Below are 72,089 nucleotides of genomic sequence, written 5' to 3' on the forward strand. Positions count from 1 at the left end.
GTGACGTCCAGCTACCTGTCCAAGTGCTCACTGACGTCCAGCTACCCATCCAAGTTCCCACTAACGTCCAGTTGCCTGCTTGCTTCAGTGCTCACTGACACCCATCTTCCAGTTCTAGTGTCGGATCCTGACTATATTACTTGGATAAACCTGGAACACGTCATCCTACCTCAAGAACAAGAATTTCAATCTTACGAGACGCCCGTTCTTGCTCGACAATCTTGATTCATGATCTTCATTATTACCATACAATCGACTGTTTTCTCTTGGAAAATAAAACACGATATATACTGTCTTTAACTGCTGTGTTAGCAGTGTCAGAAACCGATTTTAAGAATGCGTAAAAAAAAAATTTAATAATTCGACCTCCTATTTTTACAAGCTTATAACTACTTGAAAAATGTAATTCAACCCCTAATTTTTTTTTTCAATTAAAGGAGCAAAGACCAAATTTAAAAAAAAAAATAACAGGTTTAATAGTAAATTATGCAATATTTGTTTTTTGAAATCGGCTTCCTTTAAAAAAGATTTGAAGAAAACCAACAAAATTTTTCTTCCTTCGAGTATAAAAAATCGATATAAATTCCAAAAAATCACTTACTTAAAAAAAAAAAAAAAAAAAAACAATTCAATGTGTAGTTCCATTCTTCATTGGAATTTATCCATATTTATATTTTAAATTCCATTTATTTTTTATATAAAAGAATTTTTGAAATGACTATTTGAAAAACGGGCTATAATTAGGCGTGTAGCTTTGTACCTGGAGAAATATGTGTTCCCATAGTTTAAAAATAGTCAAATTTTACTCATAAGATTATTCCTTTAAAAAACAAAAAAAAAAAAAAAAAAACACTCCAGGATATTTTTTTTTTCTTTTCTCCAAGAAATACATAAATTTTTGATTTATTATATTTTCATTCTTTTTTGTCGAGTTAAATTTTAAAAAAAAATATCTAAAAAAAGAAAATATTGAATGAAATAGAAAAAAAATTGTTGTTATGGTCCATTACTTACTGTAAGCAGAACATAAGCTTCCAATTAAAAAAATAAATAAATAAATCAACGTGGTTTTTTTTAGAAAAAAAAAAGTTTTACACTTTGGACTTTACAGGTAAATTTCCCCAAAACACTTCTTTTGTTGTTGTTGTTGTTGTTGTTGTTGTTGTTTTAATTTACAATATATTATTTATTGATCTTTTATCTTCAATTTGTGATATATAAAACTTTGGTACATTAATTAATTATTTAAATTTAAATAGACATTTAAAAATGGGGGGGGGAGTAAAAAACCGTTTGTCTAAAACATTATATTCGGTTTATTGGAAAGAGCATAAAATTTCACATTGACCCTGAAAATATCGTAAAAATTGAATCAATAGAAAAATTTTGATAGATTTTTAAAGTTTAAAAATTGAAAAATATTTAACTCGTAAAATTCAATTGATTTCATTACGTAAAAAAAAAATGGTTGCATGGAAGCGCAAAAAAAAACAAATAAAAAATAATATTTCTATTATATTTTTATACAACTTTAATAGTTTATTTTGGAAGTATATTGCATAAAGAAAATAAACAACCCACTTTTAAAAGTGAAATTACGAGTTTTTTATATTTTATTCGCAGTTTCGTGTTAGGGGTGTCAAAAATTCGCACAAAAATTCTGATACACCTTGTGTTTGTCATTTCTCTTTGCCTGTGTCTCCTTTATTAGTTGTACGGTTAATTGATACCTTCACCTTTCGATCCACTGCAACAAACTTGTTCGGGGGGGGGGGGGGTGATGTGTTACAGCTAATTAATAATAATAATAAATTTTAAAATTAAAAAAAAAAAACTTGTTCATCTAGGGTCTTATTGTGAAATATTGGTCTGTATTGTAGCGCGTGATAGATATTTTGGTTAAAAAAAAATATATCTCGAACACATTTCCTCCTCAGAGAATGAACGTAGGCTTCCCACCAGATAGGAGATATGTTTACTTGTTTTCAGTCGTCTTCGTTTTTCTTTTTATCTCACCTGGATATAGGTGTAACGTAAGAAAAATTACTGAGGAAGACCTACGTATTTACAGGTAAAAAGAACATATCTTTTATTTCTGATGTTCATCGTTGTTATTTTTGTTTATGTATTTTTTGTATTAGAAACTCGATGAAATCATGAAAATAAAAATGTTATCCAATGTTAATTAAAATTCTTAAATATAAAATTTAAATCTTGAAAGCTTTCCTGTATTGTTTGAACTGCTGTTAGCCTGTTCTCATTTTGGTTGCTCACAGTGTTCCGGCCGATGTAACGTTCGACCTTCTTCAGGTGGACGTTTTTTACTCCTGTACATTAAATAAAGGATTCAATTCAAAAGTCGTGTTTGTATTACTGTACACATAGATTCGAAAAAGTTGTCAAAAAACAAATATATAACAAATAAATGTTATCAAAGGCAAGATAAGTTACTTTTCTACCAAACTAGATATATTTTTCGTGTTTTATTCAATGTAACATGTTTATTCAGATCGAAAACCATACAGTGTTTACCGATGTATTGGAACATTCAAGATGGCGTCTGATTCTCTCTTTAACACGGTAAGTGTGGGAAAAGATGTTATAAATAAAAAACCGGATAAAATACTATTAAAAACCCGCCGAATATATGTCAACCTATGTCACGGTAACATATATTGAGCGAGTTTTTAACAGTATTTTATCCGGTTTTTTATTTATAACATCTTCTCCCACACTTACCGTGTTAAAGAGAGAATCAGACGCCATCTTGAATTTTCAAATACATCGGTAAACACTGTATGGTTTTCGATCTGAATAAACATGTTACATTGAATAAAAACACGAAAAATATATCCAGTTTGGTAGAAAAGTAACTTATCTTGCCTTTGATAACATTTATTTGTTATATATTTGTTTTTTGACAACTTTTTCGCATCTATGTGTACAGTAATACAAACCCTGAAAAGGGAGATAAGTATGTCCCCTGCATTCGCAATCTTCAAGGTGTTTATATAAAGGGAAAATGCAATTTCCCCTAATTTTCCGTAAAAACTTTCTACTCGATGAATTTTCGTAATTTTTTTTTGAAAATATTACTATTTTCGACATGACTGTTAAGTACGTAATATTGTTTTTGCTTAAGATAACATTTCTTTTTAAATCGATTTCAACAATTACCGTTCTTGCTTTAATTTGTATTTCATTCTTAATAAGCAATTGTATATAACAAGAAGAAAAGCCACATTATCTTTGTCTACGGTAATGGCTACCACACATGTGTGAGGAATTGCATTCTACTCGAAATGTAAAAACTGACGTGTAACTTGTTCCCAATAATTTGCCCCACACTCTTTATCTTCACGCACTCAAACAAAAATATCCAGTTGTAATATGCTGTTGTTGTTTAACAACATTATCTGTTCTTCAGTTATTTCTGTGTAGCACTGTAGCAGACTGGTGGTATATTATATATATCCCCCCCCCCAGGCGTACAAAATAGGAAAATTGAATTGAATTGAGAAAGAAACGAACAACGCGTTAAATTGAAATGAACGAACTGCAATTTATTTCATGAAGAACCAAATAAAAGAAAGGGTACAGCACAGCACATATTTAGTTTGGCGTGCGTCTCTCGCTGTTAGCTGGTAAGAGGGAAAGTCTATTGTTGTAGAGAGAGTGAGAAAGTCAATCCAGGCCATGGAGAGAGAAAGCGTGTAAGGTGTACGTACTGTCAGTTGGCTCTTGCCCCACACATAGTAGCACGGGACGTGAAGTGCGCCCCGAAGGCAACGGTAGGTCCGTCGACCGCTTGGGTCGGGAGCCGAATCGAAAAGAAGGAAACAGCTCAGGTCTCTTGCTTTTGTAGTTGTTTTCTGTGGTCTTTGCGCATGTGTGGATTTCCTTTAAAGGGAAGTGACATTGCCCATGTGTGCGTACATGTGTGCATATGTGTGTATGCACATGAATGTGAGTGTATGTACGTGAACGTAAATATATGTAAGTGTGTGCATATGCCCGCATATGTGCCGTGTGTGCACGCGTGAGACAAGAAAAGGCTTGCACAATACTCCCCGTCCCAGGAAAAAATATGAAGTGTACATATATATATTTTTTTTTTTTTAAATAAGTAATGTTTTGGGCAATTGACTTTTCGTCCTGTTTTTGTTGTTGGTGTGGTTGTTTCAAAAACAGTGTGTTCATAAAAGTATTTACTTACGCGTGGAAAAGGCGTTTACTCTTTTTTTTAGGGCTGATATTTTTTTTTTTAATTTTTTTTATTACATTTTCACTCCAAACAAGGCACATTGCCACTATCAGGGGCAACAACTACTGGGGTACTATGTTGGGATTTGGGCAGCAAGATGTCGGTTCACGTTACACTTGAACTTCTGCATATCAGTACAGTTGGGGAAGCAGTAGCCTGGAATGGAATTCCAGAGTTTAGCAGTTGTAGGGAAGAAACTACTGGAGTAGAAAGATCTTTTACATCTAGGGATTTCTACTGTGTGTGTGTGTGTGTGGGGGGGGGATTTAGCTGCCTGTCGGGTTTGTCGAGGGTGTCTACGTCGTGGGGGCACAAGTGTCTGCAGTTCGTCAGAGCATTCACCATTAAAATACTTGTAGAACAGGCAGAGGGATGCAACATTACGTCGATGGGACAGAGACTGAAGCTTAAATGCCAGTTCAGGGCCTATCAGATTTGCGACTCTCTTTTGAACCTTGTCTAGGAGCGAGAGACTAGTAGCAGATGCACCAGCCCAAATGTGACAGCAATACTCCATACATGGGCGAATGGTGACCTTATAGAGGTACAGGATACTTTCGGGTGTTAGTAGTTAGTAGCACGGTAGAGAGAGCCTACCTTCTTTGCAGCGGCCCTGGCAATGCTTTCAATGTAATTGTTCCAACTCATGTTTCCTGTGAACGTTTAAAAGATGTACTCTCAGATAAAGCGTCACTGGCCATTGCTATTGGTGGCAAAGAAGGTTTCTTATAATTATTGAAGGAAACCAGTTTAGTCTTGGCAGCATTGAATGTGACCATCCATCTTTGTCTCCACTCCACTACAGACTGGAGGTCATCCTCTAGTGTTTTTGCCATTTCTTTAGATATATGTTCATTTGTTTTCCTGTCATGCCTGTTATAGAGTGTGGTGTCATCAGCATCTCAGAGGCAATTTTGTCGGGGAGGTCATTAATGAATATTAGGAACAATAGAGGTCCAAGGATAGACCCTTGAGGCACTCCCGCATTTATATCATATTGTTTAGATGTACGACCGTCGAGGACAACCTGGATTTTTCTCTTATCTAAGAAGGATTTAATTATGTTAAGTATTCTACCAGTGATACCGTATGATCTAATTTTCCTGAGGAGACCTTCATGCCACACCCTGTCAAAAGCCTTAGATATATCTAGAGCTACCGTTCTGCCCTCCCCTGCTTTGTCCAATGAATGGTATATACGTTCAGAGATTAGTGAGGATGTCTGCTGTGGAACGAACTTGTCTAATCCATATTGTTTGTCAGTCAGAAGTTTAGCATCTGTAAGGTGATGGACTAGAGCATGGTTAATTAAGGTCTCAAATATTTTGGCGAAAAGTGGGAGGAAGCGAATGGGGCGATAATTAGATGGGTCAGTTCTTTCACCAGAATTCTTGAATATTGGTACCACAGAAGCAGTTTTCCAACAGTCCAGAAAGCAAGATTCATTAAGGCATTTGTTGTAGAGTTTGGAGAGAACTGGAGCTACTTCGGCTGAGCACTTTTTTAATAGCACAACTGGGATGAGATCAGGCTCACATGCTTTTGAAGTGTCAAGGTATTTTATGATAGCATGCACCTGAGCAGGGGTGATTTTTAAATCGTCTAGCGTGGTGTCTGTCCGCCAAGGAAAGTCAGGTAGGGGGTGATTGGAAGGGTCCAGGGTGGAGTTTGAGGCAACCTGACTGGCAAGCATGTTAGCCTTGTCGGTTGCTGAGCAAACAACCTCATGATTGTTGGTTAGTGGGGGAATTGTTGATTGCCCATTATTTACTACACTGTTGTAGATTTTCCAGAAGTCACGCGTTCCTAATTTTTGTGCTTGTATGCGTTTTTTAGTGGTTTCCGTAAATTCTCTCTTAGCTGTCGCTATTTCTTTCTTAATGTTACTTCTAGCGTCTATATACTTCTGTCTGTTTGAACTGGACTTATGTCGGTTAAATCTGTGGTATGCACGCTGCCTTTGAGCAATGGCAGTTGCGCAAGTAGAAGTAAACCATTGGGGAGAGTGGGGCTTCCTATAAAATTTCCGCATGGGAACATGTGCTTCAATTGCCATTTTGAACCATTCAGTCGTCTCATTTGCGCACTGTTCAGCAGGAAGAGAAAAAATATTTCCCCATGGGGCATCTCTGATGGCTTCCCAGTCAGCCTTTTTATAATATCTTCAGTCTTGGGTCTAGAGTTTTGGGCGATTTCGACCATTATCAATGCATGATCAGCATTTTCCCGAGTGGGCTGTCAGCATTTGTTATACAATCCTCGGGAACTGTGGTCAGAAACAGATCTAGAGGTGATGCGTGTTCTTCTTGCTAGTCAGGGAAACTTAACCATTTGTGATAGGGAGTGAGATAGAGCGAAGCTATGTGTTGTGCTACCCGCTGCATCTGTGTACGTAAAGAATCCAAGCCAGTTTTTGTGGTGGACATTAAAGTCTCCAAATACATGTGCTTGTGCGCTAGTGTTGAGGGAGAGTGCTGTGTCTATGCTGTCAGAGACTTTGTTAATTATGGTGCAGTCCTCGGTCGAGGGAGAGCAGTAGAGAAAATAAAAGTAGCTAATGTTATGTTGTATGTTTAGTCTAAAGCACATAAAGGCTTGATCGTCCGATTCTAGTTTTGTTTCTCTAGTCAAGGGGAGGATGTTACGAATGTAGACTCCAAGTCCGTGCATATGTCTGTCAGTCCTTACGGCAGAGTGGGAGATAGCCAGGCATGTTAAAGTACTTAGAGGGGATGGAGGAGTGTAGGTTAGTCTCACTTAGTGCTAAGATATCCGGGGTGTTTGTTAGGAGAAATTCTTCAACATCATTTAAATTAGTTCTAAGCCCACGGATGTTCGTAAATGCAAGCCTCAAAGGGAGAAGGCAGGTTGGTTTTGTTTGGGCTTGGTTTTAGTGTAATTTTTGATTGTACTGTCTTTTTTTTTTTTTCTTTTTTTTTATAGAGTTTCAGTTTAGGTAAGGGATGCTGAACAAGTGGTTATGCAGAATACCAGACATGCAACACAAGCAGACCATTAGTTGTCCTGCCATCTACTAGGATTGTGGCCTCGGGATAGCCCACCGGGGATGAGTGCAGGGTCCCTTTCCATGCGCGACATGGCACTACAAACAACCCGATATTATACAACTGTTGATGGAGCAGCCGCTCTAAGCGCTACCAAAGAGTTAGGGCTCCTGTACTACCAGTCAGGAACAGCAGCCAGGAACTGTCTATCTGGTATGCTCAACCCATCAGACGATAGTCAACTCAATCTACTTGTACTGGCATTATGGCATTAAAGCACTCCCAAATGCCCAGTTTAGGGGATGGGAGGATGTGTCCGGAGTGGGGAAAACGGCGGTCATTGGCCTAGTCAGGAAACAAGATCGACCACTGAAGATCTGTCGACTCCCTGTGATTCAACTTCTACGCCTAGCTAATAGGCAAAGAAGGAGTATGGAAGCTGGGCGATAGGCAGTGCCTATCTACTCCTTCTTAAGCAGTTTAGGTTTGTAGACCGGTAATTTGAGTCACCAGCTCTAGGAAGGTTGTCATCCAAGACTGAAGAGGCCTTCCTCCCCTTAGAGTTTTCCTTCTCCTAGATGGATGACCTGGGAAGATCTACGGGTCCATCAGCACCGAGAGGGTTTTCCCCATGCCTGGGTCCTAATCCAGGTATTTCTGCGCCCCCGCGTTGGTGGTTAATGTTAACGGGTTAGTTTAAAAGGGTTATATATCAACTGAAAAACTATACTCCTCAAAGTGATTACAGGGCATTGCTATTTCATTGTTTGTTACTGGAGGGGGGGGCTGAGTAAGGGTTCATGCAGTGGAAGCAGCTATATTTGCAAACAGGTCTGTTGGAAGGAGTTAACATGATTTGTTTTTTCCTTTAGGTTAAAAAAAAAAAAAAAATCCTTTTATTTTTGTTAGCTTAGGAATAGGATAATGGGTTACCGAATGATATGGTATTACGAATTAACTAGAAAAAATTGTACAAGCTCTGGATATTTTAAATAGCAGGAGGGTTAAGTTGTATATTCAATGGATACAAGTAGCGTAATTTTTGATATGAAGTACATTACAGTACAGGTATAATTGGGAGTAAATTATAAGCTATGTCGTATACAGTATGTATAGTACAATAGATAGATATATGAGCATATTTCCAGTAGATGCGAATATATGGAGATTGTAAGTATGTTACCATTTCTAATGAAGATATCTTCAGCTTTCGTTTAAAAATCAGGAAGTTGTATTTTGCATTTTAGAGTATAGGTTCAGTTTTTGTATTTAACATTGGTAAGCTAAGGAAGGGACAGCTATTTCTATGTAGTATAGTTGTATATCTAAGTACAGGCTGTTGTTAGTGAGTATCGACCTGGATAAGAATAAACTAATGCATGCCTGAGGGGTAGAAATGTAACAGATGTTTAGTGATCATGACTTCCAATCGGTCAGCATACGAAGGTTAAGGGCTGAAAGCTAAGGACACCCATCTGAGTTGGGTGTATTGTATTAGTGTTAGTGGCAGCTTGGGAAGTAGAGCAGATTGTTAGTTTCAGGAGAGGATTAAACTTACAGAATACAGTTAGGATTAATTATAAGAGTTTTGAGTGTGCAACGAGTTGCTTGGAAAGTGAAGTGAATTGTTCGTTTGGAAGGAAAATTTTTCTTTGTGTTGACGTGGGTGTGCAGCTCTAGGAGTCTTCGCAAGTGAGTCTGCGGTAGTGTACATACATTGCCTGTACAGGCGCTTGTTGTGCATTCGTTCGTATTGAACGGTGGGTGTGCAGTTGCAGGTGTCTTCGCAAGTGAGTCTGCGGTAGTGTGTGTACATTGCCTGTACAGGCGCTTGTTGAGCATTCGTTTATGTTGAACGGGGGTGTCCAGTTGCCGGCTGTCAACGCAACTTCCAGTTGTGAGTTAATCAGTGTGCGTGGTGCATCTCAACTCATACTGTTGATTCAACTTCTTCCTATGTGTTCATAGCGATGTCTTGTAATTGTTTCTTTGCTGTTGCTGTGCGGGAGAGAATGTGTATAGGCGTATGTGATTGTGCTCCTCACGTTTGTTGCAGGGTAATGTCAGGAAACAGTGAAAAATGTTTGTCGAGCTCGAATTTATTGTTTATTTTTCTTTGCCGAATCTGACGAGGGGTTTCGTCATTGTTGTTCGTCCGCTGCTGGAGAAATTCTCTTTTTCCTCGCCGTCTGTATACCCAACATTGCTTGTGTTTAGTCAAATAACGGGGTGATGTGCCGGTTGCCTGAAAAGGAAAAGAGTTCTGGAAAAACAAGGTCTGTTAGCGCGAAGAGGGAAAAGGGGTTTCAATGCCATTGTTGCTTGTTGAGATTCTTGTCGGTAGTAGTTTACTTGTTGTTTTTCTTTGTTGAAAAGTTCATTTTTTTTTTTGATTATCAAATAAAACTCGCGTCTCGCTCAAAACAATTAATTTAAAAAAAGTAGGGTCATCATGCGTGTTTGTTTCACGCTGGTCGGTTGTTGCGGGACTTGTGGCATAGAGGGAAAGTCTATTGTTGTAGAGAGAGAGAGAGAGAAAGAAAGTCAATCCAGGCCATGGAGAGAGAAAGCGTGTAAGGTGTATGTATTATCAGTTGGCTCTTGCCCCACACATAGTAGCAGGGGACGTGAAGCAACAAACGAAAAAGTGGTCAAGAAACAATACATAACAAATAATGTGAGTTGTATTTCCCACCTTGGTTTTGTCCTTGACAGAATGAAAGAAAGCAAACGGAAATCACCTTTAAACTTGAACGTAAATTTTATTAAAGTAAAAAGATCCAATTGCAAAAGATGTGCCATCTTTAGCTTTCTGTGGAACAGAGCTAGTAACACCCATAAAGGGTAATAGTCCATGTTTATCTTCGCATTTGCAGGATTCAAGTCTCCACGCTGTTCAAAGAATAGCTGCAGCAAGTCGATGTGTTGAAGTGATGCTTTCCAAGGATGAATTCTTTGAGTCCGGTAGTCATCATGGAGTTCACTGTAAAAACTGTCCGAATGGCGGACAAGTGGCAGGTCAAAACATAAACCATAAGAATCATCTCAGAGTAAGTAATGATGAAAGTCAGTCCAATCGTAGAGCACAACCATGTGTGAAGTATATAATATTTCGCCCGACATAAGGACATTAGTGTTTGCAAATGATAACATTTCGCCCTACGTTAGGGCATTAAGACATCTCAAGGAGACAAAAGGTTTTTTGAGGCTCCAAACCTCAAATAAGGAGATGAGTTTCCACGTCCATTCAACCTGCTGTCTTGATGAAAACTAGCGCAACCTGAAACAGAAGATAGTGCCAAAATACCCTTGGCACTTAGTAACAACAATCAATCTGATAGGTTTAAACAAAATCATGGCCAGTCAAACTGACCAATGAGGTGCCTGCTTATTTCTGCAGAATTTCTTACAATAAACGAGTGTAACTACATTATAATAGTGAAATTCTGAAAACAAAAAAGTGATAAAAAAACAATGGTATCTACTAACTTTTTGTGTCAATTTCAACTAAAAGCAATATCTACTTAATGTCAGAAGTACTTAAATATTACCGCATTATTTAATTTAAGAAACACAAGTTTTTGATCTTTATCGTAAAAAAAAAACCTTCGCCATATTTCTTTGGAAAGATGTGACATAATAACAAGGGGAGTAATCCAGTTATGCAAAATGCACAATTTATTTTTTTTTAAATTGCAATAGTTACACTATTTACCTCCCTTTGGAACTCTGCGATATATTTTTTTTTTTTCTTTTTTTGCCAAAAGTTTTATTTTCGCTAATTTTCGTAAAAAGTTTTTAATAATTTTTTTACTACCTTATCATTTTTTGTAATTTTTGGATATATTCATTACTGCAACATCACAATTAAGTAGAAATTCAATATTAAAAAAATTTCGAATTTTACTACTATTGTGTAGTTGCACCAATAAATGTTACCAGTTAACAGTAAGTTACTCTTCTACCTACCTGGTTGAGTTTTTGTGTTTTAACTTATTGTAAAACGTTTATTTATTTTGGAACACAAGTAGTGCCGAGTTGCTAAGTTAAAACGTCGTTCTAAGAACAAGATGGCCTCCATTTTGGAGTCTTGATAATCACTCAAAAATCAAAAACGAAACAAAATAGAAATCAACCCAATAAATGTTATAGTGTCATGTCTTGGGTGGATTTCGATTTTGAGTGATTATCGAGACTCTAAAGATGTCTGCTGTGTTGTTCTAACTTAGCAACTCAGCACTACTTGTGTTATGAAATAAATAAATGCTACAAAATAAGTTAAAACATAAATTTATGCTGGCAAAATTTTGGTCTTATCAAAACTTGTCATTAGATAACAATATAACATTTCTATAACAAAACGAGAAGTACATCTTTTCACACAACTTGTCTAATAGTATTTCTCAGATTCATAGCAGTTATGTACAAGTTAGAGAATTAGAATATTGTTGCACATGACTTGTTTTCTGTTGTGATGACAAGTTGATATCACATGAAGTTATTGTGATCTTCTTTTTATTTTTTTTTTTTGTACAAGCATTTAAAATTATTGTAGGCTCTAGAGAATTCAGTATGTTATTGCTATACATGTTTGAATGAACAGCTACAGCAGGAATTGGAATACATCCTGCTAAAGCCTGATTGTCACAACTGGTGAATTTCAAAAATGCAATCTGGACGTGAGGACACTTTAGAAGAATGATATACAATAAAATTCTGTTTTAAACTTGGAAAAATGCCACAGAAACGTATGGAATGCTTCAGACTGCTCTTGGAGTATCTTGCATGAATCTAGCATGTTTTTCAGTCGCATAAGAGATTCAAGGAAGGCAGGGAGGTTGTAAGGAATGATGGGAAGCGTGGAAGGAATAAGGAATTCAGAACACCAGAGTTGATTGGCCTAATAATTTCATGGATAAGTACCATCGTGTGTCTATAGAGACAATAAGTGCACAGTTTGATGTCAATGTGGGAACTGTACACACAATTATTCACAAGGAACTAAAGATGCAGAGGATTTGTGTGAAGTTTGTCCGAAGGATGTTCAGAAAAGATCAGACTATTTGACCAAGATTGGCATCAAGAGAGTTCCTCACCTTCCCTATAGCGCAAACCTTGCTTCCTATGACTTTTGGTTATTCCCTAAGCTCAAGGAAAACCTTAGAAGCTGTCGTTATGAGACAATTGAGGAAATGAAAGATGTTGTAACGAGGGTCATTGACACGCTCACACAAAAGGACTTTCAGAAGATGTTGGAACAGTTCAACAAGTGCATTACTTCGAAGGGGACTAGAGTTTCATGTGTGTATTATTAATAAAAGTTTCATATGTGTATTATTAATAAAAGTTTCATGTGTGTATTATTAATAAAAGTTTCATGTGTGTATTATTAATAAAAGTTTCATGTGTGTATTTTAATAAAAGTTTCATGTGTGTATTATTAATAAAAGTGCTCCTATGTGTAAAAAAAAAAAAAAAAAAAAAAAAAAGTCTGAAACTTAAGGCACATGTCGTAAAAATAGATTAGCAAATACATTTTTTTTTTATATCCACTTAAAAAATAAAAGTAAAGTGGTTTTAACACCCCCAAATAACCTTTCCAAATTTGGAATAGTAATTTCAGATTTCTGGAATTTAGATTAATGGTTCCAATTCTGACTGGACTGTTTAGCTGATGCCAGTAAACTTGATGGCCTGTGCCTCTTAAAAAAATGCTGAATGTCATTAAAGCTAACGATTTTTAACATCTGAATAATGAACGTTCAAAAATGCCAAAATAAAACAAAAATTTAATCCCTAAAGATGCTTTATCCAGAAGTCCAAAGAATAGTAAAATGTTATGGTAATCATGGAGCATAATCAACAAAGGCGTCAATCATCTAGGTTTGATTATGTCATTGGATTTGTATGATAACCATAAAAATTAAATTTTTTTTCCCCCTTTATTAAGCCATGGTTATAAAACCATTAGCAGTAGACAGAGGTTACTAATCTAATTAGGGAATACATAAAACTTAGGAACATCACAATACTTAGCCAATACAGAACTCTGAAAATATGACCGTGACACAATTCTGAGGCAGCAAGTTCAGGACTACAGAGCACAATCCAAAAGAAGAATATATAGTAGCTAATAGCATAACACTAAACCCTCAAGAGAATCAGAACACCTTGCCAACTCTGACAAGGTGTTCTTTGATTGAAACTATAAGTTGAGATAGAATTTGGAATTGATTTTTTTTTCAATATATATATATATGATGATTGCAACGTCTTGTCAGACGAGTGCCACTCCCTCAGACATTTAAAAACCATGAGCCCAAATGTCTGAGGGAGTATCTATACAAATATGATGTTAAAGAGTCTTAGCTTTGTACGACAGCTAAGTCTCACTCTCGGTTCAAAATGTTGAGATCCAGCAACAAGCAAGAGCAAGATAACCAGCAACAAATTAAACTGCAGACCAGCTTAATGCGGGTACTGGTCTTCCGCTTTATGGTTTTTTAAATCAGAGATTTGCTTCTCCTAGAAAGGTTGCCTTCACCACGGCTTACGGGAGCCCTCTCTACCCCAATCCACATATACACACACACAAATATACATGGTGCTAGTTGGCCGTTGACCCAGAAAAAGAGTTCATTCGCCCTTTGGAAGGTCTTATTTTTAATCCTTCAGGGAGACTAGCCGCCCTCCTCACCAAACAAGTCTGGTGGGGGAACCAGTTTAGTCGCCAGTGACCCGACCATGAGGCAGGTAGTACTGGGTTACATGGTACCAGTAGCATATGACATGACCTGACATATGACGACCCTTGACTGAAGCCAAAAATCCAAGAAGTCATAAAAATGCATTTTGTGACTTGACATTTGTAAATGAATGAAAAAAAATCTATTAATGTATATAGTGCATCAAAGTATAGTTCTTTAAATAATTTTATTTTATTCATACAAAAAATGTGAGGTTTGGGTCCGCATTTGACATTTATAAAAAGAAAATGTTTTTTTGTTTTTTTACACCAAACAAGACACAGTGCCACTTTGATGTAGAGGGCTACTATCAGGGACATAAGTTGAAGGGATACTATGTAGGGAGTTGAGCAGCAAGATGTCTGTTCACATTACACTTGAACTTCTGCATGTCAATACAGTTGGGAAAGCAGGAACCCGGAAGAGAATTCCAGTTCTGAGGAAGAAACTATTAAAGTAGAAGGCCACCTTACATCTAGGGATCTCTACTGTGTAGGGGTGGGATTCTGCTGCTTGCCGGGTTTGATAGGAATATTTACATCGAAGGGGTACAAGAACTTGTTTGTTGGAGCATCAACCATTAAAATACTTGTAAAACAAGTAGAGGGTTGGAACATTTTGTCAGTGGGACAGAGGTTGAAGCTTAGATGACAGTGCAGGACCTATCAGGTTGGTAACTCTCTTTTGAACCCTATCTAGGAGTAGCAGATGCACCAACCCAAATGTGACAACAATACTCCATACATGGGTGAATGGTGGTCTTGTACAGGATACTTTCAGGCAACTTTCTAATGGTACAGAGAGCCTATCTTCTTCTTTTTCGCAGCAGCAGCCTTCACAATGCTCTCAATGTATCTGTTCCAACTCCTGTTTCCTGTAAACGATAAGCTGAGGAGTTTGAAAGTAGTACTTTCAGATAATGTAGCTTTAGTTATAGCTATTGGTGCTTAAGAAGGTTTCTTGTAATTATCGAAGGAAACAAGTTTAGTCTTGGCAGTATTGAATGTGACTATTATTTTTATCTCCATTCTACCATCCTTAGATATGTGTTCATTCGTTTTCCCCTTGTGCCTGTTTTAGTGTGGTATCATCAGCAAATATACCCATATCAGGGAATAATAAAGGTCCAAGGATTGATCCTTGAAGTACACCCGCATTTATATCATATTGTTTAGACCGTCGAGGACAACCAGGATACTTTTCTTATTTAAGAAGGATTTAATAATGTTAAGTATTCGTCCAGTGATACCATATGATCTGATTTTCCTGAGAAGCCCATTGTCACATACCCTGTCAAAAGCCTTAGATATATCTAGGACTACTACCCTACCTACCCTGCTTTGTCCAGTGTATAATATATATGTTCAGAGATTAGTTAGGATATCTGCAGTAGAACAGGCTTGCCTAAATCCATATTGATTGTTGGTCAGAAGTTTAACAGCTGTAAGGTGATGGACTCGAGCTTAATTAATTATGGATTCAAATATTTTTGTGAAAAGTGGGAGGAGGCTAATGGGGCGATAATGTAATGGGTTAGTTCTTTTGCCAGAATTTTTGTAAACTGGTACCACAGAAGCAGTTTTCCAGCAGTCAGGAAAGCAAGATTCGTTAAGGCATTTGTTGTAAAGTTTGGAGAGGACTGGAGCAATCTCAGTGGGGCATTTTTTAATAGCACAGCCAGGATGAGATCAGGTCCACAAGTGGTGATTTTTAGATCATCTAGTGTGGTGTCTATTCGCAAAGGAAAATCAAGGAAGGAGTGGTTTGCTGGGTCCAATGTAGGGTTTGAAGCAACCCGACCAGCAAGCATGTTAACCTTCTTGATTGCCGCATGTCATGTATTTTGTGTTTACTCTAGAATATAAACACAGTAATCATATAGATTCAAAATAGAAAGTAAAATAAAAATTTATTAAACAGAAAATACAAACAGAAACTATTTTACAGGTTCTGAATGGAATGGTCAAAGGGAAATAATTCAGTATTAGATTCTAGTCTAGCTTAGTGTCCAATTTATAGTTGATAATATCTAAACGATATAATACCTTTGGTAAACTAAGATTCCGAAAATCTATATTTACCATAGTGTCCGTTTTCTTGGTTAAGATGATTTCTATTCAGCTTGTTGTTCAGAATTCTACTTTTAACGACCGGAAGTTATTTCTTTTGATTTTATGGTCGAAGTTACCAAGTCGCCAGTGTTTTCTACATATAACTAACTAGCAGAAGCAGTTGACAGCTATTTATATTGTCGCTGCAGAATGTTCTAGAAACCAAGAAAATGAAATACTTTTTCTGTTCTATTTTTAGACGTCTCCAGAAATGTTTAAAAAATGTTTTTATATTCAAAATTTAAAGTAATATTTCTTGTATTTTATTACATAATATTTTATTTTAATTTATTTCATTATCAATAAATATTTTTATTATATTTTATATTATATATTTTAAGTATTAATCATATTAATGAATACTTTTATTATATTTTATATTTATTATATTTGGATAACCATATTATTTGTGTAAAAAATCATAATTTCTTCATATTTTAAAAGGAACATGTCCTCACATGATTGTTGGATAGTGGGGGAATTTTTGATCGCCAACTATTTACTACACTGTTGTAGATTTTCCAAAAATCACGAGTCCTTAATTTCTGCACTTAAATGCGTTTTCTGGTGGTTTCGATATATTCTCTCTTAGCTGTCACTATTTCTTTCTTACAATTATTTTTAGCTTCTATAAACTTTTGTCTCTTTGTACTGGACTTATGTCAGATAAATCTGTGGTATGCATGCTGCCTTTAAGCAATGGCAGCTGCACAAGTAGAAGTAAACCATGTAGTAAACTTGTAGCATTTTTTTTTTTACAGAACTGCAAACTTATAGCATTTTTTTTTTACAGAACTGCAAACTTGTAGAATTTTTTTTTTACAGAACTACAAACTTGTAGCATTTTTTTTTTACAGAACTGCAAACTTGTAGCATTTTTTTTTTTACAGAACTGCAAACTTGTAGCATTTTTTTTTTACAGAACTATCAACTTGTAGGTTTTTTTTATTAAGAACTGCAAACTTGTAGCATTTTTTTTTTTTTTCAAGAACTGCAAACTTGTGGAATTCTCTTCATGTTTACTGTTTTCTTCCTATCTATAACGCTTGTCTTTTCAAGACTAAGGCAAATAAGCATCTCCTATCTTTGCGATAATCATCTTTCATTCTTATTAGTTCCTTACATCAAGTGGTTTCATGCTTTGTTTGGAATGGCCTCTCCCTCCAAAAGTAAATCCATTCTAATGCAAAATGATAATATTAGGGATCAGTTTTTGAGAGCAAGGGTGCACAGGGATGTTCACCACAATTTCTGTAACAAATTGAGTATAACAGTTTTGCAGTGGAAAGTGGATTTATTTTACAACTTTAAAAAAAAACTCCTTCTGCTGCGAGAAGCAGAGGATACACCTTTCTTACCCATTCTTTTTTTTAAACTTGTTTACAAAATAGATTTTTTCACCAATTCAAGAAAATTTTTCATATATTTCATCAAATATCTAATTATTCAGCTAAAATTAATTTTGGTGGTAAATATGATAGATTATTTCCAAAAGATATGAAAAAGTATGAAGAAGCAGAGAATATGAATTTTATTTCCGCTCTGTCAACACAGCCATGACTGTAACCCCCTCTCTGAAAACTTGGCCACCTATAGGCCATGGAAAGTGACTTGTGATGCTTTAAGATGGGATCATGGTGACTGAGCCATTGTCCACTTTTAGCTGTTACTTATGGCTAGATGAGTGATCAGAGAGGCTCAATTTGATCTGTCAGCTAGTCATGCCACATTATAAATTCATTCCCAACCACTATTATTCAACTTAATTCTTCTAAAATTCTATCCTCTCTAAAATTTTCTTTTATAAGTAATGTTATCTTAAGTTAATGTTCCCACTCTCGCTGTGAAATTTCCTTCTAAGAGCAATTTATTCAAGGAATATAAAATAATTATCTTAGCTATAGAATTACATTTAACAATTTTATTCAGCATAAATGGTTGGTATGATTATGCAATTCTAAATGTTACTTACCTAGAAAATGGAGTTATTAAAACTGACATAATTATATGGGGCAAGAAGAAAGAAACAACCTTTTGTAGAAGTTAGTATCTCCCAATGATGCTGGGTTAAATGGAGCTGAGAGGGAAAGATAACAAAATGCTAATGTCTTATGTACGACATGAAAAGAAACTGCAATCTTGGAAGATATCCATCATTTCAGTAATTATAGAAGCAACTGAACTCATGAAAAAGAATCTTGAAAATTGCCTGGCAAATATACTCAGTGAACCAAGTGCAAGAGAGATTCAGACAATTGCACTTAAAAGGACGGTAAGAATCTTAAAAGATTTCCTGGTTGTATGAGATGGCAGGTGCGATACCCAATGAACAAAATAAAATAAAAAAATTGATATGCCATAAAACAAACTAAACTAATGAATTTTTTTTAATTTTTGCGGATAAGTTTCCTAGTAATAAGATGGCATTTTAATTATTCAGTGAAATGGTTAATGAAGAGGAGTTATTCTCTGCATGCATTTAAGGGTTGGTATTATTTCAGTTTTTTTCTTTTCTTAATTTTGGTTGCTTTTTATAGGTTTTTTGTTTAGCGGTGACAAACTTTAAATTGAGACAACTTTATTTTTAGTTCAGCTTGGTTTGGCAATTCATTGTATGATTTCAGCAGGACAGCATCACATGCCACACCATGCACGATCTGATCAATTTACTGAAATATTTGAACAAATAATCTCATGAAATGGTCCTGTCAACAGGCCACCTTGTTTGTGCGATTTAACCTCATTAAATTATTTTCTTTAGGGATTTGTAAAGTCCCATATCTACACTGATAACCTAACCAGACACAATAGACCACTTGACATATTATTGCAAAAATACAGCCTAATTTAATGCATAGTTTGAAAATTTGAGCTAGATTACGCCATATACGCATGAGTCATATGCCTGAAATTGTATTTAAATTATAAATGCCAAAAATTAATCTTTGGAATAAACCACATATTTGTATAATAAAATATTTTGTGATTTATGTTAATCAAAATTTTTCCGCTTCTGAAAGAACACCCTATATTAAGACTGAAGAATTTACTCTGCTATATTTTGCAGGACAAAATGTGGATTCACACCTTTTCCAAAGAGAATGAGGTTAAGTGACTCAACGGTTCTGATAGAACTTGAACCTGTCATACCAGTGCCACAATTGATACCAATAACCATTATGCAACTTGCACAGTTCAATCTTAAACAACATTTTATTTCTTTTCTTTTGTTCAGGCAGCGAGTAATAGACATGTTCAATCATGCATATGAGGGTTATATGAAATATGCGTACCCACTTGATGAACTACGACCTCTGACCTGTGATGGTCATGATACCTGGGGAAAGTAAGTTACATTTAATTATTTAATCTTTATCATTCATTTTTTTTTTTTCTTTTTTGTTGTCCGTTTCTCTCTCACTCTCTCTTTCTCTCTCTCTCTTCAAATATGCAATTCATTAGTGTTAGCTATCAGATGACTACAAATATTCTGGTCACAGTATTCCTATTGGCCACACTCCTATAAATATATAAACTAACATACTCGATCTTATGTTTTTTGGGGTTTTTTTTTTTTTTTACACAAGACTATGAATATTAAGGCTGCTCTCTTTAAGTTTTCCAAACGTAGTCATTAGTGAAAGAATTTGAACATTCTAGAAAACACTAGAAAGAATACATTCATTAAACCTGTTTGCATTCTCATGATTAGGAAGTTATGTTGCAAACTCTGAAGGCTGATGTAGATGCTGAAATTGATGATTACCAACAAGATTATTAAGCCTTGTGAAGAACCTAATCATTATAAAAGCCCTATATTCAACAGTAGTGTGGTTTGTCTTTAACATTAGAAAAACTCTTAAAGTATTAGTCAATCTGGATCCATATCATAAATTTATCTGCTTTTTGAATTACACCAGTGTTGGTAACAAGTACATTGGATGTTTTGAAGTGGCTATCCGCACGTATTCGTTGATGAATGTAATTAATATAAAACTGTTTTTTGGAACGATCAGCCTAACTTTTGTGGGAGAAATCTTTTCTTTCGTGTACACATTTATCCTCATCTTCATAGTTGCTGTTGTTTCACCACGTTTCAGCCAATTCATCCTCTGGCCTTCTTCAGATGGTGAAACAACAATGAAGATGAGGAAAACAGTCTGCAAAAAAATGAATGCATGACGCTTCATCTCAAAGGATTCCTAAAAATAATATATGAATCTTTTCCTATTGTGTAGCTGAAGACTTGATAGATATCAAAGCAAGGAAGAACATGGTGTCAAATATTGACAATAATCTAGTTCAGGTTAGAACTGTTAAAGAATACATAACCTCTGGATCAGATGGGATTACAAATTGCATTGTTATGATGACTGAACTTGTGCATTCATGTCCTGAAAGTTTCATCTCTGTTGCAGATATTGACAGTGTGAGACTAAGAAAGCAACTTCTATCATGGGCGTGTGTCAGAAGTAGAGATGTGTCATTGAATTCCTGGCAAAAGTGCATTGTTGAGAATGATGTTATGTAGAAAAAAATTCTGGAGCACAAATGGTTGCTCGTTTGCTTAAGTTTTTTGAGTTTAAAAAAATTTACTTTTGAAATGACCCTCATACAGATTAAATAAGGACCATTGACTATTTTTTCGGAAAGAAGAGATCGACAAGGCATGTGAACAGACAAAAAACTGCTATCATCTTCTCCAATGTATCTCATTTGCTCATTTTGAAAAGTTGCTCACTTTAATCACTCCTGTCAGCAATGTCACATTTGAAGCTGATAATGATAATAGCAGTCACGTCATATGCTTTTAGCTCGATGAAATGCAACTGAATGTTATACTTTCGCAATAAAATTGGCTATCCTAAATAATTTTTTTTCTTTAAATGAAATATCATTTATTTAAAAAAATGTCTATTTTTTGAATAGGGGTATTTATGATAAAAATTGTTTTAAATTTTTAAATAGATGTTTGTTCAGCTTCTAAATCTAATTCCCAATAAAAAAAAAAATCTATATTTATGATTAAAAAATTTTTTTTTTAAATACAAAAAAAAAAAAGAAAAACTGTATTTTACCAAGCTGTTGATTGTTATGGCAGTGCCGTGTCAAGTTTCAAGTTGTCATCCAAGTCATACTCACACTTTTGATGTCTCTGTTCCATTTGTTTATATGTGATTTATTAGTATTTAGCATATTAATACAACTAGATCCAAGAAGGACCTTATCTGCAGGACAAATTTATTTCACGTTTGACGTTTTGTTATAGCATTTTATTAAAATGTCATTCCGGTATTGTCTGTAAAAGAGTTCACTATTATTTATAATTTGATGTGTTATTGAAATGATTTTCATTCTTTTTTACTCTTAAATTAATGAGCCCTATTGGTGGGGCATTAGAATACACCGACTGCCCCCCTGCAGAGGGTAAAAGTCCCTCAATGGGGCCACCTGTTGGCCGTGGGTGGTGACCCGTGACACCTTGGAATGGAATCGTGGTGATTGAAGGTCTTGGGGGATAAGTTTATAAGCCTCCTTTTCCCAACACATCACTTTGGCCTTGGTTAGACGGGCAGTCGGAGGAGCCCGATCCGATCAATCGGCTGGTCAGGTCAAGCCCTACGTCTACTATCAATGGTTTGGACTATACTGGGAATTTTAAAATCAATAAAAGAAATCCTCTCAAACAAAACCATAGAAACCAACAAAACCTCACCCCAAAGTAGACGTTTAAAAGCGTTGGCCAAGGGTCAATCAGCAGAAAGTGTAGAACCAAATTCTGACATGACTGCAATCACAACTTTTTTCATGCTATATTTGTGTAGTGAAAATTGGGTAACGACAGATGCTCGGTATTTCTTACTTGACTGAGTATACTGCCTGTGTAACCCTGACTCTGTCAAGGCGAATGGGTTTCCCCCTTGACAAGTCCCAATATCAGGCTCCAAAGTGGGTGGGGAACACAGGCAATGAAACTTTTATCCATAATTATGTCAAAACAAAACAAAAAACCAAACGTGCTTTATCAGACTCAGAAAGTGAGGAAAACGTAGACTTTCCTAAAAACAAGAGATGGTAACCTAGTAATTGAAATTGAAACAATAAAACTAAAGCTTAAATTTAAAAAAAACATAAAAACTTTCCATAATATTAACATTTAAGTCACCCCACACAATAAATTAAATCAATCTAAAGGAGTTATCCGAAGCCGGGAACTATCACTTGCTTCACCAGAAGAAATCCAGAACGAACTGAGTAAACAAGGAGTCATTAATTATAAAAGAATCTATATAAAGAAAAACTCAGAAAAAATACCAACCAATACTTATATTACATTTAACACTCCAAAAATTCCACCTAAAATTAAAATTGGCTAGACCATAGAACCAGTTGAAATATACATCCCAGATCCTCTGAGATGTTTCAACTGTTAAAAATCGGTCACCATAGAGATGCCTGCAGAGGTCATCCCACATGCGCTAAATGTGGTTCTAAAGAAACAAGTCACAATGAACAAGAATGTTGTGAGTCCAAATGTACAGACTGCCAAGGCGAGCACCCTGCCTATTCCAAAAACTGAACGATGGAAAATTGAAAAAGAAATCCTAGCCACAAAACATAAACGAAATATTTCTTACCTAGAAGCGAAAACAATAGTGGAAGGAGTTATAAAAAACAAAATTTATGCAAAAATTACAGGAAAAACAAATCCCAGCAACCAGCCTGATAAATACGACCAACTAATTGAAAAACTGGTAAAGGCCAATGTCTCCAAGAACAAACTTTCGTAAAACCAAAACAATAAACCAATAAAACAAAAATTAGAAAATTTGACGGAACCTGATGAAATGGAGACTTCCTATCTAACACCATCAAAACAAAAGAAAAATCAAAACAAAAGTTATAAGGTCCCGTTCAAACTCCAGAACTAGAACCCCAATCCCTAAAAATCAAACTGAATCTGAATATGAAATGGAAACAGAATACCCAAACCAACAAACAGAAACATTAAATCAAGAAACCCCCATCACGATCAAAACAAAAGAAAAACCAAAACAAAACGGACATAAAGTTCTATACTAATTCTAGTTCCAGATACCCAAACAAAAGAACCGAAATAAAAGTCCAAACAGAAGACAAGCCAAAAACAGTGGAACATCAGAGGGACAAAAGTAAGCCTACACTCCCAAATAAATAAAAATGGCAGAACAGAATAAAAAAAAAAAATAGGAACATAGCAACTCTACAATGGAACTGTAGAGGATTGAAGCCAAACTATGAAGAACTACAGCAATTAATCAAAGAATACAATCCGAATATCATGTTTACAAGAAACTCTACTGAAGGAAAATTCCAAACTATCCTTTAAAGACTATGAAAGATACAATAAAATCAACCTTTCACACATAGACCGTAGACCAATAGGCGGTACAACCATTATGGTAAAAAAAGCAATACCCCACGAGAAACTCTACCTAAATACAAGCCGTAGCAGTAAGAGCTACCTTACACCAAACTCTCATAATCTGCTCGATCTACATTTTACCAAAATATAAACTAGGGAAAACTCAGATAGATTAATTGAACAGCTCCCTGCACCATTCCTAATCCTGAGGGACTTTAATGCACACAGCCATCTTTGGGGAGACAGACAACCAAACCACAACGGAAAAATAATAGAAGTCATACTAGTAACTACAGACATATGTATACTAAACAACGGCAAACACACCTACCTACATCTACCTACAGGAACAACCTCAGCCATAGATCTAACACTCAGCTCTCCGACAATTTATATGGACTTTAATTAGGATATCCATGAAGAACAGTGTGGTAGTGACCACTATCCAATTATTATCAAAACAAACAATCCCACAATAGAAAATGGAGCACCAAAATGGCAACTAAAGAGAGCTGACTGGTCCACATTCAGGAATCTCTGCCAAACACAAATAAATAATGAAATACTTCAGGAACCTGACCCAGTAGCAACGTGCACTCAAAGGTTAATAAAAATAGCAGAAGAAACAATCCTCAAAACATGAAAGAAAAATAGTAAGCATAAACCATGGTTCACAAAAGAGTGTAAAGTAACAATCAAGAAACTGGAAAAAGCCCTAAAAAAATTCAGGTTAAATCCATCCACAACAAATTTAGAAATTTACCGCCAAGCCCGTGCAAAAGCATGACAAATAACCAAAAAAGCCAAATGGGAAACCTGGCAAGATTATGTATCTAAGTTAAATAATAAAACACCTAACAAGAAAGTATAGGACATGGTGAGGAAAATTAATGGGAAATAAATCCAATACCCCACTATACACCTAAAAAAAATTGATGGTGGAAAATGCACTGAAAAAAAAGGACATGGCAAACAACTAAACAAAAACCCTTCACCCAAACACCACAGCTTAACATTCCAAAACTACAAAATAAAAGCAGAAAAAGGAAAACTGAATTTCACCTCAAACAACACAGAAAAATATAATCTACCATTCACAATATCCGAACTTAAAAGCGTTCTGGATAGAAGCAAAGATGAAATCCATTACCAATTTTTGAAACAACTACCAGAATCTTCATTAAATACTCTTCTAAACATATTCAATAATATCTGGCTCTTGGATTACTTACCTAACGCTTGGCGAGAGTCCACAATCATACCAATCCCAAAACCTGACGAAGACCCCTCGAATCCAACAAATTACTGCTCTATCTCTCTAACTAGCTGTATCTGCAAGACCATGGAGAGACTGGTAAACGATCGTCTCGTATGGATATTAGAAAAAAACAAGATATTAGACAAACATTAATGTTGCTACAGGACAAAAAAGGAGCGAATGGATCAGTTGATTAGGATGGAATCCTACATAAGAGATGGACTTATCAGAAACCACCATGTGGTGTCAGTATTTTTTGATTTAGAAAAAGCATATGACACCACATGGAAATACGGCATCATGAGGGACCTGCACAACCTGGGAATCAGAGGAAGGATGCCAACATTTATACAAAATTTCCTTAAAAACCATACTTTTAGGGTGCGCCTTAGAGGAGAAAAATCTGAATGCATGAACAAGAGATGGGAGTGCCCCAGTGCAGTATAATATCCATTACACTCTTCCTGCTAAAAATCAATAGTATTGGTAAAGTAGTGACCACAAACATTGATAAATCCCTCTTTGTAGACGACTTTTCAATCACCTATTCATCCCCTAATATGTCAACAATAGAAAAAAAAATTACAGGAATGCCTTAACAAAATAGAGAAGTGGGCTGATGAAAATGGGTTTATCTTCTCAAAAACCAAAACAGTTTGCATGCACTTTTGCAAAAAAGAGGATATCATCATAAGCCACAACTAAAAATTAATAACAACGCAATACCAATGGTACAGCAAACCAAATATCTGGGGATGATCCTGGATAACAAATTTAACTTCAAGCCACATATAGAAGCACTCAAAAAAAAATGCCAAAAAGCATTAAACATACTAAAGATAATATCACACACAAACTGGGAAGCAGACAGGGAAACCATGCTTCTACTGTATAGAGCACTCATTAGACCTAAATTGGACTATGGTTGCATTATATATAACTCAGCAAGGAAATGATATCTAGAGAAACAAGCCCATACAAAACCAAGCACTCAGACTCTGTTTAGGAGCCTTCCAAACATCACCTATTCAAAGCCTTCACACAGAAACTAATGAACTCCCCCTCCACCTGAGATGGGAAAAACTCTTGCTTCAATATACGCTGAAACTTAAAAGTCTAACAGAAAATCCTGCTCATGAAAAATATATACATCAATGTATGAACATTTCTATACCAGCAAACCTACAGCTATTAAACCTTTGAGATATCGCCTTAAAAAGGCTATTATAGAAGGATACAAAGAACAAAAAAAAATACAAGCTTACACAATTAATAATACTCCACCATGGACAATCACAGAACCATATATAGACATGATTATTAAAACAGCTAAAAAACAGACTAACTACCAAACCTATCAAAACAAATTCCTAGAACTTAGGGATAAATACTCCACATACAAAACCATCTATACAGATGGCTCAAAAATAACTGAAAGAGTAGGAGCAGCAGCAAAAATGCATAATACACACAAGCAAGCCCGATTACCGGACGGTGCCTCTATATACACCGCTGAGTTACAGGTTATTAAGGTAGCTCTAGAACTAGTCCGAGAGTCTAGCGAGAATAAATTCCTTATCTTCAGTGACTCCATGTCCAACTTAATGGCATTAAAAGAAAGGAACATGAACCATCCGTGCATCCTGGAAATTATGGAAATATACCAACATCAAGTAAAGGAAAATAAAACAATACTATTAGCATGGTACCAAGTCATGTCGGCATAAAAGGAAATTCAGAAGCTGACAAACTGGCTAAGGATGCAACAAATCTGACTCCATCAAACATAAAAATACCATACACAGATAGGAAAAACCAAATAAAAACCAAATGGCAAAAACTATGGAACGAACAACTAAACAACAAACTTAGAGAAATACAACCGAATGTTGGACAAGATAGGACCATAATACGAATACGAAAATTAGACACTATATTTACCAGAATTCGAATTGGTCATTCAAGACTAACTCATGAATACCTTCTGAAAGCAGAAGATATCCCCCAATGTAGAACCTGTCAACATCCACTAATCATTAAACACATATTAATGGAATGCAAAAAATATGAAAATATTCATGTGAAATATTTCAAAGAACAAAAAACTTCCAGCAGTATTTTGAAAACCTTATAAAATATTAGATTTTCTAAGAAAAATTTAACTTTTGGAACACATTTGAAAGGAAAAAAAACCCTGGAAAAAGACTGACTTAGAAATACTAAGTCTTAATTAAAAACAATTTATCACCTAAAGACTCAATGAAAAATACTTTCTTCACATTTCATGGCATGAAATGACCTATAGGGTTGATGTGCCATTAAACAAAAACTTACCTTACCTTAAATTCATGACTTTAGTGCCGAGTAAACTGAACTATGAAAAATTATGTAGGAAAAATTTTAGATAGGCGTTTGTTTGTCCAAAGTTAGAACTTTTTTTTTCTTTCTTGTCAGACATTTAAAAAAAGCTAACAAGTCTAATTAAATAAACAAAACAAAATTCAATCATTTACTCTGATTTTTTTTTTCCTGGTTTTATTGCATAGATTTTCCCTGACTCTCATCGATTCTTTGGATATGTTGGCTATAATAGGTAACTATACAGAATTCAGACGTGTCGCCAAAATGGTTCTAGACAACGCCAATTTTGATATCGATATCAACGCATCCGTCTTTGAGACTAATATTCGAGGTAGGTCTTTCATATTCTATTTTTTTTTTTTTTTTTTAATTCATCACAAAAACGTTTATTTTTTTTTTATCTTTGTTTTTTCATTGTCATTGATATAAATCTTTTTGTTGCTTATCTCAAATTCGTCCAGTCGTGGCCGGCTTGCTGTCTGCACATCTTCTATCAAAAAAAGCTGGCATGGATACAGATCCTGGTTGGCCATGTTCCGGTCCATTTCTGGATTTAGCTGAAAATATGGCACGAAGGTTACTACCTGGTAAGTCTAGATTTAGGTTTTATTTCTTGTGTAGTATTATGTTAGCATGTCGGGGCAATGCCAGGTAACCTGGTCAATTATTATTAGAGAAATAAAACAATTAGATTTTGGAAAATATGAATTTACAGCGGGGAATGTTTTATCAGGAATTTAACTCAGAAATAAAGTAAACAAAATCGATTTAGGAATTTAAAAGTAGATTGGAATTTGGTTAATTAAGTAAACAAGGTTTAGCTTACATGAACGACACGTGATTTGATCTGCTTTGTTGACAGAAATACAGTCAGTTGAAATAAAGCTAGAGAGTTGGCGAGAAACCAAACATGTGGACAACCCAATTAGAAGCGGAAGGGGGAACCAGTGAAAATGTAGAAAGAGACTCAGCATGCCAAACTCTAACAATGGAATCCATAAGACAAATAAAACCTGTGTAAAACATAACTCGTTATGGTGTTCTTTTGGGGTTTGGACAAATAACGTATATGGTCCTTTTGGTCTGAAACAAGCAGACATATGTTATCTGTTGATTGTAAGAAAAGCTGTCTATAAAAGTCATGTTTGTTAACAATGTGTATTTGTGAAGAAGTGCTCACACTCACAACGAACATTTTATATCCATGCAGGACACACTGAATATTTCTATACTCTGTATACATACATTCATTAGATATCAAAGATACTGTTATATAACCACTAGCCGTCACACTGTTTATATACATTGACAATAATTATATACACTCACTATGCTACACAACATTTGCATTTTAATAAAAAAATATCTTTGTTTTAGAAAAAAACTAGCCTGGGTGCCTAGCATTGCCTGGGTGTTTGGAGGTGTAAAAAAAAAAAAAGAAGTGGTATTAGGCAGGCAGGCAGGCAGGCTCGAACCTGTGACACGAAGGCAGAAAAGAAAGTGAAAGAAAATCTGACGTCTTACTGCTACTCCATGACGTGACCGGAAGTGTAAAACGTTCAAATTTAACATAGTCAATCAAAAAGATGATTTGCAGGAATGGCGTTGCTTTTAAACCTCCCACGAAGGTCATTTTTAATGTGGGGGAAGACCAGCTCCCCCGAAAAGGGGGCACTGTGGCAGTATCCAAATAAATAGTAATTGTCTCAATATGAAGGGTTTCCCCTACATTTACCCTTATTCTCGAGTGGCCTCCAGGCCTTGATAAGTGGTGACTCCCAAGTAAAAAAAAAAAAAAAAGATCCAAAGTTAAACAAGACACACCTAAAAAAGTTAGAGGTTACATTAGTGAAAACATCAGAATAATATCTGGGATAAGAACAGTGGTCCGAATAATTCAAATTATCAATCTCCATTTTAAAAAATTTTAGCACGTAATGCGAAAAGCGTTGATAATGCCATAAAATAATCATTGACTCCATTGTTGAATTCTGATATTTAATCCCAATTCTGTAATACTTATGTATATAATTTTTTTTTCCCCTCCCAGCATTTGACACCCCAACAGGAATGCCATATGGTACTATAAATCTACGTCATGGAGTACCCAGTGGTGAGACATCCGTTACATGCACAGCTGGGGCAGGAACGTTCATTGTAGAGTTTGGGACGCTCAGTAGATTAACAGGTGATCCAATCTTTGAAAAAGCAGCAATGCGAGCATTGTCATCACTTTGGAAATGCCGTTCAGACATAAATTTGGTAAATTTTTTTTTTCTTTATTGTTTTATATTTCTTATATAAATGAAAAAAAAAATCTAAGATTTATTGGATCAAATCTATTTTAAGCACCCCAATTATTCCAAAAACTGAAAGCATTTAGTTTAGCAATTGCCTGATTCGAAGGCTACATCTTATCAAACATAAACAAAACCAATACAAAATATTTATAGTTAAATTTATTTTGTCTCAGAAAACTACTTTGTTCATTAAAAATTTAAAACAAATTTATATTTAGTTATAAAAACTGGTGGGTGCCTTAAAAAGGTACATGCACACTTCGAATTATTAGTTGATGTTTGTTAACATTACATTAATTATGAGAAATCTATTAGAACGTACAACCATCACACTATTGTATTACCATCTCGTGTTCTCAAAATGATATAGGTTTTGATCTAGGAATTACTGACAACGTAAAGCAATGGAATTCCATATGTATTGGTATTTGCAGGCACTTCTACTCAGTACTTTAGTTTAGTTGTGCTGCCATCATTAAAATCAGGATTTAAAGTATTTCACTATGATAGTGTTCTTACAAAACAAAATTCTTTATTATTGAAGAATTTTTTCAAAATGTGTAAACATCTTTTTCAGAAACTCTTTATATTTATAATGTTTCAATTTGCAGAGTTAATTTAATTATTAAAATTAATTTTGAAAATTGAAACAATAAATATACAGGGTCTCTCGAAAAGATGTTAACACATTTTGAAAATTAAAGAGAAATGTCCAAGAATAACCAGTAATCTTTTCTATTAAGAAAAAAATGTCTTTTACTTTTTCTTTTTTGAATGATTTTAAATCTAATTTGATGATGGGGGTGGGGGGTAACTTTTGTTTAGTTATTTGATGATTAATTAATTTGCGGTATAATTATATCGGCACATTGGTTCTGTATTAGATCACTAACGTTAAGCGGTAATGAACCTTGTCAATACCAGATGGGTGACCATAGATGAGTGACTATTTGGAAACACTAGGCGCTGTATGTGGAAAGATGACAATAAACTAACTATGAATAATAACTGAGATATATATGCAATCGCACTTCTTCTCTATAAGTTTTTATCTAGAAAAAAAATCTAACAGGGTCAGTGCAAACCAGTACAGGATAATACACATAGTAATTGCAAAAAATAATTCTGATAACAAATTTTTAATTCTGCTGGCATCATTACTTTATCTGAAAAAAAAACTTTGAAATCAAGAGAATGAATAGTAAAAGGTTCTATAAATAGACCAACTCACAATCACCCAATCAGTGACTGTTGCATTATGTTAAGAAATTGATATTCTTGCATCATTCGTAGCCATCAATTCATTCCAATGCAGAAAACAATCACAAAGTATAAATCGAAGATGTCAGTACAGTAAAAAAAATAAAGCCACTAAGACGATTACACAAATGAATGTTTGACATAACTGGCAATAAATCTTAATTGGAACATTTGTTATTGTGTTTTTACTTTTGCAAAACTCAATCATGTTCTGCAAAACAAAACAATCAAACCAAACATGAATAAACATTTGAAGATAAAAACAACTTGAACCACAAAACTTTCGCCAAAATGATTGAACCTGAAAAGGGTTGATATGTCATAAACGAAACCAAACGCCATATTTAATGATATAAACACTTTAAAGCATAAAAACTTTTTGCCAAAATTACTAACTTCAGCATTTGATAATTTGAAAAGGGTTGATATGCCAAAAAAAAAAAAACAACCAAACTAATCCTTCTACAATCTGAAACATCAAAATTTTAGTATAATATGAATTCATAGATCTTGTTGTGCAACCACGTGAGCCCCCGCTCGGCAACAAATGCAGACCCCAATGCTTTTTCCATGGTCTTCTCTTTTATCTTTATTCTGAGCTTGTCATCTCTCACAATGGCAGCTGCCAAGGGAACATGCACGGGTTCACAACTATAAAAATATAAAAGAAAAAAAATAGCACATTCTGTGAGTGCCAGTTGGGCTGTGGGTGCGTGTGAGATCCTCTTGAAGGGAAACAACCCTCTAAGCACTAAGGTCTACTGTTGCAGCTGTATTCGTCCTCTCTGTAAGCTTCCAGCCACAACCTGCGCTCAACTGTGTCAAACTCACAACAGTCACAAATCCAAGACTGCCCATAAACTATCTCAAAACTCATTGCTACTCCTAAAACTACCCATAAACAAATTCAAAACATATTTACCTACATTGTTCAGTCCTTTGTTCATGCTCAGTGCCACACCTTGATTGTGTGCTTTGGGGAACAACTTTGTTCTGCTGATAAATTTATTTTGTCGTTTTTGGTTTGTTTGTTTTTTCCTTTTTTTACCTACATTGTTCAGTCCTTTGTTCATGCTCAGTGCCACACCTATTGTGTGCTTTGGGGAACAACTTTGTTCTGCTGATAAATTTATTTTGTCGTTTTTGGTTTGTTTGTTTTTTCCTTTTTTTTTTTTCTTTCTTTTGGTAATATTTTTACCTCTTTTTTTTTGTGATATTTTTTATTTTTTTATTTTTTTTGGTGATATTTTTTCCTCTTTTTTTTTGTGATATTTGTCCTCTTTTTTGGTGATTTTTTTTTTTTTTTTTATATATATTTTCCCTTTTTTTTATATTTTTTTCCTCTTTTTTGATATATTTTTCTCTTTTTTTTTGTTATATTTTTCTATTTTTTTTGTTATATTTCTATTTTTTTTTTGTGATATTTTTTCCTCGTTTTTTTGGTTATATTTTTTCTTTTTCTTTTTTTTTGTTACATTTTTTCTCTATTTTGGTTATATTTTTCTTCTTTTTTTGGTTATATTTTTTCTCTTTTTTTGGTTATATTTTTTCTCTTTTTTTGGTTATATTTTTTCTCTTTCTTTGGTTATATTTTTTCTCTTTCTTTGGTTATATTTTTTCTCTTTCTTTGGTTATATTTTTTCTCTTTCTTTGGTTATATTTTTTCTCTTTCTTTGGTTATATTTTTTCTCTTTCTTTGGTTATATTTTTCTCTTTTTTTGTTATATTTTTTCCTCTTTCTTTTTTTCTTGTTATATTTTTTTTTCCTCTTTTTTATTATAAATTTTCCACTGGTGATATTTTTTCCTCTTTTTTTTTTTTGTGATATTTTTTCCTCTTATATTTTTTTCTCTTTTTTTTTGGTTATATTTTTCCTCTTTTTTTAATATTTTTTCCTCTTTTTTTGTGGGTTTGGTATTATTTTTCCTCTTTTTTTATATTATTTCTCCTTTTTTCCCCCTTTTTTGTGTGTTTTATTTTTTCTCTTTTGTTATATTTTTTATCCTTTTTTGTTATATTTTTTCTCTTTGTTTGTTATATTTTCCCTCTTTTTTATATATTTCCTCTTTTTTTTGTTATATTTTTCTTTTTTTTATATTTTTCCCATTTTTGTTATATTTTTCCTTTTTTATTTTTTAACATTTTTTTCCTTATTTTTTGTTATATTATTCCTCTTTTGTTTTGGTTTTATTTTTTCCTCTTTTTTTGGTTTTATTTTTTCCTCTTTTTTTGGTTTTATTTTTTCCTCTTTTTTTGGTTTTATTTTTTCCTCTTTTCTTTGGTTTTATTTTTCCTTTTCTTGTTTTATTTTTCCTTTTTTTTTAGGTTTAGTTTTTTCTTTTTTTAATTTTACTTTTTCCTTTTTTTATTTTAGTTTTTCTTTTTTTTTTTTCGTCCCCCGACTGTCTGTCCGCACTTTTCTATGCCTTGAAATTGCTTGAAATTTTACAAACATGATATGAGTAAAAAAGTAACAGAACAGATTTTCCGGAAAAACTCTGGTTCCCCCCCCCCCCTTTGGGGTGCCTTCCAAATTAAAATGGCTAAAAATTGACACTTTTGTGCTTATTAGAAAAAATTGATGCCTTGGAGTTTTATAAAACTTTCTGAAAAGTTGTAACTAACTGATTTCTATATAATTTTGTTTGTCTACACTGCGATAACTCTTGGGTGTGCCCCAGAGGCTCTTTTAGTGCTAATAAAAACACTCCATTTGTGGGACTATTTTACCATATTTGTCAAAATTTTCTGTGTATGTCTGTTTAGCAGTTTTGCATGGTGCTGAACTCAAATTTAAATATGTTAAGACCTAAAACTGTACCGTTTGTTCATTTTCACTAGGATTTGACGTCCCCTGGGGACTTTTGGGGCTAAATGAGAGGGGGGGTGCAAAGGCTGAGTTTTTTTATGCCTCGTTCACTGTGCACTCACGGGGGACCATGCATGCTTCACTTGTTTTTTTTTACTTTTCTTTATTTTCTCTTTTTTTGGTTATATTTTTTTCTTTATGCTGTTATATATACGTATGTTATATTTTTTCTCTTTTTATATTGCTAACACTTTTGGGGGGAATGGAGGGGGGCATCGATAGTGTTACATCATATATGAAGATCATTCCATAAGTAAAGCCTTTAATTTAATTTTTTTTTTAACTTAAAAACTTAAAAGAGCTAGGAAGATGAAGTTGTACCATTAAAACAAGTGATCATTTTGTGCTCTAGAATTTAGTTTCCTACATAGTCACCACCATTCTCAATGCACTTTTGCCAGGCATCCAATGACATACATAAATCACAAGGGTTGCTTTCTTAGTCTGACACCATCAATATCTGCAACAGAGAGATGAAACGTGCATAAGATCAGTTATCATAACAACGCAATTTGTAATCCCTTCTGATCCATTTGGGTGGAATAAAAAAAAATTAGAAGCATTACTTTTGAACGCTCCCTGTATATCAGTACATTGAAAATGAAAAGAACATTTTGAAATAATTTTTTCTAATCTGTTTTGTATCTTTCAGTTTGGTAATCATATAGATGTGCGTACAGGCAAATGGACGGCCATGGACATGGGTATTGGTGGTGGTGTTGATTCTTATTTGGAGTATTTGGTCAAAGGATCAATCATGTTCAATTCTCCAGAATTATTATCGATGTTTAATGGTAAGTTTCTTCTTTGATGCAACTTTACAAATTATTCTAGAGTAGCAAGCGTTACATGAAGTTAACTAATGTATGGGTTGACGTCTTCTGTTCATAGCTTCTGGGGTTGGACGCCTTCTTGTTGTGTTATCATTGGTGTTGATGGCTGTTCTCCAGGCATTCCAGTCATTGACCAGATGCTCTGTGAGGTTTAGAAAGTAGAGGTTAGTCTTGATGCTGTCCAGACATCACTTCTTTGGCTGGCCGTGGTATTTTGATATCAAAAGATGACAATCTGTGTTACCAAAGGTTGTCATCCATTCTCTTTACATGCCCAAACCATCTCAATCTTCCATGCCTCAGGATAACTTCTAAAGAGGAGGATGCCAAGATGTTCACTCAGATTGGTTATGTACCTCTTGCCCATAATTTTTTTAAGGGCAACCATGGCATTGTCATTTCTCACAAGAGCATCTGTATCATTAACAGTGACAGCCCAAGGCATGAAGCATAACTCCTAAAACACCAATAACAAAGACCTATTCATGGGACTTCAGGAGTATGTCACCTCAAGTTGAATATTACCTTTCATTGAATGTTGTTTACCACAGATTGAAAAGATGTAATTTGAATTCTGTGATGTTTGCGTATTATAATTGGATATTTTTGAAAAAAAATGTATTTTAAGTAAAAACACTATTACATAATTGTGTCATCTCAAAACTAGTAAAGGTTAAAAACATTATGGAAAAATCAGTTATCAAATAATGCAGTTTTATGTTTATTCTATTGCAACCAATTTTGTATGATAAACTGACTTATCTCCCTTGTTTTCACTTAACTTTCTCTATTTCAAATTAGAAAATAATAGATGGATGTTTTTTTGTAAAAAAGAATAGTTATAGCAGATTTTCTACTCTCATTTTCGAATTGTTACTAATTTTGAGATGACGCATAATTACATAAGTGTTTTTATTTTTTAGATATTCAAATATAATGCGCAAGTACTATAAAGCTTTCATGCAATGATTGAAACTTTCACAATTGAGAATCATGTCTTATAGTTTCTATCTCATTAAAATCAGAGGTTAAAAAACTAGTTCTCCCTTGGGCCTCCTTTTAAAAAGGTTTAAAAAATCTGGGCTTTTAAATATTCTAAATTGACCAAACTCTTAGTATGTGAAAATTCCTAACTTAAAATAAAGCCCATCTGATTAAAGTTATAGACTTTGAAAAAGTGTTACTTTTTCTGGAATTAGGCTCCACTAAATGAATCTTTGTTCAAGCTTTTATGTAAGGCTCCTTATTCTCCTTGTGTATAATATATATATATCTATATATATATTTATTATAAAAGTGGTTTTGTCTGTCTGAGGAACGATCTTTATCATTCACTGGACAAAGCGGGAGAGGGCAGAGCGGTAGCTCTAGATATATCTAAGGCTTTTGACAGGGTATGGCATGAGGGTCTCCTCAGGAAGATTAAATCATATGGTATCACTGGAATACTTAACATAATTAAATCCTTCTTAGATAAGAGAAAAATCCAGGTTGTCCTCGACGATCATACATCTAAACAATATGATATAAATGTGGGAGTGCCCCAGGGGTCTATCCTTGGACCTCTACTGTTCCTGATATTCATAAATGACCTCCCCGACAAAATTGCCTCTGAGATGGGTATATATGCTGATGACACCACACTCTATAACAGGCACGACAGGAAAACAAATGAACATATATCTAAAGAAATGGCAGAAACACTAGAGGATGACCTCCAATCAGTAGTGAAAAGGGGGAGAAAAATGGATGGTCATGTTCAATGCCGCCAAGACTAAACTAGTTTCATTCAATAATTACAAGAAACCTTTTCTACCACCTATAGCAATGGCCAACGACTCTTTATCTGAGAGTACGTCATTCAAGCTCCTTGGCCTAACGTTCACAGGAAACACGAGTTGGAACAATTACATCGAGGACATTGCCAGGGCCGCTGCAAGGAAGGTGGGCTCTCTCTACCATGCTAGAAAACTACAAACACCCGAAAGTATCCTGTACCTCTATAAGGCAACTATTCGCCCATGTATGGAGTATTGCTGTCATGTTTGGGCTGGTGCATCGGCTACTAGTCTCTTGCTCCTTGACAAGATTCAAAAGAGAGTCGCAAATCTGATAGGCCCAAAACTGGCATCTAAGCTTCAGCCTCTGTTCCATTGACAAAACGTTGCATCCCTCTGCCTGTTCTACAAGTATTTTAATGGTGAATGCTCTGATAAACTACAAGCACTTGTGCCCCCACGACGTGAACATCCTCGACAGACCCGACAAGTTGCAAATCCCACCCCCACACTGTAGAGATCCCTAGATGTAAAAGATCTTTCTACTCCAGTAGTTTCTTACCCAGAACCGCTAGACTTTGGAATTCTATTCCAGGTCACTGCTTCCCCAACTGTACTGACATGCAGAAGTTCAAGTGCAACGTGAACCAACATCTTGCTGCCCAAATCCCTACATAGTACCCCAGTAGTTGTTTCCCCTGATAGTAGCCCCCTACACCAAAGTGGCAATGTGCCTTGTTTGGGGTGAAAATGTAATAAAAAATAAAAAAAACTACTTTGTTAATTTTTGATCTACAGACTTGAAACTTAATATACGAACTGTGATATGATGTATGACCTGCCAAACAAATTTGACTTGGTTTTTAGTCGAGAAAAGTGTTGCTAAGTGATCAAAATTGAAAAATTAGAACTTGGCAGGTGTAAATTGACTTAATGTGTATCCTTTAGGCATGCACAAATATACATTAATACGTTTAACCCTGGTTAATTTGTAAAGTTTTGATATGCATGTGCTGTTAGGTCAGATGGTAGCAAAGTCCTATAAAAAAACACTTTTGAAATCACTACTGTATATTGGGTACAATCAATAGAGAATTGGCTCTATAATAATAAATATGAAATCTGCATAAATTAAAATGTTATATTTAAACATATTTTACGACCAGGCAACGTTAGTTATGAATACACAAGGTGGTTTTCTTTCTTTTCAGCTAATCTTACAAAAGTTATCAAGGGGCACAACTCTTTGAAGGAAGTTGTATAAATTTCTAAATAAATAAATATCAATTTCTAAATAACTCATTAACTTTCTACAAATAGCAAAACTAGGTTTATTTGAAATAATAAAATTATTTAGTGTATTGATTTGTTAATTTGTTCAAGTTTATGTGATTGTGATTTAAAATATAAAAGAAAAATTAAATATTGCTGACTTGATTGTGGAAAGGGAAAAGAGATGGCGCCAATGAGTGAGGTCAGAAGGTCAAGATACTTATGATTTTTTTTTTCTTTACCCTGGCTATTATGACCAATGGAAATTCTTGTTGGGAGTGTGTTGAATTTTTATTGAGGTGAGTAAAACAAAGTTAAATATTATTGTCATCCCCTCAATCTAACAATACAATTACAATATTAATTTTGTTTTGTTCTTTTTCAATTTCTTTTTCTTTTTTTGAGAATGTAAGGTATCTGTCGAGAAGCATTTAAAAAGGGATGATTGGTATATGTGGGGAAATATGAAGAAAGGTTCCATTACACTTCCTGTATTCACTTCTCTTGATTCCTATTGGCCTGGAATTCAGGTAATGATATTCAGCACTTCTGTTTGCTTATAAAAATTGAATCTGCCAATCAGTTACACATATTATTTATTAAAAACTCATTTAGACACAATATTGTCATTATTTTAAATATGTATAAAATCCTTTCTATCTCATCAAAGCATATTTTTTTCATCCATATGCTATGGACTAGAATGGCTTTTTCTACAAAGTTTTATTTGTATGTTTAGATATTGACAAATTCCAGTGTTTGTTTGGCATGCATTCTTTTATATCGAATTATGCTAAAATGCAATTTCTTTTATTAATAATATTAAACAATTGTAACTTTGGTATTTTATCAATGATTCAATTTTAATACATTTTGTAACTTTTTCTAATATTTGCTTATTTTTCCTATATTAATTTTACTAGGGTTTAATAATTTGCAAGATGGTCTGTTTGTGAAATTTTCTTAGATCTTTTGAAATAGTTTGTTGTAGTTTAATTGTAGATTCACTATCTACTTTATTCTATTTATTTTCAATTCAGGTATATTAATTTTATACAGTTTCTAATTTTTTATATTAATTTTATACAGTTTCTAATTTTTTATATTAATTTTATACAGTTTCTAATTTTTTTATATTAATTTTGCTTCTTTCTTTATAGCTGATTCTGTTTCGTCATCTGTGTATATGTTAGCTACGTAGTTTAGGAAGAATAAACACAAAACTCAAATATATTTGTAAATGCAAATATGTATATTATAGATGATCCTATACTGATAATCTCCTCTACTCCCGTACTTTCAGTTTTTTTGTGATTCAATTGGTTATTGAATTTTTATATTTCCCACTATTGATTTACTAACTGATGATGAAACTAACAATTATCATTACCCAACTGGATGATTTATTACCTTCTGTTAAAACAATTTGTATAATCTGTAGTATCATTTATAATAAAAGAAATATGGTGGCATTTTTTTTTTTTTTTTTTTTTTTTTTTTTAATATCATTATGAAAGGAATATTAAAATTTTAACTTTCTGAAAGCCAAATACAGTACGTGCTTTGCTGTTTATCCTTTGTTTTTGTTTTTTTTCTTTAAAGGAAACATTTACTTTTAAAGATATTTTGACATGACAAGTAATTACATAATAATGGGATTTACTTAAAATACAATTTTTTTATCTAATTATAATGCACAAGCACCAAAATTGTTCATCATTCTGATAAACAAAAAGAATTAACGTGGGTTCCTGCCGTTTGACATTAAGAAACTTTAGTTTGGTCAGACTCAATTAAAAACTTATCTGTAAGGAAAATTTTGGTGTGACTGAAGTCATGGAAGCTAATTGCTAAGGGTGGCATGTGCGAACTCGAAACCCAACCGACAGGACACAGAAAAGTGACAAATCATCAGGTTCGATCGCGTCTTAATTTACAAATGAGACAATATAAGGCCGACAGTGAATAGGTCAGGGGTTGAGTCAAGTTAAGTTTTCGAGAACCGGACTGAATGTGGTTAGAGCGGAGAATGTCGCCGAGAATCCAGTCCAGGTTTTTTTTTTCTATTAGAAGCTATTTCGGCTTTAAATATGGGACCGATGTGGCTGAAATGATATAGGAAATTTTAAATGATTTGCGTCGAACCTGGAAAATTAAGTCGCATTAAAAATTGAAAAGCGTTGTCAAAGAGAGAATTGAATGAGTCCTGTCAAACTGCGAAGGTTGAAGAGATGAAGTGAGTCAGACTTTTTTGTCTTTATGTTTGTTAATTCCAATGGGATTTGTTGGATTTCTTTAACTATCGTCGTCAAATGAACGTGTTGGAATGCAGTTCGGTCTACTTGTATGTATTAAAAGTCGTTGTTTGTAAAGATGGAATTTGGAATGAAATTTGCTTATATTTGTTGAAAAAAAAAAAGGCGTCGCTGTTAACAGAACTTAAAGATTCGATTCGGACCACTTGTGTGTATTAAAGTATCGTTTTTCAATGAGGAATTTAGAGGGAAATCCTGTTGTGTTGAAAAGAAAAAAGTTATTTTTAAACGAAAATTATTTTATGAGAGTACAATTCAAGTTGGATTTTATTGTTTGAAAAAAGTCATCGCCATTAAAAGAACTTAAAATGCGATTCGTACAACTTGTATGCATTTAAAGTTGTCGTTTTTAAACGAGGAATTTAAAATGAAATCCTTCTGTATTTAAAAGAAAAAGTTGTCATTTTTAAACAAAAATTATTTGATAAAAGTACAATTCGAGACTAATTTTATTGTTTGAAAGAAAAAAGTGGTCGCTGTTAAAAGAACTTAAAATATGATTTGGATGACTTGTATGTATTTAAAAGTTATTTCTCAATGCGGAATTTAAACTGAAATCCTGTTGTGCTGTAAAGAAAAATCTGTTTTCAAACAAGAGTTATTTTATGAAAGTACCATTGGAGTCGGATTTTATTTTGTCTATGAAAAAAAAAAACAGAACTTAAAATGCGATTCGGACGGCTTGTGTGCATTAAAGTCCTTGTTTTTCAATGAGGAATTTAAAAAGAAATCCTGTTGTTGAAAAAAAAGAAAGATGTCGTTTTTAAACGTTATTCATTTTAATGAAAGTACATTTGAGTCGGATTTCTTTTGTTTGTTTTTGAAAAAAAAGTTGTAGCTGTTAACTGAACTTGCAATGCAAAATAGACTTGTATGTAAAGTCCTTTTTAAACGAGAAATTTAAAAATTAACTTCTGTGTGTCTGGCCATGAGCTAGCAGTGCCTAACTGTAGGCTAGCAGAGTATCGTGGGCTAGTTGTGTCTAGCCGAGTAGCCCCACTTTTGCTAAGGAGTATCCGACAAAGACAGATACTACTTCCCTACCCAGTTTATGATCGGGGGGAGTGTATGGAAAATTTTGGTGTGACTGAAGTCATGGAAGCGAACTGCTAAAGGTGGCATGTGCGAACTCGAAACCCAACTAACGGGACACAGAAAGGTGACAAATCATCAGGTTCGATTGCATCTTAATTTGCATAAATGAGACAATATAAGGCCAACAGTGAATAGGTTGGAGGTTGAGTCGAGTTGAGTTCTCGAGAACCAGACTGAATGTGGTTAGAGCGAAGAGTATCGCCGAGAATCCAGTCCAGGTTTTTTTTCTATTAGATTATCAGCAATGCAGATGATCAATAGTGTTATTTGATGGAAGCCTGTGCTCTAAAAAATATTCTGTATTAATACTGGTGTTATGAATAATGTATTTTTGTTTGAATCCTTTGAAACCTGTTATTGATGAAATATCCTTTAAATTTTTAGAGTTTGCTTGGTGAAACGGAGAAAGCAATGAAAACAATCCACAATTTCCACCAAGTTTGGAGACAATTTGGATTTGTTCCAGAATTCTACAACATTCCAAAAGCTGATGTGCACACTAACCGTGAGGGTTACCCACTCAGACCTGGTAAGGTGACAAATCCTTGTATCATTAACTTCACTGGGAATGTTATTTTTTAACCTGGGAGAGTTTTTTGGAGGTTGGAGGTAGGGGGTAGTCGATTAGCAATTTCACATCACTATTGATTGCAAATGCAACTATAAATGTATCTTTGCTGCAACAAAGAATTTTCCATCCAAAACAACACAAAAACCACAAGCCTATAAACAAATATTTGTTTCATGGAGATTATGGGGTGGTGCTTGCTGCTCTCTCAAGGTTGAATGGCAGACTTGCAGAATAAGTGTTTTGTCTGATCAAACCGAAACACGCAAGCCTCCTTGAGACAGTTCTTCAGCTAAGAGTCCCTAAGGGAGCCTACCAGTCCCAGAAAGGTACACTGCTGAACTGTCTGGCAGCACTTATCAAACGTTTCACTCCTCCTCCAGAGTCTTTTCATCTCTGTCTAACTCATCTTTTGTTGGCAGGCAAAGCTGATCCCAGCAGGACTCTCCTACTCAATGAGGATCTTTTCTTCAAACAAAGAGAACATCCCTGGAGTGGTCTGATTCTGGCAAAAGATATTTTCAGTTCTGAGCCCTCCACCTCTTCTTCTATTGGCTAAGCATCAATCACTGCAATGTCTGCCATTCGTACTTGCCACCAAAAACATACTGTGCAGCGCATGTTTACAGTATTAAGATAGGAGGGGGGAGGGGGGAATAAATAAAATGACTAATGATAAGAGAGGACTAGGGGTATGCGATGTATTAAACACAAATCTCATAATTTGAAGGCTGTGAGTTCAATCTCTGTTCAGGCCAATTTTTATCAAATCACATCCAAAAATAAATTATAGTTTGAGTTGAGGTCAAAGCCAGTAAAATGTTTTGTTGATGAAAAAAAAATATATTGTAAATAGTTATTTCTTCAAATCCATAAACTAGCAAGAAATGTATTTTATAATATTGATCTATTTATCATCACAATCGGTTCAAGGCACTAAGTTTATACACAAACGTAATGTACCAATGTTTACCTGACAAGTCGCTTAGTATTTATTTAAAAATAATGTTTTCAATTACTACCTTAGGTTATTATCACTGTTTCTGATTTTTTTAGATGAGGATCGATAACTCATTATGTGGATTATTCGGACTACTTTTCTCATCTTCAGTGTTATTTTTATGTTTCAGTCAATGTAATCTCCAACGTTCTTCAGATGTATCTTGTCGAACTTGAAAATCTTTCCGTCAAACTTGGAAACCTGCACATAATTTTGAATAAAACTTTTTATTAAATTCATGAGTAGCATGCTCTCATTCTGTCAGCTATTATGTGTATAATGTGTATGAGATTCCACGTAAAAGTGGAAAAAGTATACAAATGTGAGACATGTCATCCACTAAAATTAAGGTTAGAAGCTGTAACACATGGCTGACCATGTATGGAGGGAAAAAGGAAACCATCTACTATTATAAGACAAAACAAAAATTATAGACAGAAGAACTGCAGAGGCAGACAATTCAAAGAAACAGCACATATATTGCATGATGTTCGCCTAAGAAAACCTAGTATATAATTTAATACAATATGAGAATTATTAATTATAAATGATAGATAGAATATCTAGATAAACAAGAATTGTCCACAAGAACTCTTAGCACAGTGGATAAAATACTTCGTAAAATTCAATTGTAAGTAACACTCTTCTAAAGGTTGAAGGTTCAATCATCAGTGCAGACAAAACTCAAAAATACAGTTGTGAATTTCTTGGGATTTCTATCCAATCACGGCTGACAGAACAAGAGTGTGCCATCCCTGTGGATTAAATAAAAGGTTCTGTTTGAAATTCCTTACAGATTCCTGAAGCCAATAAGATACGCCTAAAGAACGTCAGAGATAATATCAACCAAAACTTTGTGAAAATCACACTCAAAATGAGAACAGGAGCCTAAATAATCCAAATAATATAAATCAGTCTGAAGAAATTATCACTTTACTTTCTAAAGATGTAAACTTGAATTGTTTGATATGGGTTAAGAATTGTTAGCTATATTGGTGGGAACTATTTCAGATGTCTGCTTGTTTCCAAATTTTAACTTAAACTTTTCTCAAACGTGAAACAAAAAATGGCCTGCAATCCTTTATTCCAATCCAATTGGTTGATTGGTACCACAGTCTAACCAACAAAATTTCACCCTATTCCTGTACCCAACTGTCAGTAGAATAACTTCCATTTATCTTTAATCTAAATTCATTAATTACACTCACCAATCAACCCCACTGCCACACACACACATTACTACAATCAGACAAATCTCAAAAGCAGACTGTAGAAAGAAGAATCACTCCATTATTTAGTTTTTAAAGGCTGACTTCATTAGAAAAGTGGGTCAGCAATTTAGAAAGTTCCATAATGTAACCATATTTTTTTGTGCTCTTTTGTTTTCAAGTTTTATAAACTTTATCTACAATATTTAGACTTATTCAATTTCTTAAATATTATTATTTATTGATTCTTTCTTTCAGAGTTGATTGAGAGTTCCATGTATTTGTATCAAGCAACCAAGGATCCATATTTGTTACAAATTGGTGTTGACATGCTTGAATCCATAGAGCAAGTTACCAAAACTAGATGTGGTTATGCAACGGTAATTATAGACAAGTTTTCTGAAACAAAATGTATAGCATTTTGACAAAAAATGCATGAAGAAATAATAAAATGCATTTGTTTAAGTGACAAGAATTACTTGGCTTGGTAATTGAGTCCTGATATGATCCCGGAAAAGGGATATATATTGTTTGAAGTAGCTGTATTACTAGTTATTATTATTATTATTAGAAGTAGTTTGAATTATGAGATTTTTAATTGCTTTCATTATGTATATAGTAATGATTTAAAAAGATTTTTTTAAAAATGACTCGTGCACCACCACCAAGAATTGAACCAAAAAGTTTAGCTTACGATTTACTTTTTCTTTTGATGTTAATGCCTGAGCTATGAAAACATGTTTGCTGCAATAGAATATTTGTAATGCCAGCATTCGACCTTCACCTGGAAAATTCCATTTTTTAAATTTTCACATTTTTGCACCGATTTTCCCTGGCATAAACCCAAATATAAAGTTTCGCATGGGTTCAAATACTCTATATATTAAGTTTCATGTCTGTAGACAAAAAACTGACAGAAGTTTGGTAGGCAATATTTTTTTAATAAAAAATATATATGCATACATAAATATATATAGAAAGGTTTGTGTTTACTATAACTTTTTTATGTATATATTGCGCAAGTATAAATCATGTAAAATATCTGCATGAATATAATTACACGTAATAGTTAACTATAGATGACCATCCCATAAGAAAACTGAAAAAAACTGATAGAGAATTAAAATGAATGTTTAAAAGAATATGCAAATTAGCTAGATCAATGCAATTCGACAACCATCTATAACAAAGTTTTTTCTTTTTAAATGAATAGAAAAAAAGTTGTTTTTATTGAATATCAATACACCAAAAAAACAAATTTATAAGAGTACTGTATCTTGAAAAATATCATTCAATTTTCATGTCGATCATGCCATTCCTATGTATAAACACTCTCAGAGTTCAATTTAAAAAAAAAACGACTGATGCTTCTATATCATAACAAAAAAATATTGAATTTCAAGTCAAACTACATAATTGTGATATCGCGAATAGTAACATATCCAAAAATTATGAAAAACGATAAGGTAGAAAAATGATTATTAATAATAAACAGCTTTCAATAACGTTAGATACGGAATAAAATTTGTCCGAGATTTTTAATTGTTTTGATTACATGACATAATTATCTCCCTTGTTAACTTGTTTCTTTTTAGTAAGCATAAATAATTTTACAAATTTCTTTTTTCATTAATAATTATTTTTCTACCTTATCGTTTTCTCGTAATTTTGGATATGTTACTTTTTGCGATATGACAATTACGCAGTTACCATTTTTTTAATTTATTAATACTTTGTTTTACTAATTAATAATTTCATTATGAAGAAATGGCAAGAACAATGGAATAACTGTCAAAATAACAAACTTTTCAAAATCAAACCCACAATAGAAGAATGGTTACCAGATTTAAGAAAATCGCACAGGGAGGAAGTGGTTTTGACCCGCATTCGCATAGGACATACACACATGACCCACTCCTTCCTACTAAAATAAGAAAACCCTCCAGAATGTTTGGCATGCCAAGAACCCATTATGGATGATGAATGATTTCCTTAATGTGTAACCTTAAGGACAATTGTCACATAGCCCACTACACAATTCAGGTCATTACCTTTCCAACAAGCTTTTATTTGTTAAATACTGATCAATAGTCACTGAAATTTGGAACTTATAAAATTGCCAAAAAAGGTGATATATATATATATATATATATATATATATATATACACACACACACTAGTTGCCAAATTGAATATTGAAATGCTCATATCTTTGGTTCTATGAGACAAAACTACATGAAAATTTGCAGGCTTTTTGAAGTTTATAATACTATTCTATGGTTAAAATTTTGTGACAATTAGTAAAAATGAACCTATATTTTCAAACCGATAAAATATGCTCAAATTTGCTTACATTTGCATATACAGTGTCATGCAAGTCAGCTTCAGTTTTGCTGTTTCAGTTGTCTCCTCTGTGATCTTGCCAGGCCACAAATATTACACACACATATATTACATACACACACACACACACACACACACACACATATATATATATATATATATATATATATATATATATATAAATATAAAACTTTTTGTAATAAATAATATAAATATAAAACTTTTTTTTTTTTTTATCAGGTAAAAGATGTGACTGATCACCGTCTTGAGAACCGAATGGAATCGTTCTTCTTGGCTGAAACCCTGAAATACATGTATCTTCTCTTTGACACCAATCATTTTATTCACAACAACGGAAGCCATGGTGAAGTAATCCAAACGACATATGGCGAATGCATTATCGACGCGGGTGGATACGTCTTTAATACGGAGGGTCACCCGATTGACATAGCTTCTGTTCACTGTTGCAGCGCCGCCAGGAAAAAGGATGATGACATACTTTTTGAATTCCATGACAATCTGAATTTGTTGTCTTTGTTTGGAGCAACAGATGACACTGATCAATATCGGGGACAGAAATGGGAGAAAAAGAAGAAAGATGATGATGATAACCATCCAGGTAGCAGTAGCAAGTCTAAAAACAATTTCAAGCCTGTGACTGTTGAAGATGTACAAAACGAAACAAAGAACACGTCTTTGGGAACAACTAATACTTCTAGCCACATTGATAATGAAGGCAGCAGCAGCAGCTCCTCTTCCTCCTCCTCCTCCTCCTCTTCAGAGAAGACTGAAGATGAACCAATAGAAAGTGAAAGTTCCAAATCGAACAGTTCCAAAGATTACAACTTGTCATCCCCATCAAATACAATTCAAGAGAAAGAAATCAAAGATAAAAGATCATTATCTGAAAATGAACCCTCTCTTCCGATTATCAATATGTCAAAGTTAAAGGGCCCAGCCGAGGGTTACCCGAATAATGGAAAGCCAACAGACGAGGAGCTTACCAAGTCAGAAAGTGTCCCAAATATTGTAGACTTGTATAAAAGCTTGAGTGATTTTGAAATTGAATTCAAGGCCCCATATGGCTTGATGACTTGCCCTGCACAACCATTCTGTATGAAAGTGTCAATAATGGGAGAGATGTTTGAAGATCGGACACAAGTTGCAGATGAAGATTAAATTCTATTTAAACATTTTTAGTGTTTGAATTTAACTGATTTTCTTTAATTTCCAATATTATTATTTATTAGTGATGGGACGATTCCAATACAATTCCCGATTTTGTTTTAAATTGCCAATTCTGATTCTTTTAAAATCATTTTATACATGTATTTAGATATTTAGCTATAGAGTTGTTTAAGTTTTGTTTTGGTTAAATACAATGACCCCACAAGTCAATCTTCACTCTTCAATCCTGCAGTCCAATGCACTTCTGACAGCAATTGCTTCTGCCAAACAAAAAAGACACCCTCTCTCCCAAATACAGGCTTTTTATAGGACAAAACCGTCCAAAGTTATTTGCATACTCTTCCCATGATCTCTAGTCTATAAATAGACGCAGTGGCCATTCTCTTCTTCTTCTTTTTTCTTTCACTCTCTGAAGCGGGCGTTGCCAGTGGTAAAAGGTTTGCACGTTTTTTTGTTTTTTTTTACTACATGCCCCCATGATCATTAAAGATCATTCACATCTCATAATCCCATGTCCAGATCGGCGCATTGCGTTCTCTTTGCGGTCTCTGCATCGGCACCGGTTCATCTTCATCACTCCCTGGTTCAGTACCACCATCCTCATCACCTAAATGGACCACACGCCTTAAATCTAAAACATGTCGTGGCATTCCATTGACACTTAAGTTGTTTGGGGATTGCACTCCTGTTATCACTCCTCTTCCCCACTGCGTTGTGCATCGGGCATTAGGCGGTTTCACCCAAACTTCTTCTCCTATTTGGATTCTGGCTGGTCCTTGATCATTAATTTCCGGTGACATGTCTCTAGGATGCCTCCATTCGTAATTAAAGATTGCTCTATGTGGTACTGTGTCATCTCTTTGCCCGACCTTAGGGGACATGTTGTACCAAAATGTGGCCTCTTCAGGCGATATTCTTCCTCTCTCAGCTATTGTTTTCACGGTCCGATGATGTCGCTCCACAATGCCATTTCCTCCAGGTCTGTAGGCTGCCCTGTAATAACTTTTAATCTTCCATTTTTTTAGCATCGTCTGAAAGATTTCTGAGCGAAAAACAGTGCCATTGTCCATTATAACCTCCCTTACTAGACCTCGTTCAAGCATCACCTTTTCTAATTCAGTTGCAACTGCAGATGCGGCTTCCACTCGCAGTTCCTTCCATATCGCCAGTCTACTTGGCCCACAATCAATTATTGATAAGTACGCTCCCCCTCGGTAGTGTGCTATGTCAATAGCTAGTCTCGTCCAGTTCGTTAAAACTCCAATTTCCCCAGGATTATGTATATTTGGGGCAGGATCGATCGATTGACACCGAACACAGTTCTTTACTATCATCTGAATTTCTTCCCGTTTTACATTCGGATCCACTTGCCTCACCAAATATAATGTTCTCTCCACTCCCATGTGATGCATGTCATGCAACTCTTTAATTTCTCCAATTCCAAGCCAGCATATCGGCGCCTCCTCTTTCTCAATTAACCACTGTTTTTTTATCCGTGTTAGCGCATCTGCCTTGTTTCTTTCAGAAGGCACAAACACTGCTTTTATTTGCAGTTTCAATTCAGACATCAACTCTCTAAGCATCCCTAATCTCCGCTTTATTATCACTTCTCCGGCACCCTTTGTTCGTATTCTGCCACTCTCCTCCACAGTAGAGTTCACCCAATTGAGTACAGTGGCTGAATCAGTTCTTATTTCAATATTTGTTAGTCTCCATTTGATAGCTAAATTGACACCCTTTAGAACAGCATCTAATTCAGCTATGTTAATGTGATTAAAGTCGTCACTTTTCCTCAGCCAAGTTGCATCTTCCGCCACCACACCGCCAATCTCGACAACCACGCCAGTTGCAACATTGCTTGCATCACACCACACGACTCCTGTGCTCACTTCAGGTATGTGCCAAGCGCCATTAACAGGGTCTTCTTTTTTCACCTCAGCTAGAACCTCCTGCATCACTTTCATGGTTTTGCAATCAACTTTTTCTTCCCAATCCATTCCATTTGCTCTTCTTTTCACATAACTGCATGCTAATCGCATCCATCCAGCAATTGGATAGTGCCCCAATAATTTACCACAGATCGAAAATAGCTCCCGCCTACTAATTTCTCCTCCCATCTCTGGGATCTCGTTGCCTCTCCTGAACATTAGTGCACCCATCTTATTTTTCATAAGCTTAAGGCCCAGTGCCGCTCCTCCGTCCAGGGATTCCGGAGATTTTGCTGCTAACCCAAACCCCTTCAAATGTTCCACAACTTCCTGTGTCGATATTTTCGTTACGTCTACCATTATATCATCAATGTATGAATCAGTGGCCTCTTTCGTCCTACTTCCTTTCTTTAATACTGTTTTTAAAATGGCTGCCATAATCTTTGGTGCGACATTAAGTCCGAATCCTAATCGTGTTAGGCAATAGGTTTTTCCTTTATAACAGACCAGCTGGTACTGCCATAGTTCCTTTGCCACATGTAGTTGCAGGTAGGCAGACTTAAGATCCACTATTGCGGTCCCTCCTACCAACTGTCTCCACTTTCTTATCTTTTCATCACACACATCTATTATGTCGCTCCCTGTATGACACGTCACAAAACGGTTCAACTCACGAAAGTCGAACACTGGCCTAACTTTCCCTTTTGTGGCCTGAAATACTGCCATCAATGGCAACACGCCTTTTCTTTCTCCTTTCTATGGTAACAGAATACCATCCGATATCCATCTTTCCACCTCTTTCTCGAATTCTAATTTCTTATCGCCTTCCAGAGAGTTTTTATAATATTGGAGGCTCTCCCTTCCATGTCCATCTTACTGTCCATTTATCTCCATCGAAGTTTGCTTCAAAGTCTTTATCCTCGATTTTGCAAACATTCAGCTGATGGGCAGCCACGGCACATTGTATATCTCCAAACTTCACTTTGGCTTTCTTTATAGTTACACCTCCCAGCTCATTAATCACGTCCATTCCAATTATGACGTCGATCCCATCAACGATGTGATTCATCAAGATTGCCCTCACCTTTACGTGCATTCCACAGACTTTTATCTCCACTTGTCTGGCTCCTTTACATTCTATATTCCTCCCATCAACTGCTTTCACTGTACCGCTCCTTCCATATCCCTTCAAAAGTTTGGAATTGATTAAAGTAGTGGTACACCCAGTATCAACAAGTGCAGTCATTACAGAATCATTCACCTCTACTTCTATTATAGGAAGAGGCCAGTATCGCGCCTTCATTTCATTGCTAGGGTAGCTTGCGGCGCAGAAGCTCCCCCTTGCCCGTTTCCCTGAATCTGAGGACAATATCTCGCAATGTGGCCAAATTTTCCACAATTGTAGCATGTTGCCCTGGCCCTAGGGATCTCTGTGCAATCTTTTTTCAGGTGCGGTCCTTGACATCTAAAGCACTGAAGGCTTGATTCTTTCTTTCCCTTATTAGTCTCATTAGTTTGCGCACTTGCGGCCAATGTCCGAGTTTCTACGACCCTTTTGCTGACTAAAAGCCGTGCAGTCGGTATCAGTTTGCTGACATCCATTCTCTCTATGTTCGGTAGCTGCTGTAATGCCACAGATACATCGTCTGGGAATCCAGTTATGAATGGCAGTTTGGCTGTATGTTCCAGCCCTCTTCCCAGATATCCTGCCAGTCCAGCCAATCTTTTGATTTTATTAGCATAAACATCCACCGATTCTCCTGTCCACTTGAATCGTTGCAGTTTTTCGTATGCCTCAAAAGGCCCCTCAGTGAAGGCGGTCACGAGTCTCATCTCTATCAGTTCTGCATCTTCTTGTTCTGCATTATTCATCTCAAGATAGAGAGCGAGTGCATCTCCCTGCAAAAAAAGTGGAATAAAACTGGCAAGGTCTACCACCAGTTTTACTTTCTTTATCCATCCGACTACATCACCTTCTCCACTAAAAGGTGGTATCACATCTTTTCCCAATCTCAACATCCCAGATTCCATGATCTGTTCTTAGCCGAAATAGCTTGTGGTTAAATACAATGACCCCACAACTCAATCTTCACTCTTCAATCCTGCAGTCCAATGCACTTCTGACAGCAATTGCTTCTGCCAAACAAAAAAAGACCCCCTCTCTCCCAAATACAGGCTTTTTATAGGACAAAACCGTCCAAAGTTATTTGCATACTCTTCCCATGATCTCTAGTCTATAAATAGACGCAGTGGCCATTCTCTTCTTCTTCTTTTTTCTTTCACTCTCTGAAGCGGGTGTTGCCAGTGGTAAAAGGTTTGTACGATTTTTTTTTTTTTTTTTTTTTACTACGGGGGGGGGGGGGTCTTAAATATTCATAATGTGTACATATACTTTCAATAATGTAAAATAGACTTGGGCGAGGGGAACTTAAGTTTCACTTGTAGTTCAAAATCAATCAATATTTATCATTTCATTATTAGTACCAGCAATGAAAAATTATGTTTTAAACAATGATAAAAATGAAGCAATTAAAAGAATCGTTTTTGGCATCGGAAAATAGGCACAAAAATTTCCAATTCCGATAAATTCTGATTTTTCTGATTTTAATTCCACTTAATCGTCCTAACATTATTTATTTTTTTTAACATTGTAAAACATTATTTTTTTATTTTTAACATTGTAAAACAATATCTCATTCTTTCAGTTGGTATTCAGAAGCATTTATTTATATAAATCTGACTTTTACACTTACAGATGGCTCAAATAACTTTTAGTTTTTTCTTCATCTCTCTTGAGCACTAGCACAGTTTAAAAATACTAAACAAGCTATGATGATACGTGGTTGTTACAGTCATGCTTTCATTTGTCTACAACCCCATCTGTGATCTCGGTATGAGACCACAATAGACACGAAAGTTTGGATTTCAGACACTTGTTTGGACAATCTTTTTCTATGTGAGACTTGGCCGATGAGAGTGGCGGATCTTGAGAAATTGGTAGCGTTTAACTCCTACGGCTTTCACCAATTTTTTACAGGTCTGCTAGCACTACTTTGTTTCCAATACACAAATTTTGACATGATGCAGAATAATTCCACTTAGCTAAACGTTTGGAGAGGAGGAGACTGTTGGTTTGGTTACGCTGGGCACCTTAACACAGAAGAGTTCATCCATGAAGCAATAGTTCCAGAATCACTCTAAGATTGGCAAAGACATTCGGAAGGCCAATTCAAGACATGGTTACACACTATTAGAGCTGATGTCAACCCTATCTCCGGTCCACAGGTCTATGATGTCTGCCGCTGGGCCTAGGACTGGCTGCCTATAACTATTTTGGTCATTGTGGATTGTCGTGTGTAGTCTGTGTTCATCATGTGCTCTATGGGAGGAGCGGGCTCAACTCATCTTGGGTGAATGCCATCAAAGTCAAGTTACATTGTCAAGGCATAGAATATATATAATCATTTAAAATAGTGAATCAAATACAGATTGTCTTAAATGCATGAGAAAATAAAAAGGTGTTAAAAATCCTGTGGGAGAATGAAGAGAAAAAGAATGAGTGAAAAAATCTGACCTTGAGATATGTATGTTATTGCTGGTTTTGCTTTATTAGGCATGAGTAATATTTAGAACTAGAAAAATAACTTCTTAAGGTTTTTAGCGCTTATTCAGAACTGCCTCTGCCCTCGCTATGAAAACTTAAAAGTTTGTATTATGTATGTGCATGATGAAGAGAAAATATACACTAAAAAAAGTCACGTAAATTGATCAAGTAGTTTTATTTTTATGGAGAAAATCATTTTTAAGCGTATTCAAATTTTCAAATGCCCTCCCCTTTTCTATATAAATGATGGATTTTTAAATTCCCACAAGTTTGAATTAGGGTTATCTCCCTTGTTCCTTCAGACTGTTTTCAAGATGGCATCACAAGATCCTCACTCGTGGTTTTGCCATAAAATATGATTTTCTTATTTAAAAATAATACCACTTGATTAGTTTACATGATATTTTCTTTGTTACTCTCACTGTTATGTACATTATACAGATTTTTCTTTTTGTTTTGTCATGAGGATTTGGGAGGAGGAGGACGAGGGGGGGTCTTTCATAACTAGAACGAAAAAATGTGACATTTTTTACTGTTATTTCACCCCAAAAAAGGCACAGTGCCATTTATACATAATTTGGAATCAAATTTACAGGGATGCTATGTAGGGAGTTAAGATATCTGTTCACATTACACTTGAGCTTCTGCATGTCAGTACAGACAGGAAAGCAGGGACCCAGAAGGGAATTCCAAAGTCTAGCAGTGTGAAGGACAAGACTATTTCAGTAGAAAGTTTTCCTGCATCTAGGGATCTCTACAGTGTAGGGGCGTGATTTTGCTGCTTGTCAGGTTAGTCACGTCAATGGGGTAACAAATGTTATGAGTTCGTCTGAACACATTCCATTAAAATACTTACAATACAGGCACAGAAATTGGAACATTTAGTATTTAGTTCAAGAGCTATTAGGTTGATGACTTTTTTTTAATTCTGTCAAAGAGCGAGAGATGCACCAGCTCAGATGTGGCAACAATACTTCATGCATGGGCAAATAGTGTCTTTTTTTTTTCTAAAGGGAAATTTGGGAGAGGATGATTTTTTGGGTATAAAGTCGAGTTGGAGACAAACCTTTAAGCAAGCAGAATTGCCTTATCAGTTGCCATGCAAACAACCTCAAGGTTGTTGGATAATGGGGTGATTGTTGATTGCCCATTATTTATTTCACTGTTATAAATTTTCCAGAAATCGCAAGTTCTTAATTTCTACAACTATCATGTTCTGGTGACTTTGTATGCCTTCTCTTGGCAGCAGTGATTTCACTCTTCATTATTTTAGCTTCTTTTGCCTATTTGTACTGAACTTATGTCAAAATGCAGAATGCATGCTGCCTTGGAGCTGCACAAATAGAAGTCAGCCATTGGGAAGAGTGGGGTTTGCTATAGAACTTCCGTGTGTGAACATGTGCTTCCATTTCTGTTTTGAACAATTCAGTAGCCTCACTTGCACACTGTTCCACAGAAAGAGAAAACATACTACTCCATGGAGTATTTTTTAGGTAATCCCTGATGACTTCTTAGTCAGCCTTCTGGAAGCACCATTTCGTTTTGAGTAATGATTCTTTAACCTGGGGTCGAGGTAGCATCCAGGTAGCAGTAGCAAGTCTAAAAATGATTGCGAACCCATGACTACTGAAGATGTACAAAAAGAAACAAAGAACAGCTCTTCAAGTTCTGCCAGTATCACATGATGGTCAGCATTCCCAAGTAGGCTATGGGCATTTGTTACAAAATCCTCGTGAACTTTGTTCAGAAAGAGATCTAAAAGTGAAGCTTGCTGATTCTGCCAATCTGGGAGACAGGTCAGGAACGTGACTGTCTGTGACAGGGATAAAGAAAAGCTATGTGTGATGCTACCAACTGCATCTATCTAACTAGAGAAACCAAACCAATTACTGCAGTGGAAATTAGTCACCAAATACATGTACTTGATGCTGGTATCTAGGGAGATGCTGTCAGAGACTTGGTTGATTAGAGCATAGTCCAGTCCTGAATCGAGAGAGTACAGTAAAGAAAATATAAGTAGCTAACGTTATGTTGTAGGTTTAGTTTAAAGCACATGAAGGCTTGGTCGGCTGATTCTAGTTTAGATTCTCTAGTCAAAGGGAGAGTGGTTCGAATGTAGACTCAAAAGTCTGTGCATGTGTTTGACCGAGTCCTTTCTGCAAAGTGAGAGATAACCAGACATGTTAAAGTGGTTAAAAGAGATGGAGGATTGTAGGCTAATTTCACTTAGCACTAAGAAAAAGGAGTTAGCTCTATGTCTGTAGATATTTGTGAATGTAAGCCCCAAGGGTGATTTCTTTTTACACAGGAGTTACTATTTATCAAGACCCAAAGTCCACTCAAGGATAAGGGTTAATGAATGATGTATGGTAGTCAATGGAACAATATAGTAATGATCAGTAGTGAAAATTTGGTAAATTGGTTTACTTAAGGAGACGGCACATCAAGAAATTGTATACATTGGACTTGAAGGCAACCATATTGTAGTCAGCTGGAAAGCAAGTAAATAAAGAGAGTTCCACAAGCGTGCTGTTCTAAGAAAGAAGCTTTGTTCATGGAATCTACGTTTAGGTTTAGGCACAGACAAAGAGTGGGGGGAAATTATAGATAATGGTTTTAGCTAGACAAGTGTTTTTCATGAAAGTTTTGCAAGAGGGAACCATACTGGAGCTCAGATAAGCACTTGCCATGAAAATAACGATAGAGCAGAGACAGGCTCACAATATTTCTTCTGTTGGAAAGAGGTTGCAAGGAAGAGAAAAGGGCATCCCTTACTCGGCTACAAAGTTTATTTTGAACTCTGTCAAGGCAGGATAAGGTCTTTCTAACAGCTTCTGCCCAGATGTGGCAACAGTACTCCATCCTAGGACGTACTTGGCTCTTATACAGGTAGAAAATTGCATCAGCAGTTAGATATTTACTGGGGTGGTAGAATGATGCCACCATTTTTCCAGCAACCTTGGTCACAGATTCGATCGTATTCCATTTCAGATTAGGAGTAAAGGTCAGACAAAGAAGCTTGTCAAAACATTAGTTTTAGTTGAGTGTGCATCTGGTTGGATCATATTTTAGTTTGAGCTGTCATGTTGTTCTATAGTTTTAGAGTGAGAGGTGTTGGACAAAGTGGATGTGCATATTACCAAACATGCAACAAAAGTATGTGACAGTGTTGTTGGATGTAACGATGATGATGGCAGTGATGAGGTTGCTGGTGGTGATGATGGTGGAAAGAAAGCATTAAGAAAAGTTATGATGACAATTTAATACACGCACCCATTTATTTGTGGATATTGATGAAGAAGAAATCTGTTTTCTTTCATGATAATTTCTGTTGACATAAACGGCTATTAAAAAAAGAACACCAACTGAAAACGTGGCACTCCTAGATAAAGATATCTGAAAAATTGTCAGAAATGGCGCCTTTTGGCAATTTGACAAGTTAATCTGAATAGACTACCCCTGTTAAAAATGAGCAGTTAACCAAATTCTGGGTGGTCAAAATTTATTATTGGTTCATCCGAAATATGGGTTGGATGTTATGAGTTTCTTTGGATAAGGAAAAACAAGATGGTGGATACAAAGTCAAGTATCTATTTATTATTGTCCGTGGAATTTGATCACCCCAAAAAGATAAAATTATTTTTTTTTTACTAATACAATATGGCACTTGGAAAAAACCTTGGTTACGCAAATGAAGGATGGACCCTCCCATGTGAATGATGGTGAAAGGTAGAGACCCAGTGGAGTGTGAAGGCAATGAACTCTCCTGTTGGGAGTGGCAGTCAGAGATGTACATTAAGGAAGAAGAAAAGGAAAAAAAAATTTTTAGAGCCAAAAAAATTTCAAAAACTGCCTTAGATTGGTTTTCTTAAGTATTGTGAAATGGAATTCTGGGAATCAGAAGTGGGGTTAAGCCCACCTGATTCTCGATATAATGAAATGCAAAATAGCCTCCAGGACACAATCTGCTAGCTGCCTGGGACTTTCACACTAGTTCAAAAGAAACTCCTGCCTTAAGATACTCTACTACTTGCTTGGGACTTTCACACCAATTAGACAAAAGCCCTTGACCTAAGTCTCACCCTATTCTAAGTCCTGAATCTATACTGTGCAGAGACAAGCTCCCAGACTTAGGGATATTCGTCATAACTTTACTGCTCGGTGGAGGAGCAAATAAATACCCTTTTCTTGGCCTTCGGGATCAAAGTGTAGTATCTGTTCCGGCAGATACTGCACTTAAGATAATTTGTACCAGTCAATGGAGGGGAAACCCTCTATACTGGGACAATTATTATTTTTGGTAACCAGAGTGACCCCTTTTAGGGGAGCTGGTTTTTACCTCACATTAAAAACGGCCTTGTGCCTAATTTGCTCAGTGGGGGAGCAAATAAATACCATCTGTTCCGGCAGATACTGCAAGCTATGACTAGCTATGACTAGCAAGGACCAGATGTGGGGGCAACCCCACATGCCTGACCATTAACCAGCTCCCATTTCCCACCTCTCGGGAGCTGGTCCCCTTTTTCCCTTCCCCCTCCCTTCACTCCTCACATTAAAAATCGGCCTTGTGCCTAATTTGCTCGGTGGGGGAGCAAATAAACACCATCTGTTCCGGCAGATGCTGCACTTAAGATAATTTGTACCAGTCAATGGAGGGGAAACCCTCTATACTGGGACAATTATTATTTTTGGTAACCAGAGTGCCCCCTTTTTGCCTACTTTTAGGGGAGCTGGTTTTTACCTCACATTAAAAACGGCCTTGTGCCTAATTTGCTCAGTGGGGGAGCAAATAAATACCATCTGTTCCGGCAGATGCTGCAAGCTATGACTAGCAAAGACCAGATGTGGGGGCAACCCCACATGCCTGACCTTTAACCAGATCCCATTTCCCACCTCTCGGGAGCTGGTCCCCTTTTTCCCTTCCCCCTCCCTTCACTCCTCACATTAAAAATTGGCCTTGTGCCTAATTTGCTCGGTGGGGGAGCAAATAAATACCATCTGTTACGGCAGATACTGCAAGCTATGACTAGCTATGACTAGCAAAGACCAGATGTGGGGGCAACCCCACATGCCTGACCTTTAACCAGCTCCCATTTCCCACCTCTCGGGAGCTGGTCCCCATTTTCCCTTCCCCCTCCCTTCACTCCTCACATTAAAAATCGGCCTTGTGCCTAATTTGCTCGGTGGGGGAGCAAATAAACACCATCTGTTCCGGCAGATGCTGCACTTAAGATAATTTGTACCAGTCAATGGAGGGGAAACCCTCTATACTGGGACAATTATTATTTTTGGTAACCAGAGTGCCCCCTTTTTGCCTACTTTTAGGGGAGCTGGTTTTTACCTCACATTAAAAACGGCCTTGTGCCTAATTTGCTCAGTGGGGGAGCAAATAAATACCATCTGTTCCGGCAGATACTGCAAGCTATGACTAGCTATGACTAGCAAGGACCAGATGTGGGGGCAACCCCACATGCCTGACCATTAACCAGCTCCCATTTCCCACCTCTCGGGAGCTGGTCCCCTTTTTCCCTTCCCCCTCCCTTCACTCCTCACATTAAAAATCGGCCTTGTGCCTAATTTGCTCGGTGGGGGAGCAAATAAACACCATCTGTTCCGGCAGATGCTGCACTTAAGATAATTTGTACCAGTCAATGGAGGGGAAACCCTCTATACTGGGACAATTATTATTTTTGGTAACCAGAGTGCCCCCTTTTTGCCTACTTTTAGGGGAGCTGGTTTTTACCTCACATTAAAAACGGCCTTGTGCCTAATTTGCTCAGTGGGGGAGCAAATAAATACCATCTGTTCCGGCAGATGCTGCAAGCTATGACTAGCAAAGACCAGATGTGGGGGCAACCCCACATGCCTGACCTTTAACCAGATCCCATTTCCCACCTCTCGGGAGCTGGTCCCCTTTTTCCCTTCCCCCTCCCTTCACTCCTCACATTAAAAATTGGCCTTGTGCCTAATTTGCTCGGTGGGGGAGCAAATAAATACCATCTGTTACGGCAGATACTGCAAGCTATGACTAGCTATGACTAGCAAAGACCAGATGTGGGGGCAACCCCACATGCCTGACCTTTAACCAGCTCCCATTTCCCACCTCTCGGGAGCTGGTCCCCTTTTTCCCTTCCACCTCCTTTCACTCCTCACATTAAAAATCGGCCTTGTGCCTAATTTGCTCGGTGGGGGAGCAAATAAATACCATCTGTTCCGGCAGATACTGCAAGCAAAGACCATATGTGGGGTTACCCCCACATATCAGACCTTGGTCAATGTAGGGGCAACCTTTCATACCAACAGTTACTATCCAGCTCCCATTTCCCACCTCTCGGGAACTGGTCCCTTTTTTCCCTCCCCCCTCCCTCTCTCTCCACATTAAAAAACGGCCTTGTGCCTAATTTGCTCAGTGGGGAAGCAAATAAATACTTTTTGGCCTTCGGGACAAGATCAAAGTGTAGTATCTGTTCCGGCAGATACTGCAAGCAAAGACCATATGTGGGGGAAACCCCACATATAAGACCTTGGTCAATGTAGGGGCAACCCTTCATACCAATTGTCACTATCCAGCTCCCCTACTCCCCGAGGAGTTGGTCCCCATTTCCCCTTCACTCCTCACATTAAAAATCGGCCTTGTGCCTAATTTGCTCGGTGGGGGAACAAATAAATACCTCAAAGTGTAGTATCTGTTCTTACTACATGCTGTACTTATGTTTGTAACTTTGTGATATAAAGTGGGGGATCACCCACTTTACAACCAGTCATTCTCAAAGCCATTCAAGTCATTCTCCAGATCATTCAAGTTGTTTTTGAAGGATTACAGTTATTTTTTAAGCATTCAAGTCATTCTTAAGGTCATTCAATTCATCCTTAAGTTCATTAAAGTCATTCTAAGTCATTTACTTTTTATTTATTTAAGTCATTTCAGTCCATTTTTCGGTCAATTTAGTTTATCTTTAAGAATTTAATGTCAATCCTACATTCACACATTCATTCATTACACGAGAGCACGCGACTAATGGCTATCGGCCTTGTTTATAAGAAAAATGACCACTGGTTTTTCTTTATTTGTTGATTGTCTGTCGAATTGAAGGTGCAGTGATTTCAGATCGCCCCTTATGCCCAAACAGTGAAGACACGGACCAAATCATTGTGAGAAGAGAACTTAGCACGAAGTCGAAGCGACATACAGCTGGCCAAAGTAAACAGTGTTGCCAGACAGACTTGGGGTTGTGTACGTTTTGTGTGTTACAAGCATCTGAGCAGTATTTTCCAGTGACCAGTGAGGGTCTGGTAACCCCCAAAGGGTCCACCATTAGACAGAGTTAAAAGTGTAACCACTGAGACTTAGGGTTAGTGCACATTTTCTTACTCATGTGTATGACGATAACCCGCTCAGGGTGGTTTTACAAGTAGACTATCAGCCAACTTTTGATTCACCGGAGATGAGTGCAGGGTCTTTTTCCATGTACAACATGGCATTACAACCACCTCAATATTATTACAACTGTTGATAGACCAGCCGCTCTAATCGCTACTAAAGAGTTCAGGTTCCTGTACTGTCAGTCGGAATACAGCAGCCAGACAAACTGTCAAACTGGTAGCCTCAAATTTACATAAATAAATGCTTGTAGGATGTAGCTGTTTGATAGCATATAAGAGATCCCCCCTACCACCACCTCAGAACACAAGCACATGAGTTTTGGTAATATATAACTATGTACATTGTTCCAGATAGTAAAAGACAAAATAATGCAAATGGATTATCTTAAAGATCTGTTCATTCAATCTGTTTAGCAATGAAAACGCTCCACGCTCTGTACTAAGACTAGAGATAAAATACCATTAGACAGGATAAATTTTCCGAAATTAACACAAACATGGATTTATTTTATCTACCTTCGAAGCTAGAAGAACTAAAGCTAAAATAAAAAAAAAAGTAAAATTAACATATACACGCATGTGCGTTGAACTCGGAAGATAAAATTATTACAAAGACGTTTAATATCTGGTCAAAGAAATCACTCCACCCCCTCCTCCAAATATGGACAGCCGTTGTTTCTGGAAGTGCTGTCGTGCGCGGAGCAAGTATTATCCTAAATCATCCTAGTCCTAAAAAATACTAACTTTGTTATTCCTTCTCTTAAATTTCTTATTTCATTTTGTAATTTGTAATTATGTGTATTTTAATAATTTATATATGCATTTGTCTTTTTGTTTTCTTTGCTCCCCAGCAAAACTCAACCACGTTCTCTTCCAGCTTAAATGATTAATTCCACGCTCTGTACTAAGGCTAGAGATAAAATTCCATTCCAAGTCCCTGCTTCCCCAACTGTACTGACATGCAGAAGTTCAAGTGTAACGTGAACCGACGTCTTGCTGCCCAAATCCCAACATAGTGCCCCAGTAGTTGCTGCCCCTGATAGTAGCCCCCTACACCACAGTGGCAATGTGCCTTGTTTGAGGTGAAAATGTAATAAAAAAAAAAAAAATAAATAAAAAAAAGTATGACAGACGGACAGTCATTTACAGATGCGTAAAATATCAGGGCCTGGTCAGACACATGGCAAGAAACTGTGTACAAACCCAAGTCCCTGTGGCAGCACTCTTAACTTTGTCTAGTGATGGACGCCTTAAAATGTAACCAGACACTTATTTGTTACTGCAACTACTGTTCTGGTGCTCAAAGCGCACAAAATGCATGTGACCCTCAGTCTGTGTGGCAATACCTTTAGGACGCTGGTTTGGCCGTTCGATGCTGTGGTTTGAGCTCTTGTAGGTGCTTTGGTGAATGGCTGGTTGTGATGTCCACGCTGTAATTAACTGGGTTTTCAAATCAAAGCAGTTCAATAATAACTCCAAGATCATTTTTTATAAACGAGAATAATTATTTCATTAGGAAAGTTAATTCTTCAGATTCTTAACGGTTTCATGATGTAGGATGTTTTCAACTTAGGTTCATTCAAATAGCTTCTCTGTCAGAGGAGGATAAGCTTTTTAGCTTTTTTTTTCTTTCGCGATTATCTGAACAGGAGCCCAAAGCTGAGGTATGTACTTTTTGATGGTTAGAAGAAATTCTCTCATTTCCAAGCACAATAGTTTTTTATGGAACCCTAATTCTAACTACCATCTCTTTGAGATTAGTATTTCCTCCTCTTTCTTTTCTGTCTTTCTCTACTCTTCTTCTGAATCTTTTCTTTCTCTATCTTAAACCATCTCTCTTCAATTTTCTTTCTCTCAAACCCTCTGTCTCTTTTCACCTCTCCTCCCCCAAACAAATAGACTTCTAAGTCAAATTTTTTTTTTTTTTGTAAGCTGTTTGTCTATGATAATCAAGCATTGCGCCCAGGACTGTCAGCTAATTTCTGTCTATGGTCGTTCAAAAACTTTTGCTGGCTACATTAATCATTAGCACTAGTTGTCATCGCACCCTGGGTGAGAACTTTCCTTTGGTATACATTTTTAATAAACTTTCCGATGACAAGATTGTCTTTTATCTAAATTTCTTTGTATATATCCCGCATATGGCTTCTATTTATTTATTTGAGATTCATTTTTTTCAATCTCTCTAAAAAGGAAATATATCTTCATTCCTTTTAGCCATGTAGGATTTAAGAAAATGTAGGCACCGCCAAAAATGGCCGCAAAATCAAGTTGTTGTTTTTTAAAACTAAATTACATTTATTAAAATCCATTATTTCTGAGTAACTTTTTTTTTTCCAGAAAGATAAAACCCTGAATTTTATCATATAGAAAACAGAATAATGTAAAACTTTTTCTACTATTTTTAATTCAATTTTTAATGTTAAATTTTCCCAAAAAGTTAACAATTGACATTTTTTGTCTTGCACAAAAAACGTACTTAAATATTTAAAAAAAAAGGTTTTTGAAATAATTTATTTATTTATTTATTGTCTAACTAAGATTTAGGATGATTTTCTAAGAGAATATGCAAAAATATTATAATATAAGTACCTGAATTTCAAATAATTCCACTTATTCATATAGGTAACCAAATATTTCGCGTCGACGTAGAGTTCAGATCGACTCTGTTTACGTTTTCTTTTGATGATAAGAAAACTATGGAAGACCAAACAGGCCAAAAAAACTTATTTTTCAGTGACGAAAATTTCAATGTATTATTAAGCTGAGGCTGGCCAGTACCAGATGGGTGACCATTTGTATGAGTTTGGTTTTTAATGTGTATGTGTGTGGGGGCCAGGCTCCCCAAAATGGGGGGGGGGGCAATTTAAAGCAGAATAAAAAAAAATTATTTCAGCGCGTTTGGTCCACCGTAGTCAAAAGGCGGCAAACGTTTTCAAACGGGATCGAAAAAAATGATGCTATTTTTAACACAAAGGGCACAATATTTATCGAATTTTTTTTTTTGGTATCGATTATTCAAAGCATGCCCTGTTTAATAATGGTCATGCATTATTCGGCTCGCTAAAAAAAAATTGTTAATTTATTTATCAAAAATTTTAAAATAGCTTTTTTCGTATGAAGATTAAAATTTTTTTTTTTTTTGTTTTGCTTAACTTAAATTAATTATTTTACTTAACATATTCACCGAATTTCACACTTCAAAACTCAAAAGCGGGATAATTAAACACAATCGAAGTTCTGATATTCAGACGTCAAAATAAGGTATGCAAACAATTTTTTTTTTTTTTTTTTTTGAATCTATAATTCTGTCCCTTACAACAACACAATATGTTGATTTCAGTTTCAGATGATTATTTTAAGCATATTTGTTCCCACTTCAAAACAAGGGGGGGGGGTTGTAAGAAAAAAAATATATATATATAAATATCGTTTATGAAAAATAAGTACACTGTTATAAAGTTCATTCTTCTCCTAATAATCGCTGAAAATTTCGTATTGATCGGATAATTACCTGATTTTTGGTAGATTTTTAAAAAGACGGTCCGTCAAAAAGTACTGACCTGCCCCCCAGTTTTGGCGGTGCCTAAGAAAATTTCTCCCCAACCATATCTCACCCTACCCTCCATCTGACTAGCCAGGGCTAACTAAAAACTAATGAAACTGAATTTTAAAGAATATAAAAAATTTCAAATTAAAAAGAAAATTATAAGTCACATGAAAGAAGTATCTTGGCAAAAAGACGAACCTGTATTTTGCTTTTGTGGATCTAGGGAAAGCTTTTGACAGAGCCAAGAGATATTGTTTAGTAAGCTTTGTATAAATTAGGGTTGGTGAAGGTTGTTCAAGAAATATACAAACTGCTCAGTGACATTAGAATTAACAGTAACATTAAAGCTGAAACTAAATATAAACTGGAAGTATATCAGAGATTGGCATTTGTGTCGTAGAAGCATTGTCCAGGGAGTTTCATACAGGTTGTTTAGAAGAAACGTTTTATACTGGTGATACTTGTCTGTGATATAATTGATAATCTATTTGTTAAATTAAAGACTTACAGAAATCCTATGGAAAGTAAAGTTCTGAAAGTGAATGTTACCAAGATGAAAGTGATTATCAATGATTGTTGTTGGGTAGGAATTCTTACCACCACAAACCCCCCCCCCCACACACACACACATCAGAAAGAGAAAATTTCTCCTGCTCAATTTGTGAAAAGGAAGTTGTGGTACTTGTAAGCATTAGGTACACAAGAAGTGCAATAGAATTAGAGGTTGATAAGAACCAATTTGCATGCAAGAAATGTAAAACAATGGAGATGGATGAAAACTCGAATATAGCAAAAGTATATTTGAATGGTGAGGTTATCGAGATTGTTGTCAAGTTTTCTTATCTTGGTGATACTATTGAAGCACAGGATAAAGTAGGTGCTACTGTGATTGCAAGAGTTTGGAGCAAATTAAATAAATTCAGAAAAATGCCATTTCTAACCAGAATAACGTTACCACTGTCGGCCAAAGTAAATCTATCATGCATGTGTACACAATGATGATTTTATATAAGTTGTTATGGGGTAAGCTAATTTTTGGAGTGATGGACTTGCCCAGAGACTACTTAGTTACACCGAACATGTTACTGGATAGCGATTTGTGGCAGTTATTTATATATAATTTATTACTATTCCATGGATGTAAATATAATTATATATAACAAAGATAATCATTTTATATTAGATCCTATCATGATAGGGATATGCCCTCTGATTGGGAATTTAGCATTAATATAGTAAAAATTTAAATACTGGAACAAAAATAAAGTTACATACTTTACAAGTTTATTATAATTATCAAGTGTTTAAACAAATAATATGAGTGAGTTTTCAAAGAATTTACTAGTCTTCAAAAAGGAAAAATAAATTTGCCAATTATTGGTAAGTAATAATTTACAAAATTTTAAGTGATACTTAAAGCAAAAATAGTTCCAAACCATGCTTCAATAATGAGCATAAAGTCATTGTAATAGTGAGTGTATACGTTATTAATTAAAAAAAATAAAAAATTACAAGTTTCAATAAAATTCAGGAACAATTAAAAAAATTTTTTTTTTTAAAATCTATAGAAAATTAGTGTATATGTAGAACTATGATGATTCTATAAAATAATTTTTTTATTTTATTTTTGGTTCTTGTCCAATATTCCTTTATATTAAAAAAAAAAAATCTATGATGTGGATACCCACGAAAAATTGATCAAGTAATTTTATTTTTTTTTTAATGAAAAAAAATGAAGTTTCATGAGTAAATAAAGAGCGGCCGTCTTGTCCAGCATTTTGAAAGAAAAAAAAAAAAAAAAAAAAAAAATCAAGGTAACTCAACAATAAAAACTTGCAATGCCTACAAATTCCCGTTAATTACTTAAGGACTTTCTTTATAAAAACGAAACTACTTGATCAATTTTTAGAATATAATATTTTCGTTTCTTCATAGGTTTGTACATCATACAGATTTATTTTTATTTTTACTGTTAAATATAGGGGAATTAGTAGTATGGAGAAGTTTTGAGACAGGTTCTTGTTAGAGCAACAAAGTTAAGCAATATTGAGATGGTCAGTAACAGATGGGAATACTATGTGCTGTATGCTGCTCCCTTCTAGTTACTACAAGAGTTTCAGGGGGAGGGAGTTCAACAAGCTGTTGGTTATGTGTAACAGCTTAAAAATATGGAGGGGAACTATTTTGGGACTCTGCTATCATCCCATGACACTAATGGGTTTTCTGCAAATTCACTTCAAGCTACTTCAACTTACTCCGGTTAAATGTTGTCAGAGATCAGATAACCTTGCTATTTTTTTCCTTTTAGAAAAGATATGTATTGTTCATGCAGTAATTTATAATGTCCACATCTTCAGGTGTCCTGCGATGGTGGAGAATTAAATTGCTTTTCAGAAACCAATGCTTTGAAAAACAACTAAAAGATTAATATTTCACATTCTTTATTTAAAAAAAAAAAAAAAAAAAAAAAAAAAAAAAAAAAAAAAAAAAAAAAGACATATACAATAAGACTTAAGAATATTTTTTTTATATAAAATTAAAAAACTGTGTGTGTGTGTGTGTATATATATATATATATATATACTAGCATTTCAGCTCGGTGTTGCCCAGATGTTTGGAGGTGTGTGTGTGGAGCAAAAAATAAAAGCAGTCAATTTTTTTTTAAATTTAACCCTTATTATGACCCCATAACATTTGTTTTGGGCTCAAATCAAGTTATTAAGTAAGATCCATGTCCAAGGAACCTATATCTAAAATTTCAAATGTTTAGACCCAAAATTGGCGGAGGAGTTTGGTAGAGTTCTCAAAGGTCAAATCATTGAACTTTGACCCCTTAACAGCCAAATTTCTGTCCGAAAACCGATCAAAGATTTTCCCAAATCTCAGTACCCTGTATATCAAATTTAGAGTCCGTAGACTTAAAATTGTTAAAAGTTATTGCGTTGGAAAATGTACACACACACATTCACTTATATATATATATATATATATACACACACACACAGGAGTGTTTCAAAGTAATGCCTCCTATTTATTTTATCTTGCCTGAATGGGTTAAGGGGGATTCAAATTGCATTGATATGATGAATAAACTTATGCATTCATGGCCTGAAAGTTTCATTTTTCTGTTGCAGATATTGACAGTGTGAGACTCTAAAAACTTCAATCCCTATCATAAATATGGGTCAAAAGCAGAGATGCATCTTTGAATTCCTGGCAAAAGTACATGGAAAATAGTAAGAACTACATAGAAAAATAAATTTGTGAATGCAAAAGCTATATATATATATATATATATATATATATATATATATATATAAATAAATGAAGTTTTTTTTTTTTTTAACTAAAGTTGAAAAGCTAAAAAGACGACAATGATACGATTAAAACAGCAACATCTTGTCCTTAAGAATTTATTTTTAAACGTAGTCGTTACTATTTTCCTGGCTAAAACCCAAATATAACGTTTCACATGGGTTTGAATACCCTTTATATTAAGTTTCATGTCTGTAGACCAAAAACTGACAGAAGTTTAGTAGGTAAAATTTTTCAAACATATATACACATATATAAATAAAAAGAGGCTTGTGTTTACTATAAACCTTTTTATGCAAATATTATGCAAGTATAAATTGTGTAGAATATTTGCATGAATATAATTACAAGTAATAGTTAACTAAAGATATCATCTCATAAGAAAATGTAAAAAAAAAAAAAAAAAAAAAAAAAACTAATAGGAAATTGATTAAAATGAATGTTTAAAAGAATATGCAAATTAGCTAGATCTTTTGCCTATGAATGCAATTCCACAACCCATATATAACAAAGTTGTATTTTCTTTTTAAATAAATAGAAAAAAAGATTTTTAATATGAATTAAATTAATTTTTTTCCACAAAAAAAAAAAAAAAAAAAAAATTTATAGGAGTGTATATATATATATATATATAATACACATACCTTACAAAATATTTTGTTTTTGATGCAGATGAGAATTTCCTCTTTTTTTCTAATTATGGGCATATTAATTTTTTCCACCAATAGTTTACTAGCTAGAGCATAAATAAATTTTTTTTAAAGTTTGCTTAAAGTTAAATAAAATTATCTATAAGTACATTCCCCGCCCCGCTTAAAAACAAAATTATGATGAACATTATGCAACAAGGATAGTCACCTCTTTGTTTGGGGCAGGATTTCCAAATTGAAAACCGAGTTTTGTCCTCATAGGAGGCAAGTAAATTGAAATACTTTTGTTGTATTAAAACAATGCAATATCAATCAATCTTCTGCTTGACTCAAGGTAGAGTTGACAGTCGCTTTTAGCAAGCTGGGTTGATAGGTGCATTGGAGGGAACAAAGGTCACATCAGTTGTTGGCTGACATCAACTTGACTAAAGGTTAAAAATCAAAACTGCCAGTGGATTTAATAGCAATGCAATGAATAATTATTTCTCTTTGTTTTTTTATGTATTCTTGTTTACTCTCCTTTTTGTTGAGGGTTTTTTACTTTCTCTCTGCCACATTTTTATCACCATGACGTAGAATTAATAGTTGGCGTTTCTTCTTCATATGCTATAGGCATGACTCAAAACAACTACCAACTTTTGACTTATGTTTTCCGAAATGAAAAAAATTCAAATTGTATTTTTTTTTTTATTACAAGCATTCAAATTTCAGCACAATGAATCCCCAGTCCAGTTAAAGCTTTGGAGAGTAATGATGTCAAAAAAAAGTTCATTAAACACACAATGGTGGAATCACCCATTCAAATAGCACAAGGATATTGCATTTAAGGATCTTTTAACACTGGGCTTAAATAAACAATGGTACTGCCACTATTCAAACCAGAGAATGTAACTATCAGAACCCCTTACATGTGCAAAGATGATAAGAGCGATTCCAGAAATGTGCCCACAGCACAGGTATACCAAAATACTCTTCGGCAAACAATAGTTTGAGCTTCAATCCACCCCTCCCCCCATGTAAAACTTTAACAAGCACTCATCTAGCTATAATCACTATCAACGATTTTCCCTCGCATTCTCTATGCCTAAATCTAAATGCAAATTCCACAAAAAAAAAAAAAAAAAAAAAAAAAAAGCTTCTTTGCTAGAACTACCTGCATGTGGAACTGTCTCGCTAGCCTGCTTTCTAGCTAACTACAACATGGACGTCTTCAAGTCCAATGTAAACAAGTTCTTTTTAGGCCATTACGTAAAATTCTACTTCATTTTCACCACTAATGATCACTACACTGTTGTCCCAGTGACAGCTTTACACTTGAGTGACCTTCAAAAACCTTGATAAGTGATGATTTCCTTGTAAAATCATATATATATATATATATATATATATATATATATAGATAGATATATATATATTATTCATACTTATAAAGAAATATGTATAAGTTAAACAACTGAACAACTATCCAAGCAATAACTGTAATGGCACTTGAGAAATGAGGGTCATAATTTCTTGCATTTAATTCTGTTAACCAGAACTAGATGACAAGAAACATTAATGAAACTGATTATGATAGTGAAAAACCACAAATTGCCACCAATAAGTTATTAACTTTAAAAAGGTTTGACCCCTACCCCAAAAATAAAAATAAATAACAGGTTGTTAATTACACTCTACTACTCATAGATCCCAAAGGCAAAATACTTTTACACCAACAGATTTTATGGTAAAGAGTGCACTCCTTTTTAAATAATAGATGAGATAAGATGTTTGTAAGGCAACAAAGAAAAATCCAATTTTTGAAAGGATTAATATTAACAATCTCCAATATTAATCTGAAAGAGCATAGTTTAATAGTATCATTTTTTTTTTCATAAAAAAATGAAAAAGAAATGACTATAAAAATATAAACATTTTACATAATTTAGTTTTAAATAAATAAAATCTGGAGCACACATAAATATATATTTTTGCAGATATTGTATCATAACACATAGTAAATTTCTTGGAAATCCAAACCAAATATTAAAAGATAAAAGAATTTTTTTTTTTTCACCGGATATTTTTTTACATTTTATTTCAATAAAAGGTTTTTAAAAATTGAATTTGAGCTTCATATTTTTAATGTTCTCGGATTTGTTATACAACCGATTTCAAATTCTCTCTTTCTCTTCCAAATTCCAGAATAATTATCAAGAATTATTCCACTTGAAAATATTTAGACACTTTATCTTTGCTCAATTATGAATGGCCTTAAGTTTCAGATTTTCTAACATAAAAAGATTAGTTTGCAAATAAATAGAGACAGTTGTCCAACACCTTAGGCTAACTGCTAAATCTCATCTGTTTACTGTAAAGCTCCTTAGATACAAGATTTCCAGTTCTGATAGTTTCTGTTCCTGACAGAATATGCAGAAATTTAAATGTAAACAAACATCTTATTGCTACACTACCCACCCAGATTTCTTTTTATAAATCTGGACCCTATCACAGTAACTCCTTACAATCAGTGGCAATATGCCTTGTTTGGGAGTGAATAAAAGTAAGCAAAATAAACAATAAATTTTAAAAATAAGAGTAAGTTACGATGGAATTTGAGCAGAAAAATGTAAGGCAAGTGTTACACTACAAAATGATAAAGTTAAATTTTTTTTGAGGGATGCAGATTTAAAAAATTCAAAAAGATTTGAACAGATTAAAATTGAAGTCAATAGAATTAAAAGCTCATTTTCTAGCTAAAGTAAATTGCTTAACAAAAAGAAAATAAATATAAAACCTTTAAGTTATAGAAAAAAAAAAAAAGAATATTTTTCTATCAAAAATCACACTTATAAAAAAGAATTACAACAGCCTGAACATGTTTTTAAAGCTTATGAATATAGAGCATAAAAAGTAACAATTGCATTACAGTAAATGTTTGTATAGCAACTAAGTGACCCAAAAGTTCTTTTTTCATTACACCAAGGGGGAAGGGTAGCACTCCACTGACAGGATTACTTCACTTGCTCTTTATCCTCCTCTTATAATGCCGAGTGTCTAGCAAGGGGGCACCAAGTATTATTTTTTAAGTTGTTGGTATGACTCAACCAAGGATTGAATCTCAGTCTCCCAGCCCATTAGCAAATACTCTTACCATGATGACAAATGGAAAAATAGATTTAAAAAAGAAAGAAAATACTGTCACATGTTAATACACAATTATTTCATTTTCTCATGTTTGGAAAATGTAATTTATCAGAACCAGAGTTTTAAATCTACAATTCCCAAAAATTAGGGCAAAAAAGTTTTGCTGACATTTTCTAATCATGAATATATAAGTAGTCTTCGCTCATGAAGATGACTCTAAAATTATCAGATCTTCAAACATTTGCTTAATAGTGGATTGTGCAAAACATGACCCACTCTCTACCAAATAGCAATGACTATTGAGGAGCACAGTATCACTTTTTTCTAGACTAGTACTTTCAAAAGCAAGAGAATCTAGTCTATTCTATTTAACACAAAACCAGAGTGGTAAAGTTGGATTGATGCTTGTTTGGTATGATAATGAAAGTCGAAAAAATTGAATTTCAATTAAAACCAATGTTACCTATTTAATTGTCATGTCGAAATCAGTAAGATATTCAAAAATTATCAAAAATAATAAAGTAGAAAATAATTAATGAAAATAGTTTATGAAGTAAATTGCAAGTTTTACTTAAATAATAAACATGGGAGCTAACTGCAATCTGTCTTACTGCAACAGCCTACTTGAGAGTATCTTCAATTTAATTAACTTTAAACAGAGTTACTTCTCTTGTTTAAGTTATATTTTAAAAATAAGGACAGATCAATGGATCATGAAATTGTGAAAGTAATGTTTTATATAATAGTATGTTACTAATTGCAACATGACAATTCAGTAGATAATATTGCTTCTTAATGGAAATTTAATTTTTTTTTCTATTCCAAATAAGCACTGATTGATTCATACTTTTTCCAAGTGATGCACTAACTCAGATAGCACACACAGGTCAGTATCTATTACATTAGTCACAATTTATAAATGATGAAAAATACTAACGAGAGAAAAATTATTAATTTTAAATATGAATACTTTTAACTTTTTTTTTTTAAACAGTTAACACCCCTCAAATTGATATCAAAATTTATATTTTAAGTGTAGACAAAAAATTATAATAAGCTCCTTTTTAATAACCATAGTCTGTATAATACCAGTTATTTTGCATGTACCTAGATCTTAGACACTTGTCAAGATGTCAGCTTTCAGTTTTGTCTAGTAATACAAATAGGTGTGAGAATAATAAATGTATAGAAATTGTAATCAACAAAAATAAATTCTTTACACAAATGACAATGAATATTCTACTGCAAAAATACCAAGATAAATTGAAAATATTTCTAGAATTTTCAGCAGGCAAGAATATTAAATTATTATGGACAAATTATTTAAATTAAAATAATTTAATAAAAAGTAAAA

The 72,089-nt window shown here is 34.8% G+C and overlaps 1 protein-coding gene across 1 annotated transcript; it reads left to right on the forward strand.

Moving 5' to 3' along the window:
* Positions 1–1,876: 1,876 nt before the first annotated feature.
* Positions 1,877–47,186, forward strand: LOC145293175 (ER degradation-enhancing alpha-mannosidase-like protein 2). The gene is made up of 10 exons (XM_080139644.1): positions 1,877–2,071; positions 19,362–19,472; positions 27,336–27,481; positions 27,612–27,737; positions 29,201–29,412; positions 34,232–34,373; positions 37,868–37,992; positions 41,257–41,401; positions 43,907–44,028; positions 46,232–47,186. The coding sequence occupies exons 1-10, from the start codon at positions 1,941–1,943 to the stop codon at positions 47,168–47,170; spliced, it is 2,199 nt and encodes a 732-aa protein (XP_079995770.1). The 5' UTR covers positions 1,877–1,940; the 3' UTR covers positions 47,171–47,186.
* The last annotated feature ends 24,903 nt before the right edge of the window (positions 47,187–72,089 follow it).

The sequence above is a fragment of the Euprymna scolopes genome, chromosome 14 (genome assembly GCF_053919585.1).
Source record: "Euprymna scolopes isolate OS-2025 chromosome 14, ASM5391958v1, whole genome shotgun sequence".
NCBI lineage: Eukaryota > Metazoa > Mollusca > Cephalopoda > Sepiida > Sepiolidae > Euprymna > Euprymna scolopes.

Bases quoted from the DNA above. Each gene is read 5' to 3' on its own strand.
- LOC145293175 (XM_080139644.1), top strand. From the start codon at position 1,941: ATGAACGTAGGCTTCCCACCAGATAGGAGATATGTTTACTTGTTTTCA. The intron at 2,072-19,361 runs GTAAAAAGAACA...TCTTTTGTTCAG, and splicing joins GAAGACCTACGTATTTACAG to GCAGCGAGTAATAGACATGT. The intron at 41,402-43,906 runs GTAAGGTGACAA...TCTTTCTTTCAG, and splicing joins GGGTTACCCACTCAGACCTG to AGTTGATTGAGAGTTCCATG.